Source organism: Pinus tabuliformis, chromosome 5_2 (assembly GCF_031772625.1).
Source record: "Pinus tabuliformis cultivar Carrire ecotype Pingquan chromosome 5_2, CPIR1, whole genome shotgun sequence".
NCBI lineage: Eukaryota > Viridiplantae > Streptophyta > Pinopsida > Pinales > Pinaceae > Pinus > Pinus tabuliformis.
Genome location: NC_142306.1, coordinates 702,245,022 through 702,317,110, shown reverse-complemented (window position 1 = coordinate 702,317,110; position 72,089 = coordinate 702,245,022). Strand labels below are relative to the sequence as shown.

General features: G+C 36.1%; 1 non-coding gene and 2 pseudogenes across 1 annotated transcript; all 3 read right to left on the bottom strand.

Moving 5' to 3' along the window:
- Positions 1-44,056: 44,056 nt before the first annotated feature.
- LOC149161076 (origin of replication complex subunit 1B-like) lies at positions 44,057-45,397 on the bottom strand (annotated as a pseudogene).
- A 176-nt stretch (positions 45,398-45,573) lies between these two features.
- On the bottom strand, positions 45,574-46,484 carry LOC149161074 (origin of replication complex subunit 1-like; annotated as a pseudogene).
- Positions 46,351-46,427, bottom strand: LOC149161075 (small nucleolar RNA snoR28). The gene has a single exon (XR_016262168.1). It is a non-coding gene; the product is annotated as a small nucleolar RNA snoR28 (small nucleolar RNA).
- Positions 46,485-72,089: the final 25,605 nt, after the last annotated feature.

Here is a 72,089-nt window from a genome sequence, read left to right as displayed (position 1 = left end):
TTCCAAGGGAGTTTCCTAAGCTTATGATGGTAAGTTTATTTGAAAAGGAAATTTAAACACTACTTTGATTTTTTATATTTTTGAACTAAGGGTCCCCACTTATTTAGGATTAGGAATAACCCTAAATAAGAAGGGGGGTTGTTGCTGGCCACAACAGGATGTCAAGCTTAGGAATTGGTACATCACAATATTTGTTTATGTGAGCTATGGAATCAAAGATTTTCTCACCTACATTACAAGGATTTTCCAACATTGAGGAAGATGGTTATAGGTATTCTACATCTCTAGGCAGAGTTTGAGGGTGTTTGCAAGGGTTTTCCACTTGGAAAGAATGGCAAGGGATTTTTTGCAAGCAGTGATAGGAGATCAAATGGAAGCTTGGATCTATTACATTTATTTGTATGCAGACTGATGAAAATATCATCTTTGAGTGGTTTCATACACTATGCGACATTCATTAACGATTTCTTGTGGAAGACATGGATCTACATTCTAGGACAACATCAGATTGTGGTTATTTGGGATGTCACTTTTGATGAGAAGGTAGCCTCTAGGAGGTCTAGAGAGTCTCATATGGAGATTGATAGTGAGGAGTAGGAGGCTCCAAAGGATGTGGATCGATCTAGTACCATTATTCATCCTTCAGACTATCACGAGGAGTCTGTAGAGCCAGCAAAGCCAGTTGACCTGCCTAGAAATATTGCAGTGACGTGGAAGACATTGACATGGCTTTGTGACACCCTGTAGGATGTAGAGAGGCATGTAGATCCCAAGGGTACTTTCAGGGAGAGCAAAAAACCATAGAGATTCTCATGTTATATAACATTGATGAGCCACATCATTAATTATGAGCCTTACAGTTATGAGGAGGAAGTAGGCCAATGGGTTTGCAAGGATGCCATTTGTTTGTTTTTTTAGCAACGGACATGTGTTCTAGTTTCGACTTGTGACAAAGAGGCTAAGAACGTGAGATCTTCAAAAATTAGAAAACGTTTCGTGAGATATGCTTGTGAAGTGCCTTAATTAAATTAATTAACCATCATTTAAATTTTTCCTAAGTCTAACTTAGGAAAATTGGTTAATTAATAACAATTAATTAAGGAAAGGTGAGAATGCTCTAGAAACTCACACAGATTGAGTTTGATATGATCTTAGTTGTTGATGGGGATCTAATCATGATCATTGGTTCACCAACGAGATATTATAATAGTAGGACGATGGGGATGGGGAAGACACATTAGGAGAGCAAGTTCCTTGGAAGATCGAGTTATCTAGCTGCAGAGGTCGAGCAAGGAAAAAGACTTTGAGCCAAAAGGGATGCAAAGGCTAGAGGGAGCAGAGACAGTGATTTCGATGGATTTTTCTAGTGCCAGAGACTCAACAGTAAGAAGGATGAGTTTTCCTCTGTGAGGTTGCGCAGGCAGCTCCAGAGGGAATCAATTTAGCTAGAGAGGGTTGATTCAGTTGTTGGTTGCTAGGGGAAATTCCAAAAGGCCAAGTGAGTCATCATCAAAGGATGATTTGGGCATAATGACAACATCAGAGCAGTTCCACAGGAAGTGAGAGTTTGTAATCCGTAGAGGGAGCCCAAAGGTTGATGCAGGGGTTTCACGTTGCCCACTTTTGGAGATGGATCAGTGTTGGGTGAGACAAAAAATTGTCTCACTAGTTTTTGTCCAGATTATTTTGCTGAGGACTACTAGTTTGAGCATCCAAATATTGTATTCAGATTTCACTGCTGCATATAATAATAGAACCCTCATCTACTGTAACAATTTTCCCACATTGGGTTTTTCCAAGGACTTTTGTCCAAAAATAATGTTGTCCATTTTATTGTGTGTGTGTGCTCTATTTTATCAGTTCTAGTTTTGTCTCCATAATGTATTTTATTTTTGGTGAAAACTGCAGTGGTGATTTTATTTGTTGTTTTATGTAATAGCAAACAAACTACACATAATATTATTAAGTTAGAAGAATAGTTTCCAGTAGCTGTAATAGTGAAAATTTCACATGGTATCAGAGAAGAGTTGAAGACAAATCAATGGCTTAGTAACAGGGAGAAATTTTGCAGCTTCAAAGGGAGTCTTTAGGAAAAAAAATTGGATCTACGCAGAGGCTAGCCATGAGTGTAAGTTAGCAGAGGTAGGGGTTCAATTTTCATTTTGCTGATATTAGAAAATGCAAAAAGCCTTAGTTGTAGTGATTTGCAAGAAGTGGTGTTTCTGAGAAGCAGTTCTGGTGAGCATATCAGTTAGATCGTTGAGAAAATCTGGGCACAGTGATTTTGCAACAAGTTTTGTAGGAGTAGATCATTGTTAGATAGAAGAGAAAAAGCACACACATAAAGGAATTTTCTAGAGTTTCCCTGAGGGTTTCCAGATCCAGTTTTCTAGAGGAAATATGAGATTTACATAGAATAAGGCAGTAGCAGGACAAATTTGTGCATTCCAAGAGGGAGTGCGAGTAGTAGAGCAGGACACCGAGCAAGAAAAGGAGGATATTCCATTTTTTTTCCCATATCTGAGTTTCGCAGAAATGGCCTCAGCAGGACTTCAAGATCAAGATAGGCTTGAAGGAGCCTCTAACTATTGTATCTGGAAAGCTAGAATGACTTTCTTTCTAAATGAGCATGGTTTGAAGTCTTATGCAAAAGGAGTTATAGCCATACCTACAAATCCGCAACAACTATAGAATTACAATAAGGAGATGGCCAAAGTGAAGAGAGTGATCCTCGATGGAGTTCGAGATCCTATAGTATCACATTTAGTTGCAAAGAATATGGCCAAAGAAATGTGGGATGTAGTCGCAACACTTTCTAGAATCCTTTCGAGAACTAGAAGATGTTCTCGAAAGAGAAGCAGAGGACCACTAGGATGCATAAGGGTGGAGTCACTCCTTATCTCACTAGAATTCAGAATGTGTAAGATGAGCTTGCAGTAGTTGGAAACACCTCACGAGAGTGAACTACTACGTTCGAATCTCAACAGTTTCACCAAGGAGTGGGAAACTTTCGCCCAAGGTATCACTGGACAATATCAACTACCTGGATGGGATCAATTGGGGAGTGATTTCACTCAGGAAGAGATGAGGCTTTCTCTTGTCGAGAGTACTATTGGTAGCAACAATAGCAAAGGACCAAAGAGTGTGAAAGATGAGGAGAATGTAGCACTTGCGTCGAAAGGGAAGGCTAAGAAAGGTCACAGTTAGGGACAAAGCTCAAAGGGATAAGAAAAGAAGAAGAAAGACCTATCGAAGATTAATTGCTTCAGATGTGGTGAATTTTGTCACTGTAGTACCAAGTGTCCCAAGAAGAAGAAGGACAAGAAGGAGAAGCACGAGCATGCAACAAATTTGGCAGAGATTGATAATTTGTCCAACAAGTTGGAGGACGAATTCACTTTATATTCAGTTATACCTCCAGGAGAGTGGTGGGGAAATATTGAGCTCTAGTTCCTAGAGTTGCAAACATTTGAGCAGGGTCCGAGGAGGACTGCATCAAATAGGTGTTTCCCCTTGAATAATTACCTTATCAATAAAGTCCCACATTTTTTTTTGAGTAGTAGATGGATCATGATGTTCAACATGGCACAACTAGATCTTGAGGGATAGTTGCAGAACTAGTTTCAACTAGTTATTAAGGGGTGTAGAAATAGTCAGGGTGTAGACAAATACTCAATAGACAACGCAAAGGCTAGTTGTAGTTAGAGACTCAAGAGACAAATGCAAAGTCAGTATAGGGACACAATTGATTTAGAGTTTTCAGTTGCAACAACAACAACATGAGACTGTAACTATATAGGGTGGTACAATGCAATGTCAGTAACAACATAGATGCAATATGGTTCAATTACAGGGCTGACAGGTGAATCGAAGTATTCACAGTAGCTTGGTGGGCAGTGAGAGGTGGTCATAGTTGTTAGAAATTAACAACGTGAGGGAAGATGTTATGGGAGAGAACACCTTCCTCGTTAAGAGGGAGTGTTAGTATTTGTAGCATCAGAGAGGTGTTATAGTCTCGATTTATGTCAAAGAGGATAAGAACGTGATATATTCGAAACCCAGAAAATGTTTCTTAAGATAAGCTTGCGAAAAACCTTAATTAAATTAATTAACCATCATTTAAATTTTTTCTAACTTAGGAAATTTGGTTAATTAATAATAATTAATTAAGGAAATGTGAGAATGCTCTAGAAACTCACACAAATTGAGTTTGAGATGATCCTAGCCATTGATGGCGATCTAATCATGACCGTTGGTTCACCAATGAGTGATTATAACAGTAGACGCTAGGCATGGAGAAGACACATAAGGAGAGCGAGTTCCTTGGTAGATCGAGCTATCCAGCTGCCGAGGTTGAGCAGGGAAGAAGAGTTCAACCCAGAAGGGATACAAAGGCTAGAGGGAGTAGAGAAAATGATTCCGGTGGACTTTTCCAGTGTCAGAGAGTCAGCACCAAGAGGCCCAAGTTTTCCTCAGTGAGGTTAAGTAAAGACTGCAAAGGAAACTTCAGAGGGAGTTTGATTTAGTTGGTGAGAGGGTTGATTCAGTTGCTAGTGGCTGAAAAAATTCCAGAAGGCCAAGGGAGTCATCTTCAGAGGATGAGTTGGGAAGAACGAAAACATCATAATAGTTTCATAGGTAGTGCGAGTTTGACGTGCGTAGAGGTAGCGCAAAGGCTAATGCAGGGGTTTCGAGCAGCCTAGTTTGTGTTAGCTTTGGAGCTAGATCAATGTCAGGTGAGATAAAAAATTTGTTTCACTAATTTTTGTCCATATTATTTTGCTGAGGATTTCCAGTTTGAGCATTCGAATAATGTACTCTGATTTCACTACTACATATAATAATAAAACCCTCATCTGTTGCACCATTTTTCCCACATTGGGTTTTTCCAGGGACTTTTGTCCAAAAATAACGTTGTCAATTTTATTGTGTGTGCGCTCTATTTTCTCAATTCCAATTTTGTTTTCGTAGTGCATTTTTTTTTGGTGAAAATTGCAATAGTAATTTTTTGTTTTTGTTTTCCATAATAGCAAATAAACTGCACATAATATTATTTGATTAGAAGAATAATTTCTAGTAGCTGCAATAGTGAAAATTCCACACCGTGATGGAGGAATATCAGTCCATCATGAAGAATGATGTGTGGGAGATAATTTAGAGACCAGAGAGGAAGTCAACAGTGACTTCCAAGTGGATCTATAAGACCAAGCTTGCAACAGATGGTTGCATAGAGAAGTACAAAGCAAGGTTTGTGGGGAGAGGGTTATCCCAAAAAGAGGGAGAGAACTATGAGGAAATTTTTTCTCTAGTCGTTAGGTACACTTCTATGAGAACTATTGTTTATGTTGTTTCAGTTATGGGTTAGATTTTATATCAGATGGATGTAAAGACCGCATTCCTCAATGGTATGACTAAGGAGGAAGTGTACATAGAGAAACCTCAGGGCTTTTTGGTACATGGGAAGGGGTCCCATGTTTGCAGATTGAATAAGGCTTTATACAGACTCAAGAAGGCACCCAGGGTATGGTATTCTAGGATTAATGGATACTTGATGAGTTTGGGCTTCACCAAGAGTGATGTAGATCCTAACCTATACTTCATGGTTGTTGATGGTGATCCTGTGATCTTGGTTTTGTATGTTGATGATCTATTCCTTACTAGGGCAGAGAGGCTCATTATTGGGTGCAAGAGGGGTTTTTCATCAGAGTTCGAGAAGTAGAAAGTCCTTGAAATATTGTAACTGTTAATGAGAGCAAATTGATCTACAAAAGACATAAGATTTCTCTACCAAATTTTTTCGGAAAGAAAAAAATGAATAAAAACACAACCACACAGAGAACAATCACACATAGATCGGTCACACATAGAAATTTATCTAGGGAATCCAACTGGGAAAAACTCCTCTTTTTTGTATTATCAACTAAGCAATCTGATCTATTCAAGCCTGAAGCCCCTACAATACTGATAAACTCCTCTCAAGGATTGACCAACACTTAGCCAAATAAACCTACAAGGAAGCTCCTATTTCCTTGCGCAATTTAGCCCCTAAAAAATCGGAATTTATCCTATTTCTTTGTGCAATTCCCAAGAAAATTGCTCTGCTCACTTCTCAAGCTCTACACACAAAATATGTGTACCATAATAAATGCAATGTTTTCCTTCAATCAACCTCAATAGACAATTCAAATTGCATGACCCACTAGGGATACTTTTAGTAGCTGCAACTATTTAACTGAGAGTAAATTGAGTTAATTGAAAGTCAACTACTCAACTAAACTCAAAACTATCTCTATTTTAGAACTAGAAATCAATTAACTGGAAGACACAAGAGTTAACTCCACTAGATAGCTAAATTTAGCCATCAACTAGTCCACAACTCACTGAAAGCCATCTAACTCGAATTAACTAACAATAATTCAGTGATAGGCCACATCACACATGTTAACTGAAATCTAACTCAAGCAACTATGAGACTAAATTTGAATTAGCATCTTTGACTAAGGCACAATTCAAAGAAGCCATTCCTTACTACATTTTCAACACCCCCTCTTAGCGAGGAAGGGATTCTTGGAAGAACCTCATCCACCTGAATCTGTCTTCAGTTGTACCAAGTTCTTGGTTGCTGCAGCTGCTCCCTCTGAACTAGAAAGAGCCATGTACCCTATGTATCTAGGTGTCTGCTTCTTGGTGATGGGAGAATCGACTCTCTTTTGACCTCGCTTAACCAAATAATTTTGCCACTTGACTTGAAATCTCCCTATACTGGAAGTTTCTGACTGAGTGGTTGTCTCCACTCGCCATGGGCTACGGTCCTCGTCATCATCGTGCTAGTCATCCTGACTACCAACTAGCTTAGACTCAAACTGAGATACTGGCTGAGGCTCAATCTCAAGAGCTCTATCTTGCTCTTGCTTAACCACAACATCTCTACTTTGGGAACTCTTTGCCTTGCTGCTCAAGGTTGCACATGCATCGACCTCCAATTTGTAGAGGCTCACGATCCTAACACCAATCTGCTTGACCTGTCCTGAAGCAGAATGCTTGAGGTAGGCCTTCCCTGTGCTGAATACAACATCATACCCTTTGTCTTCAATGGTTGCTACTAAGATAATGTTTTTATTCAATACTGGGACATACATCACATTCTTGAGATGGAGAAGGGAACTAAACTCCCTCTTAAAGGTCATTGTACCAACTCCTTTGGTCAAATATCTACCATCATCTCCATGCTCGATATGGAATTGCATGTCTTTCTCCTCCAAAATATTGAAGAGATCTCTATTCCCTATCATGTGGAATGAACCCCCTGATTCAATGTACCACACTCTGCCTCAAACTGAGCTTGCCATGCAAGCTATCAAAGAGAAATCCAATTCGAACTTAGAAAATAGTGCTTCTCCTCCTCCTCCTGTTGCATATGAAAATAATTGATCTTGCTAAGATCCTTCTTTTCCTTGCCTCCATTCTGATTAGACCTGTTTTTACCTTGGTCCTTCTCACCCTTAGATTTCTTCCCTTTTCCAGCTAAAGCAAGGTTCTCCTCATCTTTCATACCAGATGAGACTTCATCCCTTGTGTTCCTCCTTATCTCTTCCCACAAAAGATCTGACCATAATCTCTCTCAATTAGGGAGCTTATCTCTGCCATTCACTACATATTGGAAACCATGCCAGGATTTAGGAAGTCCATGAAGAGCAAGGCTCATAATATCGACTAGTGGAACTATCTCTCCAACACCTCCAAGTTCATCCCTCACTTGAGCAAACCTGGGTAGATATGCAACAATGGACTCTATTTTTCCCATTCAAATGTTCCTCATTTTTTTCTTAAAAGTGAGCTTTCTAGCATCACTAATACTCTCAAACAGATCAGTAAGGGCCTTCTACCTTCCCATGAAAATATGGAATAATATGGTCTCTAACTTCTTATAGGATCATGCTCCTAGCTTTGACATTGTCCTTCCTCCATTGAGTTAGTTGTTGTGCATGTGATGCATGAGGTTGAGGAATATCAGTCTTGATGTATTTCAAAACCCCATTATCACCTAACACAACCTCCATTCTGTCATTCAGAGCAGATAAATTTGATGTCCCTTCTAAGGCACGCTCTATCCTCAAACCATAGACTAACATGATTCCTACACTTGTAGAATTACTGCACCAATGATTCTCTCTTCAATGCGCTTTGAATATGATCAAGGAACTTAGTTTCTATCTTGTTTTTAGCTCTGATACCGTGTATAAAATTCTTGAAATATTGCAATTTTTAATGGGAGCAAACTGATCTACAAAAGACATGGGATATCTCTACCAAAATTATGTGAAAAGAAAACAATGAATAGAAACACAATCACACATAGAAATTTATCTGGGGAACCCAACTGGGAAAAATCGTTCTTGCTTGTATTATCAACTGAGAAACCTGATCAATTACAAAGAATATGATTTAATTAGAAGCCCCTGCAATACTGATGAACTCCTCTCAAGAATTTCCCAACACTTCACCAAATAAACCTGCAAGACAACTCCTATTTTCTTGTGGAATTTAGCCCCTAAAAAAAAGGAATTTCTCCTATTTCCTTGCGCAATTCGCAAGATAATTGTTAGGTCCTTATAATACTAGTGTAGCCCCCTTATTGTTATTGTTGTTCCTTTACATTATTATTGTTATGGAGGCTCAGATTATATTGTGACCCCTCAGACTCCTATATATATCAAGTAGGTATTGTCATTTGAATCATCCAAGAATTGTTCATTTATGTGATGTAAATGACATTTCCCCCTCAAAGAGACTAAGTCGTTGATCTATTTTTTCTTCTGTTTATGATATGGTTGCATAACATTTAGTATCAAAGCTTTGGATTATAGGGTTTTGCTTCTTCAAACAAGGCATATTGGAATCTTCACTATAATTTATTTTCTACGAAGCTTCAGAAGCTGAAATTTCGACCACAACAAACTAAAATCCTAGTGAGATTCATTTAGAAATTTTAGATCTTGGTTCGTTATATTTTCAGAGATATGGTCCAAGTAAGTTAGGGTTTTTGCAAGCTCTAGAATTCAGTCTCAAACAAATAACCTAGGGAAAATCGTCATAACTTTCTCATCGAATATTGGATTTAAATTTCATAAGTGACCAAAAGCGAACAAATTCTAGTTTCTTTTGTATCAATTTCAGGGCCGAATGCTGAAACAATGACATTTGGAATCTCATACAAGTTTGTTTTACTGAACTTGTCCATAATCAGGTCATCATGAGAGATTTGACATAATTTTATCTCAAAGAATCCAATCTTGGTCAGACTTGTGGAATTAGAAATACTACGTAGAGGACTATCAAAGGACAAAATTTTAGACCTTTGGAGGCTGAAATTACAAAGATACAACAGTTTCAAGATCAAGCTCCTAAAAGCAAGAAAAATGTGTGTATTTTTTTTTTTTTTAAATTTTGCATAATATAAGTTTGAAGTGATTCAAAGGGAATAGTGAAGCATAAATATCATTGTTTGATTCCATAATGTCTAAAAAAATGGATATACCTAGGAAGAAACCACAAAGCTCTACTATGACACATGAAGAAGAGGAAGAAATGCAACATGATATGTCAAAATTACGAGACCAAGTGCAACAAATTTCGCTCTTACAAAAAGTAACAAAAAATGAATTGGAATCTATAATGAATGTTAAGACAGATGGTATAAAAAGGGAAATGGGAGTTTTGAATGATGGTTTAAAAGCATACATGGAAGCAATATGAGTGTCAAGATAGAAGGGTTGTAGGAAGGTTTGGCAAAGTTTCTAGAAGAAAGACTTCCCAGTGGTGACAAGGTAATCCATGAAAATCACGATGAGGAAAAAAGGAATATGAATTATGATTTTAGAGACTCCAATGTTGGGTTTAAGACCCACCACATTCCAAAGATGTACATGAGGAAGTTTGATGGTCACTTACTAATAATGTTAATTTAGATTTTTTAATATTAGATCATATTATTGGTGGGCTCCAGTATTGTAGCAATAATGCTACAACTCCTGGAGCTTCCTTCTCTAATTTTATCAACCCGGTAGTTCGTAACAAACTTGGAAGCGACGGTGCTGTATGCATAAGTACTAGCTCTTGTCGCAGCTGTCACTTGGTCAGCTGGCACAAGTCCGCTAGGGCTCAAGCCAACTTCTATATGTTCACAAAAGAAGCTTTCTAAATGATGAACGAAGGCTATCTCAAAGGAAATTAACCTACTTTTCAAGAATGAACTGAAAGCCAACCAAACATGGAAACCCTAGTAAACCCTAATCTGACCAGCTTAATCCTTACAGTGCAACGATGGGAATGCAACTCCTAACAATGATGCCATTACTTCTAGTGATATGAGATGCATTAATTTAAACTACTTCCATTGAAGAGAACATGTTTTTATATTTTTGCTCAAGTGGTTGGAGTTATTATGATTGTGCTTCTTACTGGGTCTTGACTGTGCAGGGGTAGTTCAAAAGGAAGGAAGGCTTGGGAAAGGTCAGGAGGACTCGGAGAGGTTCCAGGGGATCCCTAACATCATTCCACAGAAGTCCACACCGTTCAGGTGCTTAGCAACCGTGTTTGCAGGCTTCTACAGGATGTCTGCAGGGGATCCTACAGGAAGCTCGGGATTTCTACAGGAAGTCTGCTAACTTCTACAGGATGTTCTGCAGTCGGAGTTTTGGGTGATGGAGGAGTGAAGGAGTTGTATGGGTGGATAGGTAGGTTGAAAGGGGAGCTTGTGATGGCTCAGGGACAGAGAGATGAGATGAAGAGAGGGTGTATGACGCTGGTTGGTCGATAGAAGGGTAGAGGCAATGGAAGGCCGCAATGATGAGGCAACGTGGATAATAGAAGAGTTGGTGGGCAAAGGATCTAGCTGCGAGGTAAGGAGATGGCTTAGGGACGACTGGGGAGGATAAGGAAGTGTTGAAGTGGTGCTGCGCAGTGTAAATGGAACAAATCACCTCTGTCTTGCACAAAACCGAGAATTCATCAACCTATTCTAACTGTGTTATTAAACCAATGAACATCAATGTAAATTTTAGAGAGAAATCATGCATGGTGCTGGAACAAAGAAGTATTGCTCAAGATCGGAATGCATGGATACTTCTACAACTGAAATGATTGCGTTAAAGCTTGCATGAACATATAAGGCTGCGTTTTTTTTGGTGGTTGGCATGGTCTACACCCCCAATCTCTAAACAGAGGTGGCAATGAGTGCACTATCAACCTTTTCTTGGAGCTCTGATGAATTCTAATCCTCCTACTCTAATCTAAGCTGCTGAAAGCACTTTATCCATGAACTAATCCTACTTAATCACATCAAGAAAATTGAATCAACAGACTGTGTTTTCCAAATGCATGTCAAGGCAAAGAAATGAAGTGCTGAAAGGAAAGACAAGTAACAATACAAAGAAAAAGGAGGTCTATTGCTCTCAGGTTGGGCCCTAACCTGAGAGCTATAGCTCCTCTAAGAACTCAGAATTGAATCCAAATCTGCTTGCCTTTTTATTAAAAGATCATAATCATGAGTCTAACAACATGCCAAAATTGGCTTACAAAGAGCAAAAACAGGGCTATATCTCGTGATTCAAAATCTACAACAAAGGTTCAAGAGTCTTTTTCGAAGGCTACAGCCTCAATATTTATACTTGATGAGGGCCAAGCTAGCCTCCTCAATTAGTGGAGCTTGGCTGTCCAACTAAAAGTAAACTGTTGTTCCTGTAGAATCCGTTGGCTGCCTTCTAGCTCGGTGGTCATAGCTGTTGGAGCTCGGAGTTGGGGTGGAGATCACGAGGAAGGTCATTCAAGGCTGTGGACAACCTCCCTATAAACCCGCAATGCCACCTTGGCTGTCTCCTTGTCTCCATCTGCGTGGTCTTTGCTCCATTTAATGTCAAAAAACCTGAAATCATCATGTATTAGTCACATAGGCATAATGCCTGCCGTTCTTCCTACAAATAACACGAATATACTAAGAAATGATGCATAAGTGATAAAAAATGAAGGGTTGAGCAAGGTAAGTAGGCCAAATGAGCCCAAAATGTTACCAAAATTTGGGGCTCATCATCACCCCCCAGCTAAAATATTTGCTCATCCTTGAGCAACTAGTCCAACTCTTCATCCTTCATTTCCTTTACTGCTACCCTTACATCCCAAGCCTCTGTAGTAGTGTCCTCCTTGCTGATATGAAACCCAGCTTTCCTGTTCACCTCTTCCCACTGTTCACTGTCATCCTTCTGTGTGCTGCCTTCCATCAATCCTAGCAGCAGTGGTGGGCTGATTTTAAGACCAATCCAGCTGGCCTGGAGGTTTTGCATGGATTTCTTATAAAGGGTTACCCGTACCAGAGCTTCCCTCATCTGAGTTGGGGTATGGTACTCTCGGATTTTCAGACTGTGTGCCAATGTATTCCATCTGCGTGTGCATGCTTGGACAGCGTTTTCCCCCAACAATCTCTCCATATCTTCAAAATGTGCTATGGCTTGGGCTTGTTGATCCATATATCTTAATGAAGCTGTAGGATCAGTGGACAAGTGTTGGTGTGCTGAGATGAGTGCAACTGGATCCTCTGGTTCTGCTCGAATGAGCAATGGCTCGTTCAGTTCTCGGTTCATGACCGATTTTGCTTCTGCTGCTCTTTGATCCTCATGGTTCAACCATGAGGCAAACGCCATTAATTGCATATCTCCCAAGGCAGTATTGGGATCCCATGAAACTACATTAGGCAAGGCCAAATTATGGAGGTAGAACTCCGCTAATTTGGCCTTATCCTCTGACGAACTAGTACTGCACAATTCAGAAAATTGCTGTGGGTCTTGGAGCTGAGAAATACCTCTTTGTGCCAAGGTATTTATTTGGAACTGCAGCCATTGGTCTTTCAGGTACAGGCCATAGGATTTGGCCGGTTGTCTGCACTGTATTGCCTCCATGGCCCAACTGGCCATGCAGGCCAATTGTGCCTCTTTCTGCTGCAGCTGTTGTTTTAGAGCTTGCACTTCAATTTGTGCTTGCTGTTCTGCTTCCTGTAGATGTGTCATTGGCTCCCCAAGACCGGTGTACAGTTCCTTTTCTCCTTGCTGTTCTGCTGTGGTGTCATTGGAGGGTGTACCTGTTCCCGTCCTCAGCTCCTGTAGCTGCAATCTAAGCTTTGCGTTTTCTTCCTGTAGGTACACTCTTTGGCAATTGGCCACGTGTTTAGCCATGGCTAATTCACTCCTGGCCTCCTTGAGTTGCTCTTATAGAGGACCTATGTCCGCCACACCCTTTGACTTAGCTATCTTCATCCACGTGTGTGTACAGACTCTTTCTTCCTCCAATGCAAAAAACAGTGGCACAGTAAATTTCTGAGGTATTAATTTTGCCAGCCTCTAAAAAGGTGTAATATGAACTTAGACTTGGCTGAGGGCTGGGCTCTGGTATATGTTCCTTCTCCCCTTCCTTTGGTGGCTCTACTTCACCCTCCCTTGGTGGTGATAAGGATGCTTCTCCTTCCATTCTCTCAGTTTCTTTAAGTCTGGCTAAGGTTTCTTGTAGAGCATCTTCAACTTCCTGTAGCCGAGCTTTTTCAGTCAATTGGTCTAACTTTTCTTGCCACGTAGTTTTCTTCGGGCTCCCCCTCTCATAGGTGACTGATATCCTCGAGGGGGACCTTTCCTTGGGCGAAGTAGGGGCATCTTCAATAATGATCGGGCTGCTGGACGGAGGCTGTGGCTTGCCCGTCTTTATTCTGACACTTCTTCGAGCTTTAAAATATAGAGAGGTCTCCCTCTTCCTCTTCTCCTTTGTCTTAGGAGGTGTGCTAAGGGCGGCCAACACAGCTGCTGCCTCCCTTGCTAGAATGTCAGCTTTCTTCTGCTTGGGTTTCACTTTTTCAGGGCTTCCTGTAGAAGACCCTGTTTTAGTCAATTTCGGGCTTCCTGTAGAAGACCCTTTTTCAGTTAATTTCGGGCTTCCTGTAGAAGCCGGTTTCAGTTTTCCTGTAGAAACAGGTGTCACCGCCTTGGTTTGCTTTGCTTCATGAGTTTTGCTTTTTGACTTGGTTGCGGTCACTATCGAGGCACTTTTGCTGATGTGGACCTTCTCAGCCTTGTCCACTCTGCCTTGCAACCTTTTCTCTCTTGCTGTCAAGATGGGTGTGTCATCTCTCTCTTTGGCATCATTTTTCTTGTGCTTCTTCTTTTGCTCTTTCTTCTGCACTTTGGTCGTGGGTTTCTGACCTTTTTCCTTCTTCCCTGCGGGCACTGAATCCTTCTCCTCACTGCTAGATGAACCGAGCTCTTCGGTCAGCATCTTTATGTCTCCATACTTTGTCAAATTTCTGAAGGCTTCCCATGAGAGAGGAACCTTGTATGTGTTAAGCGCATCCTCCACAAGGAGTTTGATCAGTCCATGGTGGGCTACCTGGTCTGGTGTGCCTTCTTTCAACTTTGTGGCACACTCAATTAGAGACTGTAGCAGGGAATAGGGGAGACTGAGCTTGTTTTCTACAGGTAGATCCATCTGGTACCTTAATTCAGTGAGTAACCGAAAGTGGTACCCGTATACAATGCTAAAACGGCCTTCGCAGGTGATGTACTTCATAATATGCAGGCTAACTTCATTCCACGGTGGCAGTAAACTGGTTCTATGAACCCCATTTTTGTCTTCTGAGAATTCCTCCTCTGGTGGAAAGAATTCTTTCTTAGCCTGTTGGCTCAATTTCCTTTCTTCCTTATCCCATGGCAATCCCATTGGGAGCTCCGTAACTCAGCTGATGAATTGTGGGGTGAGTTTGAGGCTTAAACCCCTGAAGTTAACGGTGGCCAATGTTTTGGATTTCGGCCTCAGAGCTTGCAAAAACTCTTCTGCTACTTCGTCGTCATAGCCCTGCAATTTGTCACAGAAGGATATCCATTGCGCTCGTGTGAAGAGCTCCACCACCTCAGGATTTTCTCTTAACTTTGTTGAATCAGTGGGTTCCCTTCTGATGAACCCACCCGGCATGGTGAAAAATTGCTGCTTTAGCTAAAGGTGGCGAATGCGGAAGAAATTTGGCCTACTGGGACAGAGCGTAGAATTACGCTTCTGTCATGCATATAATCCACGAAGCTTATCTCCTGAGGACCTTAACACAGTTTAATTACACTGACATCCTGTAGGACGACAGTTTATCACAGTAGACAACATTTGCAACAATTTTCTACGACCAGACTTTAGACGACGATTCTGCCACCCTCAAAAACCAATTGCATGGAGAGTTCAGGTTTACCTTTTTAATCCACCACCTTTTGACGTGAGGAACCCGACTTCCTGTAGAAACAGCTTTCCTGTAGGAGTAGCGCGCGATTTCTGGGGGATACTGTAGTGGGTCTGCGCTCTTGGTGTTGCTTCACAGGCGTACTGATGGCCAAAGACTCAGAGTATCGAGCTGCAGAGAGATCCGGATGATCACTCGAGTCTCAAATGGTGAATGATAAATGCATGGGGTGGCAATCTAGCCGATTAGATTTGAATCGGCGGAATCCATGGCGTGGGGGTGAGCTATCCCTGCCGGACCGTTGGACGACGTCATCCCATCATTTGCCTGCGAGTTCCCTTACTGCCGCATCATTCCCCGCAGATCCGCCGCCATCTCTTCTGTTAAACTCGTTTTTCCCGACGGGATTGCTCTCACGTGTGTACTGCCCGTCTCTTTTGCCACAACCGCCACCCAAATATCCGACTAGACCATTAACTGGTCGACGTGGCTAGTCGAATGGCCATACAACCGCTCAACCCATTCACTTCACACTTTGCAAACATTTTCAAAGTAAAATTCATGCAATTCGACGGAAGAAAGGGTCAAGGCACTTACCTGTGCGGCCGCAACACGATTTTTCGGTTCTTGGACGACGATGGGTAGATTTATTTGCTGCTGGTGAATTTGCACAAGCCCGGAGGTTCATATTCACAGGCCGCCGACGATGGATTTGATGCTTCGGCTGCATGCGCCCGCATTTTCGTTGCATATGGCAAGCGCTGTGAATGGTGTGCACTCTAGCGTGCTTAACTGTTACGGGACTCCTGCAGGATGTCCTGTAACAGTTTCTTCCTCCTCGGGTGCATGCTGCACGACGAAGGCAATGGCCTCACGATCCTGCTCACAGAGCTCATGGATGGCTGGGATGGATACGGTATGACATCTCAGTGTTTTTTCATCTTAAAAATTGCTTTCTCTTGATAACTCACTGATCTGCTTTGATGGTGCAGGTAGCTTCATTGCATGTCGACAAGGATGGTAGAGAGAGGTGACAACAGTGTATAAGGGTGCCAACAGTAGCTTGCATGCGTCCAAACCAATCCTTGGTCGTTAGATCTCCTCATAAAATGAATTCTGGGCCGTCCCGAACTTCTACAGGAAGTTTCCTGTAGAAATACAGAACTTCCTGTAGAAAGTTTGCGTTTCCTGTAGAAAATCTGCACCTTCCTGTAGAAAGTCTGCATCTTCCTGTAGAAGACTCAAGCCGTGATGAAATTGTGCACATACCTTGGAGAAAATGAGTATTCTTGGAGGAGGTGTTGGTGAGGTCTCCTGGCAGCATGATAAGGATCCTTGGCTTTGAGTTGAGAGGTCTCCTCTCCTCCATAGAACACCTGCAACCTGCATGCATTTTCACATTATGAACTTGCTGTCCTTGCCTTTTTTTGCTTATTGTTTTTTTTTTTTTTTTTTTGAAAGATAGCAGGGGCGCCTCAATGAGGTTTTCACCCTTGCCATCTGCCTTAAGCGCCTCAGAGAGGTTTTCACTCAAGGATCTTGTTTCAAATCTCTTTTTTTTTTTTTTTGAAAGACAATAGGGGCGCCTCAATGAGGTTTTCACCCCTACCACCTGCCTTGGGCGCCTCAGAAAGGTTTTCACCCAAGGATCTTTATTATTTATTATTATTATTATTATTATTAGTTCTTTTTAGGTCTTTCAGGGTATGCCCAAAGCAGAGGCAGAACCCTTCTCTATGACCAACACTGATTTCTCCATAGTCTTGATGAACTCTTGTCTTGAGAGAGGTTTCCTGTAGATCTTCAATCGATGCCCATTGACAAGCATGGGGATGGCTTCCTCATCAATGGTCCGAATAAGAACAGATCCATTGTCATGACACTTTTCCACTGCATATGGTCCCAACCATCTGGTTCTCAGCTTCCCCTTGAAATCTTTGTACCTGGAATCATACAACAGTGCCCAATCTCCTGGCTGGAATTGCTTGTCATTGAGGTGTTGGTCATGCCACACCTTTCTCTGAAGTTGAACCACTTCCGAGTGAAGGAGGGCCTTCATTCGGTGCTCATCCAGTCCATTCAGCTGCAATAACCTTTCTTGTTGTGCATGGCTGAGATCTAGGTCCAGCTGAGCTGCCATCCTCAAAGTGTTGTATTCAAATTCGATGGACAGCAAAGCTTTCTTCCCATAGACCAGCTCATAAGGGGTGAAGCTGGTTGTGGTCTTCCAGGTGGTGTTGTAAGCCCATGTGGCCTCAACCAGGCAATCTGCCCAGTCCTTTCTGCTGCTGCTCACCACCTTAGTCAAGATCCCTTCCAATGCTCTATTGGTGACTTCCACCTGCCCATTTTCTTGAGGGTGATAGGGGGTGGAAGTCCTATGCTTGATCTTGTGATGAGCTAGTAGGTCCTCAATTAAATTGGATGTGAACTGGCTTCCTTGATCGGTGACTAGCTCTCTGGGGTAGCCAAACTTGTAGAAGATGTTTTCCCTCAAGAACTCAGCCACTTTTTCTTCTGTTGCTGCTTTGATTGCCTTAGTTTCTGCCCACTTTGTCAGGTAGTCAGTGCATACAATGATGTAAGACCTTTGCCTTGAAGGAGGGTTGATTGGACCCACAAAGTCCATACCCCACTTCTCAAATGGCTCAAGAGTCACTTGAGGTTGGAGAGGCATCTCATCCCTTTGAGTCGGTTTCCCCATTCTTTGGCATTGGTCACATTGGTTGATATATCTTCTGACATCTTGATGAAGTGTGGGCCAATAGTAGCCTGCCTGCAGGATTTTGAAGGCAGTTCTCTTCGCTGCAAAATGTCCTCCATAAGGCCCATCATGACAGGTGAGGAGGATATCAAAGACTTCCTCCTCCCTTACACAACGCCTTAAGATCTGATCAGGGCCAAGCTTGAACAGATTGCCCCCGATCCAAGTAAATGAGGCACTTTTTCTGATGATTCTGCTCTTCTCTCTTGAGGATAGATGCGGAGGGAACTGTGCTGAAACAAGGTAGTTTTCTATATCAGCAAACCATGGAGAGAGTACTGAGATAGCAAACAGATGTTCATCGGGCATCTGGTCATCCACTGTTCCATCCTCATCTGCAGACAAATCCAATCTAGATAAAAAGTCAGCAACAACATTTTCTTTACCTGGTTTGTCAACAATGGTCAAATCAAACTGCTGCAACAAAAGTAACCATCTAATAATACGAGCATTCACATCTGGTTTATTCATTAAATATCTAATTGCAGCATGGTCAGTATGTACAAATGTTTGATAGCCAGTGATATAATGTCGGAACTTGTTCAGTGCATGGACCACAGCCAAGAATTCTTTCTCGGTTACAGTGTAATTGAGTTCAACTTTGGACAAGTTTTTTCTAACAAAGTAAATGGCATATGGAATTTTTGTTCAAATTGTCCTAAAGCTGCTCCTATGGCTTTGTTCGAGGCATCAGTGTGGATGTGGAAAGGTAGGGCCCAGTTTGGACCTCTCAAGATTGGGGCTGACACCAACTTGTCCTTTAATTCATTCAAAGCCCTCTGACAATCGTTAGTCCATTTAAACTCCACATCTTTTGCCAACAAGCCAAACAATGGCGAGGCTAGCTTGCTGAAGTCTTTAATGAATCTCCTGTAATACCCTGCTAATCCTAAGAAACTCCGAACATCCCTTACCTTTTGGGGAGGTGGAACCTTCTTGATGAGAGCAATTTTGTTAGGATCCACTTGTAACCCTTGGCAAGAAATGGTATGGCCTAGCACGGTCCCTTCAGTCATCAGGAATTCACATTTTTCAGGACTAAGGGACAGGTTCATCTCAATGCATTTGGTTAGGACCTTTCCCAGATTGGACAATGCTTCCTGGAAGTTGGACCCATAAGGAGTGAAGTCATCCATATAGATTCCCACCGCATCATGGACCAGCTCCGAGAAGATGCTCAAGACGACTCTTTGGAAGGTAGCAGGAGCATTGCATAGCCTAAAGGGGAGAACTCGGTAGGCAAAGGTACCCCAAGGACAAGTGAAGGTGGTCTTATCTTGGTCTTCCGGGCTGATTTGGATTTGGTTGTACCCACTAAACCCGTCCAGGAACGAGAAGAACTTCTTTCCTGCCAGTCCATCCAACACTTGATCTATGAAAGGTAGAGGGAAATGGTCTTTCTTGGTAGCTTTGTTCAGTTCTCGGTAGTCCACACAGATTCTCCATTTCCCATTTTTCTTGGGAACCAACACCAGAGGGGACACCCATTCACTATCTGAGATGGGGTAAATGAATCCGGCGTCCAGCAATTTTTGCAATTCTTCCTTGACAATGTCCTTAAGGGCTGGATTCATTCTCCTCTGAGGTTGCCGGACCGGCTTACAATCCTCTTTGATGTATATGTGATGGGTACAGACCGAAGGATGGACTCCTTTCATCTCCTTATAGCTCCAAGCAAAAGCATCTAGATGGCTGGCCAACAGGCTACACAGCTCCTTTTCCTGGGAAGGAGATAGGGAGGAGCTGATCTTTAACATTCTCTCAGGGCCGAACTCCACATTCTTGACTCTGGGAGTGACAGGGTTGGTGGCACAAAGGTCCACTAAGGTGCTGGCTTGGGCATCCTCCACCAATTTCTCTAAGGGTAGTGCACTGGAAGGTGGATTCTGGATCAAGGTCTCGATCAAGTCATCCTCGGTTGGGGGGTCTCTTCTAGTGGTATCTAGGGTGCACAAAGGTGTTGAGTACACCTCATCCTCTTCTCCTTCCTCCAACCATAGTGGTAAGTCATGCTCTAAGGAGGGTTGGGCAGGAGGGTATAGGACTAGCTGCTTGGACATAGGACCATTTTTGATGGTCATGTTTCCTGCACGGCAACTTATGTAAGCATCTGCAGTGGCTAACCAAGGCCTTCCCAAAATAAGAGGATATCCAGTAAGTTTTGCCTTGGGTTGCAGAACCAAGAAATCTGCAGGGTATTCCCAAGAGTCGACAGAGACCAAGACATCCTCCACAATCCCTTCGGGAGTCACAGTGGAGCAATCTGCTAGTTGCAGGACTATCGAGGTCTTTCTCAAGGAACCCTGAAGATTGAGTTTGAGCATGGTATCCCTGGTCATCACATTAATGGCATCCCCCAAATCAATCAAGGTGTGAGGTATGATGGTGCCATTGATGTGGACATCTACTACAGGACTCCCAGGATCTAGATACTTTGGGCAGATGACTTGTCCTAACATAAGGTCAGACAGTTGTCCTAAGACATTGATGGTTGAAGCATCTCTCTTTCGCCTGCCTGGGTGTTTGAAACACTTTTCCTTAACCAGTTTGTTGTATATTGGCACATCCTTGATGGCTTGGAGAAGTGGTATTTTCACACACAACTGCTTGAGCTCTCCCAGAAGCTCATCCTCCTCTGGGTTGGGTTGTGTGGTGGCTGTTAGTCTCTCAGGAAAGGGTGGAATAGCCTTTGGTCCACTTTCCTGTTTGTCCTCCTCGTCCTCTGGGGGAGGAGGTTGGCGATCCGGAAGAGTCTTTCCAGATCGAAGATTGATCTCCTGGATCTCCACAGCATAGGTAGGGCATGATGTTTCCCCAGTGTATACCTGCTGGGCCTGTCTATTATTGGGGTTCGGGTTCGGTTGAGCAGGCATTTGAGGTTGCCTTGGAGGAGCAAGAGGTAATGGTTGAGGTTGAACTGGCGGTGGAGGCAAAATGGCGGGAGGAGTGTTGTACTGGGGCCTCCACCCCGACTGAGGTGCATTCCACTGAGGCTGTGGCTGGGCATGTGAGTGATATGAATGAGTAGTGGGTTGAGTAGGGTACTGAGGTGGGTAAGACCAGGAAGGATGAGCAGGGGGACCCCAGGAAGGCATAGGAGTCGATTGGTTGGGGCTGTAATAAGCTTGGGGTGCCCCTTGCATCCCCTGCTGGTAAGGTCTAGGTCCTTGTGGCCTCCTTTGGTTGAGGAAATAGAGAGGTTCAGTGGGAGCTTCTGTCCCTTGGTACATGGCTTTAAGCCCAGGTAAGGTTGGACATTGATTTGTGGGATGGTCCTCCTCACAAACGAAACACACTTCAACCGAATGCAATGGGCATTCGTTCTTACGGTGTCTCCTTGTACATCTAGGGCAGAAGATAGCCAAGGCTCTCTCAGCTTCTTCCTTCTTCTGCTGGATCCTGAATGTGTCCAGTTGCATGGCAATGGTCTGTCTCACCTCACTCTTAAGATCTTCTAATTGATTTGCAAACTCATGCTTGGAGAAAGGGACACCAGCTGAGAGGAGGTTTCCTCTACCTCGTTTCCGGGCTGCCCTGGAGTGGTTTCTAAACACAGTCTTGATGTCCTCATAAGGCAGTTGGTAAATATCTCCCCCAGCTAACATGTGAAGGGTATCTAAGAGGTCTTCAGGGACTCCTCGGGGCAGGACCAACTTGAGGGATTCAGGGTCAAGTGTGCACCTGGCCCGCTTATAGCTAAGTTGGAACCTCTCCTCATAATCCTCTAAGGACTCATCACTTCCCATGGTCATCCGAAAGATCTCTCCCTTGGTTTCCTTGGACCTACAGTAGTCCCGGTACTTGGTATTGAAAGCTTGCTGCATCTGAGCCCAAGTGGTGATACTATTCCCAGGTAAGCCCATGAACCAGCGTAATGCTGCATCCTTAAGAGTTGAAGGGAAGAGTTTCAGCTTCTGCTCATCTTCAGTATAGTCATAGGTTCTACAAAGGACAGCAAACTCAAACAGGAAGGTATCAGGATCTTCAGTAGTCAGTCCATGGAAGTGAGGTAAAGCGGAGGGGATAATGTTCTTCATTTTCATATCTCCATTGGTTTCTCGGATGGGGAAGGCACCTTCTATTCTCTCATCTTCTCCCCTATTGTCAGCCATAGCTTCAGATGGGAAGGTCTCTAATTCTTCTTCTGCTATAGGATCTTTGTATATCTTAGGAGGTTCACCTATAGGTTCTTCTGGATCACTGTCACCGAAGAAGAGAGAAGGGTGACTCAGTGATGTGGTGGGGGTGTTGGGTAAGAATTTGCCTGTTTTATCTCGATTCCTACGAGGCATGAAATGGAAAGACTTTTTTGATTGCTTTTGTTTTTTTCTTTGGTACCTGCAAAACTGAAACAGATTGATCTACAACTAACTATCTTACTGAAATAAAGATGCAGAATTGAATTGAAAGCAGGAAAGAACTAATCTACTTTTCTCAAATGAAATTGCAGGAATGGAAATGCTAGTCTACGCTTGCAGAATTGAAATACTATTCTATGCTTGCAAAATTGAAATTGCGGAATTGAAATGCTAATCTATGAAAGCAGGAAATGTCTATGTTACTTTTGCAGAATGGAAATGAAATAAACTACTTGGCAGAAGGCAAGAGTAGGAAAATAGAAGAAAAGCAACAATTACTAATACTCTGACGCTTCCCCGGCAACGGCGCCAAAAAGATGGTGGGCTCCAGTATTGTAGCAATAATGCTACAACTCCTGGAGCTTCCTTCTCTAATTTTATCAACCCGGTAGTTCGTAACAAACTTGGAAGCGACGGTGCTGTATGCACAAGTACTAGCTCTTGTCGCAGTTGTCACTTGGTCAGCTGGCACAAGTCCGCTAGGGCTCAAGCCAACTTCTATATGTTCTCAGAAGAAGCTTTCTAAATGATGAACGAAGGCTATCTCAAAGGAAATTAACCTACTTTGCAAGAATGAACTGAAAGCCAACCAAACATGGAAACCCTAGTAAACCCTAATCTGACCAGCTTAATCCTTACAGTGCAACAATGGGAATGCAACTCCTAACAATGATGCCATTACTTCTAGTGATATGAGATGCATGAATTTAAACTACTTCCATTGAAGAGAACATGTTTTTATATTTTTTCTTAAGTGGTTGGAGTTATTATGATTGTGCTTCTTACTGGGTCTTGACTGTGCAGGGGTAGTTCAAAGGGAAGGAAGGCTTGGGAAAGGTCAGGAGGACTCGGAGAGGTTCCAGGGGATCCCTAACATCATTCCACAGAAGTCCACAACGTTCAGGTGCTTGGCAACCGTGTTTGCAGGCTTCTACAGGATGTCTGCAGGGGATCCTACAGGAAGCTCGGGATTTCTACAGGAAGTCTGCTAACTTCTACAGGATGTTCTGCAGTCGGAGTTTTGGGTGATGGAGGAGTGAAGGAGCTGTATGGGTGGATAGGTAGGATGAAAGGGGAGCTTGTGATGGCTCAGGGACAGAGAGATGAGATGGAGAGAGGGTGTATGACGCTGGTTGGTCGATAGAAGGGTAGAGGCAATGGAAGGCCGCAATGATGAGGCAACGTGGATAATAGAAGAGTTGGTGGGCAAAGGATCTAGGTGCGAGGTAAGGAGATGGCTTAGGGATGACTGGGGAGGATAAGGAAGTGTTGAAGTGGTGCTGCGCAGTGTAAATGGAACAAATCACCTCTGTCTTGCACAAAACCGAGAATTCATCAACCTATTCTAACTGTGTTATTAAACCAATGAACAACAATGTAAATTTTAGAGAGAAATCGTGCATGGTGCTGGAACAAAGAAGTATTGCTCAAGATCAGAATGCATGGATACTTCTACAACTGAAATGATTGCGTTAAAGCTTGCATGAACATATAAGACTGCGTTTTTTGGTGGTTGGCACGGTCTACACCCCCAATCTCTAAACAGAGGTGGCAGTGAGTGCACTATCAACCTTTTCTTGGAGCTCTGATGAATTCTAATCCTCCTACTCTAATCTAAGCTGCTGAAAGCACTTTATCCATGAACTAATCCTACTTAATCACATCGAGAAAATTGAATCAGCAGACTGTGTTTTCCAAATGCATGTCAAGGCAAAGAAATGAAGTGCTGAAAGGAAAGACAAGTAACAATACAAAGAAAAAGGAGGTCTATTTCTCTCAGGTTGGGCCCTAACCTGAGAGCTATAGCTCCTCTAAGAACTCAGAATTGAATCCAAATCTGCCTACCTTTTTATTAAAAGATCATAATCATGAGTCTAACAACATGCCAAAATTGGCTTACAAAGAGCAAAAACAGGGCTATATCTCGCGATTCAAAATCTACAACAAAGGTTCAAGAGTCTTTTTCGAAGGCTACAGCCTCAATATTTATACATGATGAGGGCCAAGCTGGCCTCCTCAATTAGTGGAGCTTGGCTGTCCAACTAAAAGTAAACTGCTGTTCTTGTAGAATCCGTTGGCTGCCTTCTAGCTCGGTGGTCATAGCTGTTGGAGCTCGGAGTTGGGGTGGAGATCACGAGGAAGGTCATTCAAGGCTGTGGACAACCTCCCTATAAACCCGCAATGCCACCTTGGCTGTCTCCTTGTCTCCATCTGTGTGGTCTTTGCTCCATTTAATGTCAAAAAACCTGAAATCATCATGTATTAGTCACATAGGCATAATGCCTGCCCTTCTTCCTACAAATAACACGAATATACTAAGAAATGATGCATAAGTGATAAAAAATGAAGGGTTGAGCAAGGTAAGTAGGCCAAATGAGCCCAAAATGTTACCAAAATTTGGGGCTCATCAATTATAATAATATTATTAACATTAACCTAAATATCATCATAATCGAAACATTCCCTTAAGCAAAATATGTATATATCTATATTACTAAAATAATTATTAATTTAACCTCTCTAAATTTTAGGTTTTGCATGTTGGCCATTTCCTATTCTACTCCATCCATTACCTATTTATTAGACATTACCTTGAGATCAGTCTTTCACATCCTTGTACTTCTTGATGATGAACCTTAGTAGCTGGTTCGAAATGTCAGATAATAAAAAAAATTGCGATGGATCCGGAAACCATATTACAACATGGATACTACGGATGGAGAAATTCTTTGATCTACATGACGTGTTGCATGCACAAAAGGTACGCATTACATATTTATATTTAGAACAAAATCAGTTTATGTGGCATCGATGACTTTGTTATCACAAATCAATTTTCACTTGGATAATTTTTGTAGAAGAGTTGGTAGCACATTATGAGGATAGAAATAACAATACCTTATTTAGCCAAATGATAAATCTCAAACAAAAGGGTTCAATGGCGGAGCACATTGAGGACTTCAAAAAATTGAATATCAAGGTATATGTTATTCTAGAGGAGCATAAGATTGATGTCTTCATAGGGACATTAAAGGATACCATCCAACACGAGGTTCACCTTTGGGAACCTGATTCATTAGAAAAGACATTCAAGGTGGCAAGAAAAGTTGAAAGAAAAATTATGACAACAAGGAAGTCTACCACTCACAACTATAAATATGGAAGTGTTGATGCTCCTAGCTTCCCACAACCTACAAGGTTGACACAAAAAAAGTAGAGGAAAAGAGAGCAAAAGGGCTTTGTTACAGTTGCAATAGAAAATACACTAAAGGTCATAAGTGTGTTGAAAACAAATTATTTTACATAGATTGTGAAGATGAGGAAGAAAAGGAACAAGAAACATAAAAATAAGAGGATATATACCAGTAACCAAACCCAGAGAAGAAGAAATGAATCCGACCATATCTTATAATCCATTGGCGGGAATTACGACTCCTAAAATTCTTCAGATATAAGGATATATCAAGAAAAAAAAATATAATAGTGTTGATTGATTCATGTAGTATCCATAATTTTATTCATTGTAAGATAGCCAAAGAATCGAATTGTTTTCTATATCCAACACCAGAGTGTCAAGTGATGGTTGCAAATGGAGGAACTATAAATTGATCTATAAAGTGCCATAATATCAGGCTAACCATGGAGAATATGTATTGAATAGTCCAATGTTTTCCATTCCAATGAGTGGTGTTGATGTTGTACTAGAAGTCCAATGATTACAATCTTTGGGGACGCTAACTTTTAATTTTCAAGAAATTTTCTTGAAATTTTTATGGGAAGGAAAGGAAATGTAATTAAGAGGTATCACAGGGAAACTGGGGAAGATAATCAACTCTCATGGCATGACAAATCTTTTGAAGAGAGAACAACAGGGCGTAATTGCACAATTATGCTCACTAGAGTTTCAAACATTGAAATAATCCATTTCTCTAGATCTCCAAAAAGAAATGGACAATCACTCCAAGGTATTTGAGACTCCCAAAGGCCTCCCACCTATTCGTGATCATGATCATGCTATTCACTTAATTCCAAGAAGTGTTCATCTAAACAACAAGACTTACAAATATCCCAATGCCCAAAAGAGTGAAATTGAACATATGGTTGAAGAAATGCTAGAGTTTGGTATAATTCAACCTAGCCAAAGTTATTTTTCTATTGCAATAGTATTGATGCATAAGAAGGATGGATCATGATATATGTTTCCAGATTATAGGGAGCTTAAAAAGCTCACTATTAAAGATAAATTTCCCATTCCTATCATTGATGAATTGTTGGAAGAATTACACGGAGAAATTTACTTCACCAACTTGGATCTTCACTCATGATCTTATCAGATTAGAATGAAGACTAAAGACATTTCAAAAACAACATTCATAACTCATGAACGTCATTATGAATTTTTTGTTCATCCCTTTTGGCCTTACTAATGCACCTTCTAGATTTCAAGTTTTGATGAATTCCATTTTCAAACCCTTAGAAAATAAAAGTTAGTATTTTTTGATGATCTACTAATCTACAAAAAGTCTTGGAAGGATCATGTTCAACAAGTTGACAAAGTGCTCAAACTATTGGAGGAGAAATAATTATATGCAAAAACCTCCAAATGTTTCTTTGGAGTACAAGAGGTGGAATATTTGGGTCATATTGTATCTCATGAGGGTGTTAAAGTAGACCTTAACAAAATTAAATCTATTAAGGAATGGAAAATCCCCACAACCCTAAAGTATCTTCGAGGATTTCTCGAGTTGACAGGGTATTATCGTAAGTTTATTAAGAATTATGGGAGAATAACAACGACTATAGCAAAATTACCGAAGAAAGATGCATTTTCTTGGACTCCCTAAGAAACTAAGGCCTTTGAACATCTTAAAGAGGCAATGTGCCAAGCACTGGTCTTAGCTACACCAGACTTCACAAAAACCTTTATTGTGGAATGTGATGACTCAAGAAATGGAATTGGTGTTGTTTTAATGCAAGAAGGAAGACCCATCAATTTTGAAAGTCATCTAATAAAGGGAAAGTATTTACACAAACCTATTTATGAGAAGGAAATGTTGGAAATACCACATGCACTAAAGAAATGGTGACCTTACCTAATGGGAAGGAACTTCAAGGTAAAAATCGATCATGATAGTCTTAAATAATTTTTGGAACAAATATTTCTTCAAAAGAGCAGCAAAAATGGGTCATAAGATGTTGGGTTATGACTTTGAAATCATCTACAAAAAAGGGAAACAAAATGTTGTTGCAGATGCACTCTCAAGAAAAGATGAGGATGTGAAAGCATTGCTTTGTTCCATTTCTATTATCCAACTTGATTGGATAATTGAAGCAAGGGAGGAATGGAAGAATGAAAAAGATGTGTGGGCACTCATTCAAAGCTTGCAACATGATCTCAGTACATTTGATACATTTATTTGGAAAAATAATTCATTATGGTACAAAGATTGCTTATAACTATGTAAAAATTCCCAACTCAAACAAAAGATTCTTTTGGAATTGCACACCTCCCCCTTAGGAGGGTACTCAGGATTTTTAAAAACTTACCACAAGGTCAAGAAGGAATTTTTTTGGGATGGCCTTAAATCTAACATTAAGAAGTTTGTGGCAAAATGTTTGGTTTTCCAACAAAATAAAGTTGATACGTTTAAGACCCCAGATGTGTTACAACCTTTAGCCATTCCAAGTTAGCGTTGGGAGGAGGTCTCAATGGATTTTATCACAAGTTTACCTAAGTCCGAAGGAAAGATGTCATCATAGTGGTAGTTGATAGACTTACCAAGTATGCACACATTTTCTCATTATCTTATCCTTTTAAAGCTCGTATAGTTGCTATTGCATTTATGGAAACAATTCAAACTCTACATGGAAACCCAAAGATTATAGTAAGTGACATAGATCCCATTTTCATTGGAAATTTTTGGATGGAATTATTTTCTTATCTTAATACTCAATTAGCTCTTAGATCATCTTATCATTCTCAATTTGACGGAAAAATTGAGATAGTGAACAAATGTTTGGAAGGATATCTTTGTTGCTTTGTATTTGATAAACAAACAAAATGGGTCAAGTGCTTACCTATGGCTGAATGGTAGCAAAAATGACCATGTTTATGGCACTTTATGGTTATAATCCACCGTCCATCTCATCATATTTAAGAGAAAAATCTAAGGTTCAAGCAGTCGAAGATCACATTGAGCATCAACAACAAGTTCTCCAACTCCTAAAAGATAACCTCGCACTATCACAAAATCGAATGAAACAACATGCATATCAACATCATAGTGAAAGAAGTTTTGACGTAAGTGATTGGGTATTTTTATAGCTATAACCATCTAAACAAATGTCCCTCAAGCAAGCTAATAAGGATAATAAATTATCACCAAAGTATAAGATGAGGATGTGGAAGCATTTCTTTGTTCCATTTCTATTATCCAACTTGATTGGATAATTGAAGCAAGGGAGGAATGGAAGAATGATGAAGATGTGTGGGCACTCATTCAAAGCTTGCAACACAATCTCAATACATCTGATACATTTATCTGGAAAAATTATTCATTATGGTACAAAAATTTCTTATAACTATGTAAAAATTCCCAACTCAAACAAAAGATTCTTTTGGAATTGCACACCTCCCCCTTAGCAGGGTACCCAAAATTTTTAAAAACTTACCATAGGGTCAAGAATGATTTTTTTTGGGATGGCCTTAAATCTAATATTAAGAAGTTTGTGGCAGAATGTTTGGTTTGCCAACAAAATAAAGTTGAGATGTTTAAAACCCCAGGTGTGTTACAACCTTTAGCCATTCCATGTCAGTGTTGGGAGGAGGTCTCAATGGATTTTATCACAAGTTTATTAAGTCCGAAGGAAAGATGTCATAATAGTGGTAGTTGATAGACTTACCAGGTATGCACACTTTTTCTCATTATCTTATCCTTTTAAACCTAGTATAGTTGCTACTGCATTTATGGAAACAATTCAAACTCTACATGGAAATCCAAAGATTATTGCAAGTGACATAGATCCCATTTTCATTGGAAATTTTTGGACGAAATTATTTTCTTATCTTAATACTCAATTAGCTCATAGATCATCTTATCATCCTCAATTTGATGGGCAAACTGAGATAGTGAACAAATGTTTGCAAGGATATCTTTGTTGTTTTGTATTTGATAAACAAACAAAATGGGTTAAGTGCTTACCTATGGCTGAATGGTGGAAAAGATGACCCTGTTTATGGCACTTTATGGATATAATCCATTGTCCATCTCATCATCTTTAAGAGAAAAATATAAGGTTCAAGCAGTGGAGGATCACATTGAGTATCAACAACAAGTTCTCCAACTCCTAAAAGATAACCTCGCACTATCACAAAATCGAATGAAACAACATGCATATCAACATCATAGTGAAAGAAGTTTTGACGTAAGTGACTGGGTATTTTTATAGCTATAACCAGCCAAACAAATGTCCCTCAAGCAAGCTAAGAAGGATAATAAATTATCACCAAGTTACTATGGTCCTTACAAAGTGTTGCAAAATATTGGTACTATGGCATACAAATTGGAGTTGCCTGCATCTTCCTGATGCACCCAATTTTCCACATTTCATTCTTAAAGAAGGTTATCGGTGATAAGCTCTCAGTTCAAATAATGTTCCCAAAACTTGATGAAGAAGGAAAAATCATATTGGAGCCTGAAGCAGTCATGGAAACAAGAACCCAAGATCTATGAAATAGATCAATTTCAAAGTATCTCATTAAGAGGAAGAACTTCCCACTGAAGATTCCACATTAGAGGATGATAATTTTATACAGAAGCATCCATAACTACTCAAGCATCGAGGAAAACACTTTTTTTGAAGGTGAGGGGCATTTTAGGTCCCTATAATACTAGTGTAGTCCCATTATTGTTATTATTGTGCCCCATAGAAACCCACTATTGTTATTGTTGTGCCCTTATATTATTATTGTTATGTAGGCTCAGATTATATTATGACTCCTTAGACTCATCTATATATCAAGGAGGTCTTGTCATTTGTATCATCCAAGAATTGTTTGTTTATGTGATGTAAAGGAGGTTACCCCCTCGAAGAGACCAATTTTTAAGTCGTCGATCTATTTTTTATTTTGTTTGTGATCTGGTGGCATAACAAGAATTGCTCTACTTGCTTGTCAAGCTCTACACACAAAAACCTATGTACCATAATAAATACAATTTGTGCCTTCATTCAATCTCAATAGGAAATTCAAATTGCATGACCTACTAGGGCTAATTTTAGTAGTTGCAACTAGTTAACTGAGAATAAGATGAGTTAACTGAAAATAAACTACTCAACTAAACTCAAAAATATCTCTATTCTAGAAATAGAGATCAGTTAACTGACAGACACTAGAGTTAACTCCACTAAATAACTAATTTTAGCCATCAACTAGTCCACAACTCACTGAAAGCCATCTAACTCGAATTTACTGACAATAAATTAGTGATAGGCCACATCACACATGTTAAATGAAAGCTAACTCAAGCAACTATGGGATTGAATTTGAATTAGCATCTTTGACTAAGGCACAAGTCAAAAAAACCATTCCTTGCTACATTTTCAACATGAGATGAAGGATCTTGTTTATTGCATTATTTCTTGGGATTGGAAGTGTGGTAGAGACTTGGTGAGATCTTCATAGGACAAGAAAAGTACACAATTTAGATTTTGAGGAGATTTTATATGATGGACTGAAAGTCCATGGATACACCCATAGAGACAAATCTGAAGAAGTTGAGTGATTCCACTTTAGATTCAGATTTAGTGGATCCCACAATGTACATGAAGTTGATTGCATCCTTGATGTACTTGGTTAACACCAGGTCAAATATTTGTTTTGCAGTGAACACCCTAAGCTAGTTTATGGTTGAGTTGAGGCATGTACATTGGGTTGTATCGAAGCATGTGTTGAGGTACCTACATGGTATAATTGGATATGGTATAAGATATGTCTCTGGTGGTGAAGTGAGGCTACAGGGATATACTAATTCTGATTGGGTTGAGAGTGCAGTGGATAGAAAGAGAACCTTCGGGTGATACCTTAACTTGGGATCAATCATGATATCCTGGTTTAGTAGGAAGAAAAATTATGTCACACTCAGTACAACAGAACCAGAGTATATCATAGTCATTTCCACAAGTCAAGAAGTAGTGCAACTTCAAAAGTTGGTTGCAGGGCTCTTTGATCAGGTGCTGGAGATGACCTTGATATATTGTGATAATCAAAGTTGTGTCAAGCTTTTGGAGAATCTATTTTTTCTTGATAGGTCAAATCACATTGAGATCGTATATCACTTCATTCAAGACATTGCACAAAAGGGAGCAATGAATCTCTAGTATATATCCACAAACGAGTAGATTGTAGACATTCCCACCAAGCCTTTTCCTAGGGGGAAGTTTGTATACTTTAGAGACAAGCTTGGCAGGATGCATAATGTCTCCCTTGCTGAGAGGGAGTGTTGATGTTTTTGTAGCATTGGGCAAACATTCTCCCACAGGGTCATGCTGATTTGAGTAGGGGAGAATGATACATTCACCCATGGGGCCATGCTTGTTTGGCTAGGGGTGAATGGTCCAAAGACATTCTTTCTCCCATGAGGCCATGTTAATTTGGCTAAGGGAGATTGGTGCACGATGCTCGCATTGTGCTTCGAGATGGAGTGGAGTGATCTATTTTTTATAGAGTGGGTTTGAATTGCTTATTGATTTGGGGTTTTCACCCAACTGTGAGGTAAACTATTCTAGTCTAATGTTGATTTGTGATGTAGGCTCCATTAGGGAAGGGGTTTCTTGTGATGAGGAGCTACCTTAATGGGTCTACACTAAACATTAGAGCTCTATATAAATAGACAAGCATGTGAGAGGAAAATAATCAACATAGCAAGCTCAATTGATCTTTTATTGCGGAGGATAAATTTTCAGCTAAGGAGAAACCTATTTTGGAGAATCTTCTTCATCATTGTTTTTGTTCTTCTTGAGGTTGCATGTTTGAATGAGTTGACTGAATTTGACTAAGAGTTGACTAAGCTATCTTGACCAAATATGACTGAGAGTTGATTGAGCTATTTGAGTGAGTTTTGGAGGTCACATGTGTGGGTTTGACCACAACCGCATGTGCAGATTTAACTATAGGTCTGGGTTGACTAGGACCAAATCTAACTAGGCCAAGTGGATTGCAGAGTTTGGCAGTTTAACCATCATTTACTTTCGAGTGTTTGACCGGTTTGACCAACATTGACCAACAAATGTTTGGCTAGGTATGACTAGTATTTTCCCTTGTATGTTGGCACTAGTTTCTAGACAATTTTTTGATTTTTAAAGCCTTGCTAAAAGACAATTTCTCCTCAAGGAAAGATTTCTGGGTTTTTCTCCCAATGTTGGGTTTCCTAGGGTAAAAATATTGTCTCTATTGTGCATGGTTGTCTTTCTCTGATCTTTATTGTTTCTGCTGCATTTATTGTTGAGATTTTATGTGTGTAATTATTCAATAATATGAATGACATTAGAAATGTTGGTTGAAAATCATTAGGAAGTAACTATTAGAACAAGAAATTGTATTTTGCTGCACTTGCCATAGAATTTCAACAAAAAATATATTAATGGAGTGAAGGAGTTTTTAAAATTAAAGTAGGGACATATATATAGTGGTGGGTGGCGGAGGAGAGTAGGAAATTCCCTTTAATAGTTTTCTTTTTTAAGGAAATGAAACATCTCAAAAAAATAAGGTAATATGTATCTCTACTCTTTGTACCTTATATAAATTTTCAATAAACCACTAAAGTCTCTCAATAAATAATATGAAAAATAAATCACTAAAATCTCTCCATAAATAATGAAATTGACAAAAAAAATTTCATAATAAAAAAATTTAAAAATAAAATAAATTTTAATTCCAAGTTATATTTAAAATTAAAAAAAATAAAAATATTTAACACTATACCATATAATTACTAAATAAACCTTATCATCACTTAAATTAACCAACGCATTTACAGTTGTTGAAAGTCTTTAATCTTTTAAAGTGGTTGTTTTTGGTAGTCATTTTTCCTTTCATTCTGTATATTAAATGTGCTTTAATTAATTAAGTTTTTACTATATTTTAGTATATTGAATAAGTTTTTAATATTTTTAGTATATGGAATAGATAAATGTAACACGAGCACAAAATTACTATAAAACGCATTGGTTGTGTGAAGATTAAATTCACATTCTATTATAATATGATGAGTGTATATAAATTTATTTAAACATTTAGAATACTATATAAGTGATTATTGTTTTTCATAAAGTCTGAAGTTGGTATGGTGGAAGCACTAAAATTGAATGAATGGCTTTTGGAGTTTTATACGATGGGTTTTGAATTAAAAAACTCAAATATATTGTGGAAGTTGCAAACTTTATTATTTAAGTTCAGTTGCAAATTTTATTATTTAAGTTGAGAACTTAAATAAAGAGTCTATAAGTTTTATGGTGAAAAGTTCAGATCCAAATTCTACTTTATTGTACAATTTGTAGCATTTTTTTGTTCATATTTTTTATTAATGATAATTATGTTAAAACATAAAAACTTATCTTTTTCTCAATAGGTTTTGCATATTATACATAAAAAGTTATCTTTTTCTCAATAGGTTTTGCATATTATAACAATTGTGTTGATTTATAACAATCGTATTGAAAACCAATATAACTAAACACTTAAAAGAGATTAAATTCTTAATGTTTTGCATATTATAACAATTGTGTTGGTTTATAAAAATCGTGTTGAAAACCAATATAAGTGAACACTTAAAAGAGATTAGATTCTCATTGAATTAAGAGAATGATTATATAGACACCAATAAAAATTGAATAATAAAAAATACCTACCATACATTTTATTATTTATTTATTTATGATTATTATCAATATTACATATGTTGTTTAACTTTTCTCTTCATTTAGAGCAACAATCCACGGGAACTATTGAAAATTGTAAGATGAGACTTTTCTCTATTACTTTATTTATTTAAAAAAAAAAATCTAATTTAATTTTTAAATTTAATTTTTAAATTTTTTATATTTATAAAATTAGCATATTTTAATTTTAAATTAAATTTAATATTTGTAAGTGTTTAAAGTTTTGTTTTTATTTTATTTTTGATTATTTTTTCATTGTTTATGGGGTTTAAGATTGAGGATGAATAGGTGCATTGTTAAGGCACTCTATGTTAAAGGGTAGAAAAATGCTCTTTAATTATTAAATTTAATAATGCTTATTGGGCTTAATAATAAACATGATAAGGTGTTCTATTAATACACTCTATGGTGTAAAACTTATTGGTTGAGAAAATACAATCATGCTAAGGGCTAGTGTAGTCCATGAAGGGTGTCATCCATGGGTGATTGTGAGGACTTAGATGCCCTCTCGATGATTTTAATGGCTATGGATTAGATGTCTGTGAGTGGCTTCTATAGGTTAAACATGTCAATCATCCCTTGACACACATAACTTAATATGAACACAACTACTTTAATAAATGTGATTGTACTAATATAAACCCATATTATGAACTCAAATACTATAAACCCTAACTATAAACTATAATAAAAACCTTAATATTATAAACTCAAATATAACTAGCAATTGCACCAAATGTTGCAAAGGAAACGTCGTAAGGCATAATTTCAAGAAGAATCCTACCATATACAACATCATTGAAAATAAAAATTAGTAAACAAAATGTCATTCAGAACTAGAAGATAAAATCACATACATATGGTGTTTCAAGTTCCAATAGAAAATATTGATAGATTTTGAAAAAATACAAGTAGTAGATGGCATTCGATAAGCTAAATAAAATATCATTAAATCATGAAAAATATGATGGCTAACAATATAAAATCTACAATTTTGATGGGAAACTCTAGTGCAGTGCAGTTGATGATGTTCAATATCTTTAATGTTTCCTCTTAGAACATCATCTCTGAAATTGCCCCCTCAACTCTTCATTGTATACATCTCATGGTGGCCAAAATTCTATACGACATGTATCTTTGATCTTAGACAAATATCAGCCCAAAGTATTTATTATTCATCAAATTTTGTACAACATGTATCTTTGATCTTAGACAAATATCAGCCCAAAGTATTTATTATTCATCATATAGACTGAATACTAAATCTGAATTTTTACAAAAGTAACGAATCATCTTCTTCCTCATACAAAGCATTATTTCAACAAGTAGATTTGAATCTTAAATCTTTAAGTACAGACATTAAAGTCAATCCTTCCATAATTTGTCACCAAATCAATCAATTGCTTTTGGACTTCCTTTTAGCACCCTTTGATCCCTAGTTTAAGTTTGAGGCTGTGACCTTGCAACGAAACCACTAAGAGTTTATCTAGGATTTATTTTTTATTTATTTTATTTATTTATTTAATTTTTTTTGTTTTTGATTTTATGGCTTGTTATTAACCATTATTTCGAACAAGGATTTTAATTTATGCTCAGAATTGATGATGTGAAACTTACACTTCTTTTGTTCTCTGTTGAAGTTTTACCATTAGGGTCTTGATTCTTTCGCTTTTACCTAAGCCCTAAGTTTGAGGCTGTGACCTTGGAACGAAACCACTAAGAGTTTATCTAGGATTCATTTTTTTCTGATTTTGTGGCTTGTTGTTGACCATTATTTCGGACAAGGATTTTAATTTATGCTCAGAATTGATGATTTGAAACTTAAACTTCTTTTGTTCTCTGTTGAAGTTTTACCATCAAGGTCTTGATTCTTTCGCTTTTAACTAAGCCCTCTGATATATCCAGTTTCCAGAAACTTAAACACGTCTTTCTTAGATCAAAATCTATGGTCTGATACAAGATCAAAAAAATACTGCACAACCCACAAAAGCAAGATTGTCAATAAGGGAACCATAGACAATTTGAACTCACTTAGATTATTGAAATTAAGTTTCCCTATTGTCCCTTCACAACAAGAGAATGCACTCATTGGGACTTCGAATTGTGACAAAACTCCACCAGTTATAGGAAATACAACATATGTTCTAAACCATTAGGCACACTTAAACTTTGTATAAAATTTGATTTTACATATGAAGTAATGAAGATCTCCCCCTCATTCTAGATTTGAACCTGTAACCTCTTAGGAGGTAACATATGTTCTAAACCATTAGGCACACTTAAACTCCGTATAAAACTTGATTTTACATATGAAGTAATGAAGATCTCCCTCAGTCTAGATTTGAACCTATAACCTCTTAGTAGGTAACATATGTTCTAAACCATTAGGCACACTTAAACTCTGTATAAAATTTGATTTTGATTTTGAAGTCACAATCGAATAAACCATCCAATTGGTATATCCCCTTCTTTATAAAATAAATTGAAGCCCAGGGAAAAATATTTATGAGAATATTCATTTATATATTATCATTTAGACAATAACTTTCTATTTTAAAAATATTGGAACAATTGTAATCTGAGCTTTTTAAAAGTTTAAAATAAATTGGAAGTGATAGATTGAATGCATAATTTGATTGCATGAATTTATTAAAGTCCCAATATTTCCATTATTATTTTTTTAATTTGGATATCTCCTTTAATTATTTAGCATAATCCATGCGAGCTTCTCTAAAACTTAAGATAATTTGGTAATTTGGAAATGATAGATTTCATGCCTAAATTGTAGTAATCTCCAAAGACCTTACCACCTCCACTAAATCTTTAAAATAATTTGGTAATTTAGAAGTAATAAATTCAATGCCCAACTTAATTGTAATAATCTCTAAGGGCCTTACCACCTCCACTAAATTTTGAGAATTTGGAAACCATTGTTTTATTCTTTTCCATAATCAATGGTTTGATTTAAGATGGATCCTAATTTTCATTGACACAATTGATTTAAGATCTTAATTTTCATTGACTTGATTTATCTATTAATTATTTTTTTCCATATATTTTTATATTAATTTATTAATTTACCTTTTATATATTTTTTAATTATAATTTTTTTTTATTCATTTCGAATTATCTTGAATATTATTTTTTCCCTTTTCAATATTTCATAATTTCAAATTTTAATTTTCTATCCTGCAAAATTTTAATTTCAAAATAAATTTTCTACCAATAAAAAAGAAAACCAGAGGGGAATGGAAAATATAGAGAAAACAATCCAAAAAGCAAACAAGAGAGGAATGGAATAAAAAAAATAGAAATAAAATCAAATTTAGGAAAACAAAGTCATTATTTGAAATCAAAGTCAAAGAGGGAAAAATTTTTGTTGGTAGTGTGTTTGGAAATTTAAAATAATCTCTCTAAACAGGAGATTATCCCAATACAGAGTGAATCTAAAAGGATAATAAAGTTTCATAGAGATATCTCTATATAGAGATGCATGGGAATTCTCTTCTACACGATGTATATCTATATCCCCATATCCATGTAACACAAAATTTCAACATGACAATATACTTAAAGATAAAAGGAATGAAGCTTTTATTGATGCCTAAAAAATTATAGCAAACTATAATATTAAAGAAACAAATTCTTGTATAAAGAGAAAATAAAGAAAATGAAATCCATATCCAAAAAATTTTCCTGTGTCACCTAAGACCAATGATCAAATTTGAACATGTCAGAGCCCTCTAGCATGTCGTAGAAGTAGGAAGAAAATTTTACTATTCAAAAAAAATTTAAAATTTGAATTTTGCCATTTAAATTTTTTTTATAATAATATTATAAATTTTTTTAAGAAGGGCTGTTAAGTTGTTAACATGTCCATTTTTTTTTTAAATTTCATTTTTTTTCTAAAATCTAGATTTTGAGAATTCCAATTTTCCAGTCTCAATCGCAAATTACAATGATTGAACTTGTGAATTTCCTTTCTCAACTAATGTTAAATCCCATTTCAGAAACAACAGTTTCCAAATTCAGAGTTGCTCCCCTTTCAAAAACAACAATTTTCTTTTGAATTGCTTTTTCTAGTTGTAACTGTGCATATGATGCAAAGTAGCAGTTGTGAGGCTGCTCCTCAGAGATGGAATTTGACGGGCATTTTCCCGTCATAAGACATTTTGACCGTATTTGACTGTTCGAATGTGTTGCAGCCCGTTTTCCCTGACGTGCTTGTAACCTTGTAACACGTATTTTTGACGTTTAATCTTTTTTAGAAAACGTTCTTACACCCAATTTATTCGCCACTGGAATAAAAACAACTACAAAGATACCTTTCTTGGCATTCAAGAAAATCAGTGGGTTGAGCATGTGGCTCTAATTCTAAAACGAAAGAAACTCGTGCTGGTGGAAGGTGTGCATTTTCCAAACGGGCCTACTCTAAGCAAGGACCGCAGCTTTCTTATTTATGCATCCTGTGTGGCAAGGTTGGTATTCATGGCTAGCTCTTTAATTTTTTGGCCAATAAATCCGGTTATGGTTGGTTTTATTGCAAAATTTTTTTAATTAAAAATTTAAATTTTTAATAAATATTATTATGTTTATTTTGGATTTATATAATATTTATATTAAAAAAATACTTTAAATTTAAGTTTTAATATAATTGTTTAAATCAATTTGACCCATAGCTAAATTGATTCACTGTCAAAATCCTGGCTGTACACATCAAGGTCGATATTGAGGTATTCCAGCGTGAAGATCGAAAGTGCCAGTGAGAAGCCAGATTGCCAATTTAAATGGATTTTATGATTCAGATTCCAAGTTATAATTTTTATTATGATTGTAAATATTGTGTATTCAATTGACATGGCACAATGTTAATCTTTGATGTTTAGAATTCAAAATTCTTAAATAAGTTAAAAAAGTTAGGCAATAAAAGCGCAGCTTTGTTCTTATGAAATCGATACTTTTGAATTATTTTTTGGATTTTGTATTAGCAATGTAGTGAAGGATTCAATATGGATCAGAATACATAATTAGTCTTTTTTTTATCCTATGAAGACTGGTTAAAAAATGATGTGGAAGAAATATGGCTGGACAATATAATATTGCTATATGTCTATTCTAAGCATATGGTAATACACTTATGATATACTTCAAAAAAGAGTAACGATATTTAATGTAATGAGGATTTAGCGTATAATATTTGATAAGACAGGAATTATAGTCTTTTCAATATACTCTATCTCTATGTTACAAATGTGATGTCGTATTACTATAATTTGTTTATTTGTAGCGGATGGAAGTTAACTTCTATCTAACTTAACCAATTAAACTAAGATTTTGTAATTCTGAGTAAAATATTCTTGATTTTGCCTTTCTACAATAGAATATTTGAAACATATACCTTGACATCTATGCTCAAAGGTGTCAACAGTTAGAATTGTATTTTCTTATAAAAACTGCTAAGTTTTGTTGAGTAAAGACTGTTTTGACTTTTGATATATTGTTTCTATTGTTGGGTGATTATATTATAACAATTTTATAAACTCTCAAGATTTAACAAGTCTTTTGTGTGTTATGGCCATTTTGGTTTTTTTCTTTATAATATATATATATATATATATATATATATATATATATATATATATATGTTATTAAAGAGTAATTTTTTAATCAAACTTTTAAGAACATCACTTTTAAAGGGCAAAATTTTAAACATAACGTTTCTTGATAGGCAGCATAAGTAACCAAAACGTCAAAAAAAATTGTGTGGCAGGTAAAGAAAAATCCAAATTCCAACCCTGGTTGTGTCCACCTTTGCATCCCATTTTGCGTCTAATGTTACATTCAATTTTGAACCATTTTTTACGTCCACTTTTGCATTTATTTTTGCAAAAAGTTTTGCATCACTTTTTGCATCCAACATTGCATCCCAATTTACATCCAATTTTGTGTTATTTTTATGACCAATTTTGCACCATTTTTTTGTGTCTAATTATGTGTCAAATGTTGCACCATTATTTACATCCACTTTTTCATCCAATTTTATGTCTTTTTTGGTCTCTATACTACTAAAAAATGGCTAATTAGTTACTAAAAAAAACTAAAATGTGCATATAAATGACCATTTTTCAGTTGGTGACCATTAGTGGCTAATGTACAATATCTTATTATGCGACCAACTTTTAGTCATATTTAGATTAATCATTAATTGGTTGTCTCACTTTTATCATCTAGTAGTATATTTAGTCATAAATTTAGTCATTAACTTAGCCATTAATTGTCACAATTAATTACCAAATACACAAAAAATATACTACTACATGATCGCCTCAAAAAACCAATTAATGACCGAAGAAATATGACCAAAATGTTGGTCACATTATAAGATACTATAAATTAGTTACTATTAGTCATATATATGCAAATTTTAGGCATCAATTGAAACCAATTAATAACCAAAGAAACATGACTAAATCTTGGTTGTGTTATAAGATACTTTAAATTAGCTACTAATAGTCATATATATGTAAATTTTAGTCGTCACTTGTAATCTCAAATTTATCATTTACAACAACCATTTATCTTTTTTTGGTAGTTTCATATTCATTATATAAATGATTGATTTGGTAGTTTATATTCATTTCATTTACTTTCATTAATAATCATTATAAATGACTAATTTAGTCATTGTATATTCATTTTATTTGCGTTCATGATTAATCAATATAAACTACTAATTTAATAGTTTTAGATTGATTTTATATGTTCAATATTAATCAACAAAAATTAATTAATATGATTTTGTGATTAAATTAAAAAAATGGCATACAATATGCATGTTCATATAATATGAAAATACAAAGTTACATATTTTAATCACAATACTAAATAATAACTAGTACAACTATAAATAATTTAAACCACATAAATTATATTATATGAAATGTCAAGTATTACAATATGAGTTTTCAACTTAATATTGGTTGGACTACAATTTACATGTGAAATATTGTTTCTTCACTTCAAAACATTATCATTATGTTTCCAAGGCATTGCAGGTGGATTCACCAACTCTAAAAATTTGACCATCATTTTGTATGTGTGTGTCTCATGTAGGATATTAGCTTTAAGGGTATCACTAGACCAGTTTTCATCTCTCTCTCTTTCTGCATTTTTCACTCTAGTGTTATTGTTCTCCTATTTTTTCAATTCTTGCGTCAATGCAAAAGATACATCATCACCTATGGAACTTTGATACCCATGGAAGGTCCTTATCCTCCTCCAAGACAAAAGATACATCGTCACTGTTACCAAAAGACATGAAAAGAAAATCAAAGTTCAATTACCTTCTATCCATCCAATGGAGTCTGATTTCAAATGAATTCAAACCCATAGTTGTATGCTTAAATTTAAATTTTAGAATTCCCTCCCAGTCCTAAATAAGGCACCTTAATTTCATATCATCTTTACAAATTTCCTGAACACCACAATATTCATCCACTTGTATAACGTTCCAACTCAATTGAGCCAATGTAGAAAATTGGAATCAATACACCCACAACAATCTGAAATCAAACACCAAACTAAGCTAGGTAGTTATGTTAATTTGATGGAAAGTATGGCCATATTCATATGATGGTAATTGTTTCTCCCTATTTAGTCTAGGAAATCTCCATGTGTATTAAAAAATATGGAATAACATTGTCCATTAATTAAATGGCCTCTCTTATCTATAGAAACTAATTGGAGACTTAGTTGCATGCAGGGTTATATTTACATTCATAATGATTCTTCACGAGTGCACATACAGATGTCATAAGAAAAACTATGGAATCCTACGCGACTTTTTACTTTTTACTTACAATATTCATCTTCTTTTGCGTTGTTTCCATATAAGTCTTTCTTTGCAAATAATATGACTTTAACATGCATTTACTTCAATCCTAAATTGTTGAAAACTATAATAAATTGGATATTCTTTTGAGATATTTATAGGACAATTATTTCTTGCACTTACTTATACCTATAATATTTCCATTAGTACTTCTAGACACTTAAGGTATGAGGTGTAAATCACAAGATGAGATTCACCATACCCATCCAGTGAAATGCAAATAAATGAAATTTATTGAACACGTGACATTTACAACAATCACTAGTTCTAAATGTTGTGTAAGAGAATGAAAGCATTGATTACCTTGGAAAGTTGAGATGTAAATTTTGCAAATGACATCTCAAGCCTAGTTCACAAAGAAGTATCAAACATGTACCAAGCCTACAACTACTATGTCAAGGTGAAAATTCTTAATCCAGATTTATGCAGGAATGCAATAAAGTACATAAATAACCATAAATACAGAGATGCAACAGAAATAATACTTCATTTCATTAATTTAAAATACTGAAATATGCTTACAGACAAAAATGGAAATAATACTAGCTCGGGTGATGGTAGCTTATCTCTAAGAAGAGATGTGGTGGTTACATGCCTTTGAACTATGTTACAATGAGGATCAAAGGCTTATTTATTATTGAGAAACAATGGAAAACCCTAAAATCCAAAAACCTAACCCTAGGAGATGAAGCGCTAAACTATGGGCCCCGTTTGGGTAAATTGGTACATCAACTTCCCAGGGTCGTAACTTTGGCATATGATCTCCGTTTGACGTGCACAACACCTCGTTAGAAATATCTATCTGAGGACTACAACTTTTGCATGAGAAAAATTAGTGTATGCCCCATGTTGCATCCATTTTTCCCGAAAAACGTCGTTTAGGGCCTCAAAACGGCTCCGGAAGTTCAAGACCTGAAAAACTGCCAAAAATAGTAAATTGTGCTACAATTAAGGAAACTGAAAAACTGAAAGAGATAGTTGTGGGGGTCCAAGTGGGACAAGTGGGTGGCCACCAAAATCCACCTGGATCAATTCTAGATATGAATTATGATGTCCAACATATTGGAAAGATGTGAAAACTACATCTAATGTCATGCAAAATGAGTGTTACTTGTTAACAACCTTCTAGATATTTAGTTATATTTATATAACCAATATGATGTTGAAAAATATGAACAAAATGACAAGATCAACTATCCCAAAATAAAAAATTGTGTCCCAATCAAGGCACTGCTCTCCATTGTTTCTGCAAAGGAAAAAATTGGATATTACAAGCTGAAAAAATACAAAATATCCATGTTGTAGCTAAGTTTTTAGTTCTAAACTAGACAAGGGGAAACAATATTGTGCTAAAATAATATGGTCATTGGTAGATAAAAAAAGCAACATTTTCAAAATTCATTTTTGACATTCTTGTTTTGTATTTTTCATACACCATTGATACTAAAACAAATTTGGCTAGTCTTGAGCATCTCCTCATCATATGGGTAGCGGTATCAACCAAGCATTAACATTGATTTCATGCTTATAAATAAGAAAATGCATTTGGTAAAGTTGACATGTTTACAACAGATTTAATTATTATACAAAATTTATTAACAAAATTTAACTAGTATACTTGAATATGAGGAGCTTGGAACATTTCTCGTATTGCAACTTCAACATCTGTCATACCTAACAAAATTTTAACTATGCCTAAGGCATTATAATGATCCATGTTAATCATAACCTAAGATTGTTTTCCATTAAAAAAAAAATTATGTAGGCATAACACACTTTATTGTGTTTCTTAAGTAAAGTGAGTTGTATTAATGAAATAATGTAAGCAAATAAAGTCTTAATATTTATTGCTAGCTGCTAACTTTAGCATTAGATTCATTCGTGGCATTATCAAGAGAGGTGGATTGTTTTAGTATAAACTTTACAAGTTTTGTAGCATGTCTACATTGATCCAATGCTCGGCCAGTATCCCCAGACACTACTACAACCTAAAATACATTATTTCCTTCATTTTGGTTTATTAAGAAAACAATTATGACATCTTTGCAATGAAGTATTATGCATTCTTCACTTTATGGCCTCTATAGTAGATAAATGAATGTGACATTGCAAAAAATTGGGAAAGCTCTCGATTTTTTTTCATAATCCACATATCTTCCATGATGCAAACCCAATAGTTTGTTTTTCAAATGCATCAATTCCATTAAGATGTCTGGAAATTATTTCTTGTAGCTGCTAATGAGAAAAAGGGCCAAATCACAACCTTTTCATTCCCATGCAACTTTCTATACATGGAAGCAACTTCTCTAGTAGATCCATTGTATTTGATATACCTATTAAATCCAAATGTAAGATGTGTGAGAAATCTAAACATCATATAATCACTTGGCTTTGTTTCCTCTTAGGAATAAAGATCATATATGTATAGTTGTTTACCTATAACTACCAACCATGACCAAACTCTGGTGGGTCAGTCAAATATGTTGTATAGAACCTACAGGCCACTATATAAGACATTAAAAGGTCGTTGTCCTATCCCCAATCTCTAGTGTATAACAAGAAGTTCATAATTTCAGATGAATATGTGAGTGTCCATGGTCTGCATATTCAAAAGGTTTCTTCATATTTTTCAATTTCTTAATCTGGTTTGCATTTATATCTACAAAAACATATGAAGGGAAAATATAGAAGTATTACTGATTCATTCTACTGACAAGGAGGTCAAATTCATCTACAAGAAGAACACGCGATTGATTATTATCTTTTCTTGTGTGTTTTGATTATGAAAAGCACTGATATAACAAATGAAGAGATTTTTTCTAGCCTACCCGATTTCTAGTCAATGCCTTATAAAGGACCTAGAAAAGAAGAGCACTATGAAAATGAGTGAATGTCTCTCTCTCTCTCTCTCTCTCTCTCTCTCTCTCTTTATATATATATATATATATATATATATATATATATATATATATATATATATATATATATATATATATATATATATAACCTTATTCTGGTATTAAATATTTATATAGAAACGAGAACATTACCTTGTAGATATTTTCTGGTTGGGTAAGTTTCAACCCATTGATCTCCACAAATCGATAGGGATGAAAAATTCCAACATCAACTTTATCCTATAGATTCTTCATGACTGTAATAATAATTGCAGTTTGAACATCATGGTCCATATCTATTAGCATGACTAGTGATATGATTTATTGCAAAAAATTATAAAAATATTAATGGATAGATATACAAGAAGGAAAGCATAATTTAAGAATGGATATTTGGAGTCCAAACGCATTCCTCATTTTTAGATTTGAAGACTTTTGAATAAATCAATCTATAATCTGTTCATAGTGGATTAACTTTCCTTGCTAGTCCTTGGCACTGCATGTATATAAAGACATATATCTAGACATTGGTTTTCTGCAGCTAGTGCTCTTGTGACAAATCAAGTTATCTCGTCTATGTCTCTGTTTGTGACAAAAGAAACAAGTTACTAATGAATAATAAAGCAAACAAATTATCTACTAGAAATGCACTTCATATTACAGTTCATCATAGCTGCAATGAAAATTAATTCTTCCAACAAGAATACAAACTTGTTTATGCAAGACAATGATCTAGGATATGAAGATAACATAAGAGTTTCCTTTGCTTTGTCAAGACCAGCGTTCCTATGATGTCTTACATTTGGAATATTTTTTGCGTTCACTTTTTCTAGTCCAATAATATGCCCCCTGTATACATTCTGTGTTTACAAAACCTCAAGAGTATATATAGAATGAAAATAATACCTCTATAATAAAATGATAGAGGATAGGTCGTACCACAACCTTCGCAAAAACAAGAAATTCCTAGCTACATGGAGTATTGGTTGTGGATCTTCTTTTCATATGCTTCTATTCACGCATTTCATCCTCATCATCCTCAGAATGCTCACTAAAATCCCAATCATTCTCACTAACTGATACATACTATTTCTTTACAACAAGAGTTAAGTTCAGATCACCAAAATTTTACTTAATTATAGAAAATCAACATAGCTATGTTATCAGTTCATCAATGCAACAATAAAACAAAATTGACCATTCTATATAGTCCAGTGAAGTTAACCTCTTTTTCATCATTTGCATCTACTCGGTACTTGAAAGTGTGCCAATGAATATCATACTCATATTCATACTCATAAAATAATACATCTTCTCCCTCAGTAGCTTTCTAAAATTCTTTGGGACCCTTCACATATCAATGTCTCAAGATGGACTCCATCTACACATACAAGATTCAAAATTTTTCTAGAAACCTGTTAAAAGAGTAAGAAGAAAAGTAATAATGAATAGAAATCACAGCAAAAATAAATCCTCCAATAAGCAACTTTATAATCAAAATCAATAGCTACACATGAAACAAGAGAGATAATAGGTTGCATTTTTTTTCAATAAGGTTCAATAAATAGGCATACCTCTTTCCTTAAGAGACAATGAAAGCTTTGGATACCAAACCTATATCTTAAAGAATCAATAGGCTAAAAGTGACCCTAGTTCCATAACCACATAATTGATGAATATAGAGTTATAAGGCAAGCTAAAGGCCATACTTAAGAGATTTCAATCTCTTCTATCTATTTGTAAAGACCTAAAATTTTCAAGACTTCCATTAAAAATAGTCCCAAATGACATGTTTGTATGCAATTCAAACTAAATATCTTGTTACCACAAGGTTCAAGGACAATGTGACAGGAAAATATTCTTATGTTGTCAGATGCTACTCTAAATATATTATTACTACAAGGTGTCAGGACAAGGTTCCTATGTAATCAGACACTACCCTAAATATCATGTTACTGAAGGGTTCAAGGACAAGGAGAAATGAGAAGAGTCCTATGTAGCCATATGCTACCTATTGGTGGCTAGGTTTGCATACTTTTACTCACCCTTTTACCCTATTATTTTTACCCATTTCATGCCAGTAATGGTTAATCGATATCTTAAAACACACAGGTATACCTCTTTTCATGTCTTTATGGATTATTGTTCAATGAAGCATAGTCGTAGGGGATTATTACCTAAGCGACTTTCTAATTCATTTATTTCTATAGATTTGAAGGAAGAATGACCAGGACCGTGATTCACTGAATGATATTGTCAAAGCTGGCAATGCTATCCTTGAACATTGGTTGCAACGGTGAATCAATCTCTCGATTGACACACTGCTATATTTTACATTTTGTTTCATTCTGAAAACCACCATGTAATTAAAGGCAGACAACACTGTAATTCTAGGAACTGTATTATTGAAAACATGTATAAATTAGAGTTGTGGGCTGTGAAATTTATCGTTGTTAAGAATCATTAAGGTTACAGGAGAAATACTCTAACTCTGAGTCTGTAACAACATACTTGTAATATTTCTTTAATTAATGATAGCTTGATCTTCTGAGCATATTGTGATTCGTTGATCTCGCCACAACCTTGATCAGGGAGTTGGGCTCACTCTTCTGACCAGGTGCTGCTAGATTAGATGTGTGTTTAGGTTTATTTCCATGAGTTTATTGTTGCTGTGAGTTTTTATCAATGTGTGCTGTGAGTTCTAATTGTTGTTACTCTTATTGTCGTTACAATTATTACTTGTTGTTACTCTTATTTGCTGTTACAATTATTGCTTGTTGTTACACATTGATGAATTTATAATTAATGCTCAATGCTGGGTAGGGAAACTGTGGCCTACACAAATAGTGCACAATATCATTGAAATAACTAGTAGAACCCCAGGTTGACAATTAAACGTGGATTGGGTGAATTGCATGATTCATACTTGAACACTAACATTTTGGCGCTGTTTCTAGGAAGGCTATCAAAGGCGCGAAAGTACGACCAATATTGACCATAGGACTGATCTCTCATCTCGGGGAAGGAAGTTTACACCTTGCTCTAGGTCCTGAGTATTAGATTGTTTGGTTGTTTGGTTTCTTGTTTTTATTGTTTTTTTAGGATTACTCTCTCGTCCTAGGAAAGGAAGTTTTTTATCACCTTTCTCCAGGTCTGGAGCTTTAGATTACTTTGTTATGCTTTCATAAGTAATGTTCTCTCGTCCTGGGAAGGGAAGTTTTATTTTTCGCCCTATTTCAGGTCTTGAGCTTGATTTTTGTGATTTGTTTATTTTCTTTCTTTTGTTTTCTTTAGGGGCCACCCTCTTGTCCTAGAGAGGGAAGTTCTTATCCTGCTCTAGGTCTTGAGATTTTAATTTGCTTGAATGTTTCCCTTTTATTTCCTGATTGCATGAACAGAGATACCAATAAAAGGGGTAGAGGGAGACCCCCGAAAATAAAAGGGGTTGATTTAGGCATAAAATCTTACATCCAAGAGATCATGTCAAGGGATGAGTCTGGAGAATTATCACGAGTAGCTGTTAGGGTAAGATCTCATATGAGATCTGGAGGACAATCATTTTCACAACCAGAACCTTCCCCAATAGTAGAAGTGAAATTCGAGGAAGAAGAAGTTGCAAGTAGAGGATCTGAGGAACTGCATATTGCAAGTTCAGAGGAAGAAGATTTGAGGGAATTCTTTGCACCATTTGATCAAGGGAGTGTTGTTAAACAACTTCAATCACTTGTTATAGAACAGCTAGAGCTAGAACCTGTTGAGATTCCAAGTGGGTATTGGCAGATATTCATGGCTCCTACAACTTCTTCGATCGAATTTCCAATTGGAGATATGAGAGGTGATGTGCCTATGAAGCCTATTCCTTTGACAACACTACCTAATTTGCATGGTATTTCTTCTGAGGATCCAGACACATTCCTTTTTGAAATTGATGTTTTTTGTCGGGGGTATGATTATATTTCTGATGCTCAGAAATTGAAGATATTCCCCACTACTTTGAAGGGCAGAACTTTGATATGGTTTATGGGTTTAGGGGGAAAATATATTTCTACATGGGATGATATGAAAATGGTTTTCCTTCAGAAAAATCACGACTATTGCAAATCCTGAGATGTAAAGGAAGAAATTTTTAAGGTTATGTAGAAAGAGGATGAGAATATGGAAGATTTTGTGGAACATTATAATATAGTTTGCAGAGATCAGACCACAGTGACCTGGATAAGAATATCTTGAAGATCATCTTTCTCAAAGCACTGAGGCAGGAACCTTTGGAGCTATTGAACATAATAGGGAAAGGAGATATATCAAAGGAAGAATTTGATACCATCTGTGAATTATGAATCAAGTGTTTGAGAGGGGCTGCGAGACAGAGGGAGGGAATCCAAACTCTGAAAACATCTAGAAGTGGAGTTACAAAGGATGAAATTGGGAATCTGCTGGACAACCTGAGAACTGATATCCTAAGCACATTATTATCGTAGCTAGACGTGTTCCAAGCGAAACAGAAGTAGATGGAAGTAGAGAAGGTTATGCCTATTTTCTTCCCTCAATGCAGGAATAAGCATCTATAGAAGGAATGTCCATTAAATTCCGTGGAGACTTGTGTGACATGTGTATAGAGTCATTCTACTAGCACTTGTCCGTCTCTTCCTGGAACAAATGAAGAAGCATATCAACTTTATTTTATGGGATCAAGGAAGCCATGGCAACCACGGTTACCGAACATGAATCAAGGTATGCCTCAAGACCTGTCTCATTATTTTAATAATATGAATTTTGGTGACATGAAATGGAAAATGCTACCTGTGTGATTTCTTCTTCCTTACTCTTATGTTTATGAGTGAAATGGAAATTGATAGCTACCTATGTTGTTTTAACTTATGAGTCTCACCTCACATTGAAATTGAAATGGATAACTATATGATTTATTCTTCCTTATTAGTGTCTACTTAATCTCTATTCTTCCTTATTTATGCTTTGTTGTTGCTTAGTCTTTGTTGGATAGTTATGCACTTTACTTTACCCTAATCCATGCTCCTCAATCAAATGTGATTGATAGATGGCAATGTTATTTTCTCTTCCTTAGTCTTTGCTTATTAGTGAAGTGGAAATGGATATATATGTTCTTTGTTCTTCCTTAACCTTTGCTCATCGCTGAATTAAAATGGATAGCTAAGTGTTTTTCTCTTCTTTAGTGTGGAATTAATGGATAGTTATTATTTTATTCTTCCTCAACACTTGAATATCCATGTGTGTTTCTACATGAACAACTTACCGTCCCATGTAGTTTCTTCCATTGGTAGGTTTTTCTATTTGATGAGGTACTTAGTAATTGCTCAATTTCTTAGCTGCTTAGTCTTGTTTCCAAGATTGTTTTTGGTTCTAGTATTATTTTTCCTTATTCGTTAATCTTTGGTAGAATAGCTTGGATTAGGATCTTATCATAAATTTCCTTGAAGAATAATAATTTGGGACTAACTATCTTTCTTCTTTTGTTTATTGAGGGGTATCTGTTTATATAGTTGTAGTCTCATAAATAACCAATCACCCACTTCAAATTCCCTTTTCACTATGAGGTTTTTCTACTTGTTGTTTCATCCTATTTTGTGCGATAACCAAGTCGTCCTTCAATAGTTTGAGAACATCTTCTTATTGTTGTATGTGGCTCTCTACTTTTTGAGTATTTATATTACCTTTCAAGGTTGATGAGATGGATGGAGGATGATATCCATAAAGGTACATAAATGGTGATGCATTTTGTTTTACCATATGCAAAGACATATAGATATCCTTCTAAAAAATTATTCACAATTTCAGTTTTCTCATCATATTGAGGATGGTAACATGAGTTGTGATTCAATTGAGTATCCAAACAAGAAAATAATTCTTTCCAAAAATTTCTAGTGAAAATTGAATCTCTTTCACTTACAATAATCTTCGATATTCCATTTATCATTTGTATTATTTCCATGAATGCTATTGTTCGTCTACATGCTTTAAAGGGATGAGAAAGAGAGAGAAAATGGGCATACATTGTTATTCATTCTACCACTACCATAATGACACTCTTTCCTTAAGATTTGGGTGAATTTATAATAAAATTTATTGAAACTTCTTCCCAACACTTGCTTGGTATGGGTGATGGTTGAAGGAGTTCTAAGGTCTTGATTATTTAATCGTCCTAAGGATAAACCACATTCGCTAGTTCAAAGCGCGTAAATAATTTAAATATTTTATGTGAGGAATTTGGAAGACATATCTCTGAATAAATATACTCATAAAATCCTCTATTCATATATCTCTTCCTTATTTTGTTGGCATACCACAGATTCCACCACAAAATCTTGCAAATCTAATTTAAGACCTTCCCAATTTGTTTTCTTGATCCTATGGTATTTCTTCAAGAACTGCGAATGTCCTCCTACATAAGAAGTGTGTAATTGAAAAAAGACCACCTATTTGAGTTGGTAATTCTTACATAAATATAAGAAATATTAATACCACAAGAAATCAATTTTTCACATAATTTTTTTATAATACATTGTTGTCCTCCTACGGTTATTCAATGATATTGCATATCTTCTCATATTTCTCCTATTCTATCATTGCTTGTTCCACCCAGATAGACCGTGGAATTGATATAATACATAGTAAACCATTTGTGTCTTCCTCTTTCATTGAGAGTGCATCCACCATAATATTTTGTTTTCCAATTAGTAGATAATTTTAAAGTCATAACCAAACATATTTTTGACCAATTTTTATTGCTCTTATGAAGATAGCCTTTCCTCCAAGAAGTACTTTAGACTATGTTGATCTATTTTTACTTTGATGTACCTTTCTATTAGCCTATGGACACCATTTATTAACTCATGCATTATGGCTGACGTTTATTTTTTAAATAGGGTCTAAGTAAGTTATTCCCTTTAATTTTACCACTTTCAAAGGTAAGGTCCCTTACTTCTTGCATCAAAAATGCACTAATGCCATGGCATGAGACACCACACTCTGCAATGAAGATTTTTGTTAAGTTAGGTGTGTCACCAAGATGGGAGTTGTACACAAAGTATCTTTAAGTTCTTCAAAAGATTTGGTTACTTATGTAGTCCAAGAAAATTCTTCCTTCTTCAAGAAATTTGCTAGAGTTGATGCCATTTGACGATGATTCTTAAAACACTTGCAGTAATATCCTATCAATCCTAATAATACTCTGAGTTTCTTTAGGGTATTGGAAATTGGTCATTCCCTTATAACTTTGATTTTGTTAGGATCCATCTTGACACCCTCATGTGATACAATATGATCCAAATATTCCACTTCTTGAACCCCTAAATGCACAAATGGAAGGATATGCATACAATTTTTTCTCTTCCAGTAGCGTTAATATCTTATCAACATGTTGTACATGCACTTCCCAAGATTTGTTGTGGATCAGTATGCCATCAAAAAATACTAACATAGGATTTCTAAGGAAGGATTTGGAAATATAATTCATTAAGCTTTGAAATGTTGTAGATGCATTTGCAAGTCTAAATGGCATAACCAAAAACCCATAATGACTTCCGTTTTTTCTAGCGATTTTTTTGGGAATGTATTCTTTCATAATTATGATTTGATGATATCTAGAATGAAGATCCGACTTAGCAAATAAAAAATTTCCATGCAATTCATCTAATAATTCATCAATGATAGGAATATGAACTATATTTGATTGTCATTTTGTTGGGTTGTTTGTAATCTAGACACATATGCCATGAACCATCCTTTTGTTGAGTTGTTTATAATCTAGACACATGCCAAAGGAATACTTGGAAGGATTTGCATATAGTTTTTTCCTCTTCCAGTAGTGTTAAGATCCTGTCAACATGTTGTACATTCACTTCCCAAGATTTGTTGTAGATTAGTATGTCATCAAAAAAATAATAACATAGGTTTTTTAAGGAAGGGTTTGAAAAAAGAATTCATTAAGCTTTGAAATGTTGAAGGTGCATTTTTAAGTCTAAATGACACAAACAAAAACCCATAATGACCTTCATGTATTCTAAAGGTTGTTTTGGGAATGTTATCTTCCCTCATTATGATTTGATGATATCTAGAATGAAGATAAAACTTAGTAAGGAAAATTTCTCCATGCATACTTTGTAATCTGAAAACATATGCCATGAACCATACTTTTTGTTAACCATCACCACTGGTGAAGAGAAAGTACTCTTGCTAGGTTGAATAATGTCCGTCTCTAACATTTCTCAAACCATACACTTAATCTCACTCTTATGTGCATGTGGATACCTATAAGGCATAATGTTAGGTAGTACACTTCCAAGTTGCAAATGAATAGCATGGTCATGATCTCATGTAGGTGGAAGACAATTAGGCATCTCTCCAAATACATTAGAATGATTGTTGATATTTTTTTAGAGATCCATTGGAACAGAGGATATAGATGTTTGAAAATATAGTGAACATAATTGCACAATTACACCTTGGTGTCACTTTTATAGAAATTTTGTAATTCTATTATAGTTTATCACTTTACTTGGTTTCCCTTTCATACCAGTAAGCTAAATTTACTTTCCTTTGAGAAAAATATTATGAAAAGATATTGAAACCTAGTAAAAGTGGCTCTGACACTAGTTCTTTTCTACATCTCTAACTTCAACTTTGGCTCCAACTCATGGCTCTGATTCCAGCTCTTGGCTATAGTTCTAGTTTTGGCTCTAGCTCTCACTTGTGGCTATGGTTATTGGCTCTCATCCTAGATATGGCTTTAGCTCTAGTTATTTTCTCTTATTATTACTTAATCTTTGTTGGATAGCTATGTTATTTTCATTAACCTAATCCATGCTCCTCAATTAAATGTGATTTATAGATGGCAATGTGCTTTTAATGAAATGGATATATATGTTCTTTGTTCTTTCTTAATATTTGTTCATTGGTGAAATGGAAATGGATAGCCTGTGTTTTTTACTTATTTAGTGTGAAATTAATGGATAGTTTTTGCATTATTCTTCCTTAGTCTCTCCTCATCTATGACATGAAATGGAACATTCTACCTATGTGTTTTGTTCTTCCTTTCTCTTATGCTTATGGGTGAAATGGAAGTTGATAGCTACCTACTTTGTTCTAACTTATTAGTCTCAACTCAAACTAAAATGAAAATGGATAAGTATGTGATTTGTTCCTCCTCATTAGTCTCAACGTAATCTTTGTTCTTCCTTATTTGTTCTCTTAATATTACTTAATCTCTATTGGATATATATGTTCTTTTCTTTACCCTAATCGGTGCTCCTCAATTAAATGCGATTTGTAAATGGCAATGCACTTTTCTCTTCCTTAGTATTTGCTTATTAGTGAAATGGAAATGGATAGCTATGTGCTTTTATCTTCTTTAATTTGGAATTAATGGAGAGTTACTATTTTTTTCTTCCTTAGTATCTCCTCATTTGTGACATAAAATGGAAAATTCTACCTATGTGCTTTTTTCTTATGTTTATAAGTGAAATGGAAATTAATAGCTTATACATGCTTTGTTCTAACTTATTAGTCTCAGCTCACATTGAAATCAAAATGGATAGCTATGTGATTTGTTCTTCCTTATTAGTCTCTACATAATCTCTATTATTCCCTATTTGTGTGCTATTATTACTTAATCTCTATTGGATAACTATGTGCCTTGTTGTACCCTAATCCATGCTCCTCAATTAAATGCGATTTATAGATGGAAATGCACTTTTCTCTTCCTTAGTATTTTCCTATTAGTGAAATGGAAATGGATATCAATGTGCTTTGTTCATTCTTAATATTTTATCATTGGTAGAAATGGATAGCTATGTGCTTTTCTCTTATTTAGTGTGGAATTATTGATAGTTATTGCATTATTCTTCCTTTGCCTCTCCTCATTTGTGACCTGAAATGGAAAATTTTACCTAAGTGCCTTTCTTCTGCCTTTGTCTCTCCTCATTTATGACATGAAATGGAAAATGATACTTATGTGCTTTCTTCTTCCTTACTCTTACATTTATGAGTGAAATGGAAATTGATAGATACTTGCTTTGTTCTAACTTATTAATCTCAGTGGAAATTGAAATCCAAATGGATATCTATGTGATTTTTTCTTCCTTATCAATCTCTACATGATCTTCGTTCTTCCTTATTAATTTGTGCTCTGTTATTACTTAATATTTGTTTGATAGCCCTAATACATGATCCTCAATTAAATGTGATTCATAGATGGCAATGTGTTTTTGTCTTCCTTAGTATTTTCTTATTAGTGAAATGGAAATGGATATCAATGTGCTTTGTTCTTTCTTTATATTTAATTACTACAACAAAATAGGCAATTTGCATCGGATTTAGCGTTATATTTTAGTGCATTTTTTTTTTACAATTGGGATCAACAACCTGACGCTAAATATGGCTATATTGTACATTTTTTAAAGCGTCCTTTTTTCCACCTGATTTTGCGTACTTTTTAACACTAGATTTTGTATCCTTTTTTACACTAGATTATGCATCATTTTTTGTGTCATATTTTACACAAAGATTTGCATCTGATTTTATTATAGGTTTTGCTTCTAGTTTTGTGCCATTTTTTGCATCTATTTTTTATCGTTTTTTGCTTCCTATTTTGTGCCATTCTTTGCTTCTATTTTTGTGCCATCATTTGCATCAAGTTTACACCATATTTTACATCCAATTTATTGCCTTTCTTTTGCATGCATTTTGTGCTAGTTTTTGCATCTAATATTATGTCAAGTTTTGCATCTAGTCTTACACAACTTTTGCTTCCAATTTTGTACCTATTTTTTCATCTAGTTTTGCATTATCTTTGGTGCCTATCTTTGGACCATATGTTGAATTTGATTTAGCACCAATATTTGCATCCATTTTGTGCCCATTTTTGCATCTTTTTTGGACCATTTTTTACCTCAACTTTTACATTTGATTTGTCTCCACTTTTTGCATCCCATTTTAAACCATATTTTGCATTATTTGTTGTATCCAATTTTGCATTGTTTTTAACACCATTTATTGCATCCAATTTTACATCCTTTTAGCATCGAAATTTGCATCTATATTTTCATTCTATGTTAAGCCATGTGTTGTGTCCACCTTTGCATCCCATTTTGTGTCTAATGTTACATTTAATTTTGAACCATTTTTTACATCCACTTTTGCATCTGTTTTTGCAAAATGTTTTGCATCACTTTTTTCATTCAACATTGCATCTCAATTTACATCCCATTTTTGCACCATTTTTTTGTCTCTACTTATGTGTCAAAGGTTGCACCATTATTTACGTCCATTTTTTCGTCCAATTTTGCATTATTTTTGGTCTCTATAATACTAAAACATGGCTAAATAGTTATTAAAGAAACAACTAAAATTTGCATATAAATGACCATTAGTGGCTAATTTATAGTATCTTATTACGTGGCCAACTTTTAGTCATATTTAGCTTAATCATTAATTAGTTGTCTCAATTTTATCATCTGGTAGTATATTTAGTCATTAACTTAGTCATTGATTTAGTCATTAATTGCCACAATTAATGACCAAATACATTGTTATCACTCAGATTTTCCTTTAGAAGTTATTGGAAAGAAGGAACTCTCCAAGGTAACCACAAACCAACTTTTAGGCTCAGATGCTAGCCCACCTAAGTCTAGAGAGGGCTCTCTCTTTATGATTTAGCTATGTTCAAAATGATTTTAGGCTAGTATTAGTGCTCAGTGGGGTTGTTTTGTATAAAAACACTTTAATTTTCCTAAGTAAAATAGTGATTTTACTTAGGAAAATCAATTGAAGGGGATGAGTGAATTATGAAGGGGGTGAATTTTTAAGGGGCTTAAGCACTTAGGCATTACAAGCTATTGGGCCGAGGGTCCGGTCCCTCCAGAAGTTAGAGAAATGCTCTGAGCCCCTTTAACTTGGGTAGGTGCTTTTAGTACTTAGGGGAAATTAGTAAATTTTAGGGAAAAATGAGTGAGGAAGTTAATTAGTTTGACTTTGATTCCTGATATAACTGTCTTCATTGTCATCCAGGCTTTGTCAAAGTGATGAAAGCAAAAGATTTAAGCTTTTAACTTAACCATTCATCATACATTATACTGCAACCAAACATCTACTTGCCCTACCTACTTATCCTACCAATTTTACTTTTTTATAGGGTGCACTTAAACTGACAAACCCTTATCAAACTTTCTTTTCTTTTACATATAACAATCTATCCAAGTCTAACCTTATTACATCCAAGGGCTCAGATTAAACTGTTGAGATCCTTTTATTCACTCTACCTATCTACTTATCTGCCAGGATTAAACTGTTTGGTCAGATTTTTATTCTCTTTCTCTAAAACATGAAATTGAAAACATGGAATAACCAAATTTACACTGTTTGGTTACCATGGATTGTGGCATAGGTGATAAATTACACACAATCTTTATTCTTACGAAAAGTAAAATAGCAGTGGCATTTAGACTTGCATGCTTTCATGGTCTTTTTTTTTTGTTGGGGTTCATTATATTTCATTTTTTGACCTTTTCTTTATTATTTTTGTCCTTTTATTCATTTTCTAGGACATAACCTCTTTACATTTTTTAATTTTTTAATTTTTTACAAATATGGAAAACATTTGCAACAAGCAAAGGTATGAACATATTTCAGAGCTAAACCAAGTCAATCATGATATATGACACCTATTGGTATAGGAACATAACAGTGGCTCCACTTGGGGATGGCTTTCCCTGGTGGAAAGTCAAGGACTGTAGATCAATGGCCTTTGAAAGACTTTGTTTGTGCTCTGCAAATCTCCTTTTTCCTGTTGCTTTAATTGTATGTATGACAGTAATGCTTCTGAATCTTAGGGCCTTCTCTTCGGGCTTCAACTCCAAAATCCTTACTATCCAATCAACACTGAACATTATAAAGGATATAGTATGTACAGTTAGAAACTTGGTAAGATTAAAAACTAGGATCAATGTAATGCTTTAACATTCCACCATTGACTGGTCCTCCTTCAATCTCTGCACCATCTAATTCTTTAAGAAAATATGAATTATTTCCTCTGAAGTCATATATTATGTATGGATCTTTCCACAGGAAGTCAAACTTCCCATGTTTCCCTTTGTCCTCTCTTCTTGAATCCCACTTTAACACTTTGTCTCCCAGATAGAAGTCTTCAGCTTTGGTCCTTTTGTCAAAAATTTTCTTGAGTTTTTCTTGTAGTACTTGGGATCTGTGGTATACTTCTCCCTGGTTTGCTGTAAATGGATGGTCTTGTTAATTCTCCTCTATACATCATTTGGTTCGACTTGAGCTTCTTGAAGTAATTTCATGACTGGAACTCCTAAAGATGAGGGGAAAACTGCCTCCATGCCATACACTATTTCATAGGGACTGGTTCCAATGGATTTATTAGTTGTAAGCTTGTCTGCCCACAAAGCATTGGTCAATTTCTTGTTCCAAGTTTTCATATTTTCCTCCAATAGTTTTTTAATAATATTGATTAGACTTTTATTGGAAGATTCTGCAAGTCCATTCCCTTAAGGATAGTAAGCTGTGGAATGACCGAGTGTTATATGATACTTGTGATAGAAATCAATCATTTTCTTTGACTTGAAGGCTGCAGCATTGTATGTGATAATTTTATTCGGGCAACCAAATTTGGACAGAACATTGGCCTCTAGAAAACCTATGATAACAGTATCTGTGGCTTGCCTGGAGGGATTGGCTTCTATCCATTTAGTAAAGTAATCAGTTGCAGTGAGTATCCATTTATGTTGACCAAAAGAGGGTGGATGGATTTCTCCAATGAAGTCAAGACCCCATTGTTGAAAAGGTTTCTCTGTGGAAATAGGTTTCAAGGGGAAGGGTAACAGTTTTCTTTTGCGTTCAAAGATCTGGCATTTATGGCAGGAAGTTACAAATTTCTTCACATTTGCAAACAAGGTTGGCCAGTTAGAATTTTGTCAGCAGTTGACTTCCAATAGAGATGTCCGTCACAGTCTCCTGCATGAAATTCTTGGAGTTCCTTATCAGCTTCTTCTTTTGATAAACAATTTAACAAAATGCCTTCATGATTTTTCCAAAACAAAGAATTATCTATGATGCAAAATTTTGAATCTTTCATTTTAAAAAACCTTTTCTTAGTTCTGGATAACCCTGGGGGAGACTGCAGGTTTTGTAGAACGTATATAATATCAGCATACCAAGGTGAATCTAAAAAGGCCTGGCTGATCTGTGGAGTCGCTATCTCCTGTTTGTTATCTAGCTCTGCAATAAGATTTATGTCTAGGACTTGGCAATTTGTTTCTGCCATGAGTTTGGCCAATCCCTGACCTTTAATTAACTTGGTAGGTTTTATCTCTATATCATATTTTAAAATAGTAGCTATCCATTTTCCTCTCTTGCCATCAACTCCATCCTATGTCAGGATGTCTTTGACCACAACATTAGGAACATAAGCTATTATATGAGAATGCAAAATATAGACCCTGAAATCCTTAATAGCTTTTACCAAAGCAAAAGCTTGTTTCTCCATTATTTTGTACTTTAATGATGCATCTCTAAGAGATTTACTAAAAAAGGCTATTGGTTTTTCACATCCTTGATCATCATTTTGTAGTAAAACTGTAGCTATGGTGTGTTCTGATGCAAAGGAAAAAATAATGAAGACTCTGTCAAATTTTGGGCTTGTGAGGACCAGTGTTCTAGTTAAGGCTAATTTAATTTCTTCAAATGACTATTTAGCTTCTATTGTCCAATTAATGGTCGAATCCTTTTTCAGCATGTTATTCAATGATCTAATGAGCTCAACTAGATTAGAGATAAATCTTCTTAAAAAGTTAATTTCTCCTAAAAATGCCTGCAACTCTTTGATGTTTCTGGGGTGGGGTATTTGTAAAATAGCTTCAATCTTAGTCGGGTCAATTCAGATTCCATCTTTAGAAATGATGTGACCTAACATTTTTCCTTCCTCCAAACTGAATAAAGATTTCTTTGGATTCAGAGAGATGCCATACTTTCTGCATTTTAGAAAAACTTTCCTGAGATGATCTAGGTGTTGTTGATCTGACTTAGAAAAAACTGTGATATCATCAAGATATATAACCAGAAAATCATGAATTTATTTTGCAAAGGCAATATCCATTACCCTTTGAAAAGTAGCTCCTGCATTTTTCAATCCAAAGGGCATTTTGATGTACATGAAGGTGCCCCATGGTGTTGTGAATGTAGTTTTTTCTTGGTCGTCAGGATGGACTAAAATTTGATTATACCTTGAGAACCCATCTAAAAGTGAAATTCTTGTGGAACCTACTACCCTTTGCAGTATGTGATCAATTTTAGGTAAAGGATAGTTATCTTTAAGCAAGACCTTGTTCACATTTCTAAGGTCAACACATAGTCTTATTTCTCCCGTTTTCTTTCTGGTAGGTACAAGGTTAGATACCCAATTTGAAAACCTAATAGGGGCAATGATTCCTACTTCATACATATGTTTGATTTCTTTTTCAATGGAAGGTAATAAAACATGATTTATTCTTCTTAATTTTTTCCTAAATGGTTTTTGATTCTCTTTCAAAGGGATAGTGTGTTGTATGATAGTGGTATCATAGGATTTTAAATCTTCGTAACTCTAGGGAAAAACATCCTAGAATTCTCTCGTAAGTTCAACATATTTCAGCTTTTGATCAGGAGGTAATGTTTTAGACAATTTTATCAACTTGGGATTATCCTGCGTTCCTATGTTATACTCTTCAATGTCTTCTTTTAAGGGCTCCATTTGAGGTTTTTTCGGAATGTCATTAGAGTCAAACAAATCCTCCAAAGGGGTTAATCCTTTGGGTAAATGATTATCCTTCAGATTTATAACCTCTGTTTCCTCCTCAATTATTTCATCTAAGTCCATTTGTTTCAAGTCCTGAATTTATTTTTTCATGAATTTAGTAGGGTGAATCATGTTTATTGAATTCTCCTCCAATTGGTTAATATCTAACTCATTTACCTGATTAAAATCTGCAACTATGTCTACATCTATATTAATGTTAGCAAATTCCTCATCTAATGTCAGAAAATTATTAATTTGCTTATCGTTTTCAAAGACTTGCCAGTTCTTAAGATTATCAGGTAGAGCTGGCCTATGCCTAACCTCAACAGTGTACTGATGATTGGGCTGAAAAGGAAATTTGCAGGTGCTGACAGACATGGCCAGGCTATGGGCTTGCATGTTATGTTTTCTGGGAATAGTGGCATGAATGATGGCACCCAATTCTAAACCATGGGTTACGTAATTCACTTCATGCTCATTTAACTTTCTAGACTCATAACGTACCACTTGACCTTCCTACATTAGGATTCAATTGAGCCCTTCCTTGCAGGTATTTGTGCACACCACAAAATCCTTATCAGGTTCTGGGATTCTTAGCATTGGGGAATTAGTGAGAAACTTCTTTAACAACTCAAATATTTCTATGCATTATGTATTCCACTCAAATATTTTCCCTTTTCTCTGCAAGGATGTAATGGGATGACCTGTTAAGTATCTCTACAAATATACCTCCGTACAATCCTAATCTAGGATCTCTGGTTAAGTAAGCACCATTGATCTATTTAATTATCAGTTCTGAATCTCCCATTATTGACACTCTTATTGCTCCTAAGTTTTTAACCAGTTTGAGACCTAGTAGGAGGGCTTCGTACTCCGCCATTTTATTTTCTGATGATGAGATTAAAAAGTTCCGTCAGTATGCCAAAGAGGGAAAATATTTCTATCTTCATTTTGGAGGTATAAGGATAGGTCTAGCACCATTGTTTCGTCATGGTATAAATACCCCTTGCATAGCTGAACTGTTCGACACTCGTCATCAATCCTATGATAATGCTAGGATTGGAACCATAATGGGAAATCTGTCAACAGGATGTCAATATGGGACGATATATCCTGATTACTCTATTAGCCTAAATGATGCTCATTTAAAATATTGTTGGAAATTGTTGACTGGGGTTCAAGGTCTAACCATGGCAGAAGAAAGCGAATATCTCTCTGTAATAGGACAAGCTTCATTTCAGCTGACAAACACTGCCCATCCAAAGCTGAAGTATTTGTGCATCTAAAATTTAATCTGTAGGCATGGCCTTCATCATGATTGTTTTCTAAATTATACACCCAAACTCCTGCCCTTGCCCCTAGTTTATTAACTGACCCATCAAACTCTAAATGGCATAAGATTTCATGTTCATAGTTTTCATCCGGGGTGGTGGAAACTTTCTTAACTAAGGCATTTGGGCTTTCTTTGTCATCTGTTATCTCCTGAAGGTGGATATATTATTTTTCTTTTTTAATTTCTTTTGGTTCTGCTGCTATTTCATTTAGAATATTTGATGGACTGGTTTCTGCAATGCCAGAGAATGAAAGAATCCATATCTGAATGTACTGAGTAAATAGAAAAGTTTTGAGGCTTTTCCTGGCTACTCACCACATATTTCATTAAGGTTTCTCTATATAAATTCCTTGGGTTGTCCAAAAACCAATATAGTGGCATATGACATATCTAGTTGTAGAGACCCCTAAAGTTTAGCACCCCATGATCTGGACAACAACATGCCATATTTAGGTGGTATATCTGCTACCACTATGTCCATTAATATTGTTTTGGCGGGATATTGAACCAATGAAACACACAAATCTTTTATTAATCCTAAACACCTCACTTGGCTGGAATCAAAGGAAAACAAATCCCTATATGGTATAGTGATGTCTAGGTTCAGTTTTTCCATAATAGATTTGGGCATGAGATTATGTGATGCACAAGAATCAAACATGACATTATGCAGAATTTTATCATGTATATTTAGGCTAACATAGAAAGGTGGAATTCCTCCTTCCAATGGTTTCCCATTTACTTTAGGGCCAAAGATTAACTCGGGCTGGTCATTAAAAAGATTAATCGAATCTTCAGTTCCAATAATTTTTAATGATTTATTTATTTGAGTTTGGTAAACATCGTGTTTAGCCAATTCGGTCAATGGAACAAAAATTTTGAGCTTTGCTACTTCTGCTTCAAGACTAAAGGGCTTATCTGTTTGAACTTTTGGATTTCTCGCAGCAGTGTTTTCTATGTTTTCTATGTTCTTCTCTTCTTCAGGGTTTGAGGCTTTATCTGCTGATTTTTCTAATCCAATCTTTGGAGATTCTTTCACTGTTTCCTTGGAGAAGGGAAGTGGAAGGTTGTTCATTGTTTGGTTGATTGTCAAAGATGTCTTCAATGGTGGGATTGGGAGGATTTTGGTTTGGCTTAAAAAGAATTCACAGTGGTTTTGTTACTGGGACTGTTTTACCTCTTTTGGGTTGATTAGGGACTGTTTTCTTGCTTGGTTCTGGGGTATCAGTAATTTTTCTACCTCTTAGATTTTATTGCTTGTGTACCTCGAAGATGGCAGAGTCATATCCCTGTCTAAAATCAAATGATTCCCCTGATTGGGTCTGGAATTGTTGGAGGATATCTGACTCCTGATCATCCTGAGTTAAGAAAACATCTCCCTCATCATCAAGACCCATTAAATTGATCTGAGTATCTTCTTTAGGGTCTTTCGAGTGTGAGGCTTCTGCATAGTTTTCCTAGAAAGGGGGTCTAATATTTTGGTCAGGACAGTTCTTTCCAGTATTTTGGTTTTGATTTTTCTAAAAATTAGGATTTCTCCTTGTATTAGCTTGTTGACTATCCCAAGGAGATTTTCTTTCAATATCATCTAACCTGTTTCCCAATCCTTTCATCCCTTTGATTATGTCATCAAGTTTTTGATCAGAGGGGGTAATTTCCTTTTTTAAAGGTATTCTCCTTTCACTCCTAGCTTTGGATCTTTTGGAGAGCTCCTTTCACTCCTAGCTTTGGATCTTTTGGAGAGCAGGTTGGCTTCGACACTTACTACTATGCTTTGCATGTCTTCCAGAGTAGGGGGTTTTCATTCTCTCAACTGGAAAGCCATATTAAGGCTAAGCCAGGTGTGGGTCTAAGGTCGAGTGGAATGGAACTATACACACTATTAAACCTAGTGCAATAGTCCTGAACAATTTCTTGAGATCGCCTTTTAAGGTTCTCGTATTCAGATAAAATCTGAAGGGGGTCTTTCCTTTTCTCCCACCTGTTCAGGAACTGCTGGTAAAGGACTCTTAGACTATCTATGCTTTGAGGGGTTAATGCTCTAAACCAAATTCTAACATCTCTAGAAAAGCTTTGAATGAAAATTCTCATTTGGAAATCGACAGTATCTATTTCATATATTTCGAAATAGTCAGTCATTTTCCTAGTGTGTTGCTGAGCTATGTAAGTTCCAGTGCCATCAAAGGTGGTGATCTTACTCTGATAGTCTTGAGGCATTGCACCTAGATTAGCAGGCAGCACAAGGGGAGCATATCTGTTGGCCATTGCTGTAGGTTAGGTAGAAACAAAAATTGGGGTTGGAGTAATAGTAGGTGTTTGGGTTGTGGATGGAGAACTAGAGGTGATAGTCAAGTGTGGAGTGGTTTGGGTTTCAAAGAGATAAGGGAAGGATGATAAGCTAACAGAAAAAGAAGCGGTTTCAGAAGGATTAGGGGTTCTTTCAGTGGTAAGATCAAATTGAGGGGAGTTCTGTAAATATTGATCAATTGACAAATTAGCTCTTTGGGTTTCAAGTTCTCTGAGGAAATCTGGGCCTTGGACTAGGTCTAATAATTCAAAGTCAGATGAAGTCCGAAACAAAGAGGTTTCAAAGTACTCGTCTAAGGGGAGGTCTTCCAAGAAAAGCCACTCAACAGGGCAGGACTGTGATATGAATAATGGTCGAGGGCTAGTAGAACTTTCTTGTCTCCGAATGATTCTGGGGATCAGATTGGGATTCTCAAACACAGGGGGTGGATTTGGGTCAGGATTAGCCCTAGTGTAATGAGTTCTTTCTGAAGCCAGATTTCAAGTTTTTTATCACTTTCTTATATAGATATTTAAAATTACTTTTAAACTTTATTTAAGATGCTTTGAATTAAACTTTTGAGTTTCTTAAAGATTTTCTTTAACTGAGGAATTTGTTCGTCCCCAGTATGGTCACCACTATGTTATCACTCAGATTTTCCCGTAGAAGTTATTGGAAAGAAGGAATAATTCGAGGTAACCACAAACCAACTTTTAGGCTTAGGTGCTAGCCCACCTAAGTGAAAAGAGGGCTATCTCTTTATGATTTAGCTATGTTCAAAATGATTTTAGGCTAGTATTAGTGCTCAGTGGGGTTGTTTTGTATAAAGAACACTTTAATTTTCCTAAGTAAAATAGTGATTTTAGTTAGGAAAAGCATTTTAAGGGGATGAGTGAATTATGAAGGGGGTGAATTTTGATGAAGAGGCTTAAGCACTTAGGCATTACAAGTTATTGGGCCGAGGGTCCGGTCCCTCCAAAAGTCAAAGAAATGCTTTGAGCCCCTTTAACTTGGGTAGGTGCTTTTAGTACTTAGGGGAAATTAGTAAATTTTGGGGAAAAATGAGTGAGGAAGTTAATTAGTTTGACTTTGATTCTTGATGTAACTGCCTCAATTGTCATCCAGGCTTTGTCAAAGTGATGAAAGCAAAAGATTTAAGCTTTTAACTTAACCATTCATCACACATTATTTTGCAACCAATCATCTACTTACCCTACCTACTTATCCTACCATTTTTACTTCTTTATTAGGGTGCACTTAAACTGGCAAACCCTTATCAAACATTCTTTTCTTTTACATATAGCAATCTATCTAAGTCTAACCTTATTACATCCAAGGGCTCAGATTAAACTGTTGAGCTCCTTTTATTCACTCTACCTATCTACTTATCTGTCAGGATTAAACCGTTTGGTTAGATTTTTATTCTTTATCTTTAAAACATGAAATTGAAAACATGGAATAACCAAGTTTAAACTATTTGGTTACCATGGATTATGGCATAGGTGACAAATTGCACACAATCTTTATTCTTACGAAAAGTAAAATAGCAGTGGCATTTAGACTTGCACACTTTCATGGCCTTTTCTTTTTGTTGGGGTTCATTATCTTTCATTTTTTGATCTTTTCTTTATTTTTTTTGTCCTTTTATTCTTTTTCTAGGACATACCCTCTTTACATTTTTTAACTTTTGACAAATATGGAAAACATTTGCAACAAGCAAAGGTATGAACATATTTCAGAGCTAAACCAAGTCAAACATGATATATGACACATATTGGTATAGGAACATAACATACACAAAAAAATATACTACTACATGATCGCCCTAGAAAACCAATTAATGACCAAATAAATATGACCAAAATATTGGTCACATTATAAGATACTATAAATTAGCTACTATTAATCATATATATGCAAATTTTAGTCATCATTTGAAATTAATTAATAACCAAAGAAACATGACTAAATTTTGGTTGTGTTATAAGATACTGTAAATTAGCTACTAAAAGTCATATATATGTAAAATTTAGTCTTCATTTGTAATCACAAATTTATCATTTACAAAAACCATTTATCTTTTTTTGGTAGTTTCATATTCATTATATAAATGATTGATTTGGTAGTTTATATTCATTTAGTTTACTTTCATTAATAATCATTATAAATGACTAATTGAATCGTTGTATATTCATTTTATTTGTGTTCATGATTAATCAATATAAATTACTAATTTAATAGTTTTAGATTGATTTTATGTGCTCATTATTAATCAACATAAATTAATTAATATGATTTTTCAACTAAATTAAAAACAATTCCATACCATGTGCATGTTCATCTAATATGAAAATACAAAGTTACATATGTTAATCACAATACTAAATAATAACTAGTACAACTATAAATAATTTAAACCACATAAATTATATTATATGGAATGTCAAGTATTACAATATGAGTTTTCAACTTAATATTGGTTGGACTACAATTTACATGTGAAATATTGTTTCATCACTTCAAAACATTAACATTATGTTTCCAAGGCATTGCAGGTGAATTTACCAACTCTAAAAACTTGACCATCATTTTGTATGTGTGTGTCTCATACAGGATATTGGCTTTAAGGGTATCACTAGAATGGTTCTCATCTCTCTCTCTTTTTGCATTTTTCACTCTAGTGTTATCGTTCTCCTCTTTCTTCAATTCCTTCTTCAAGGAAACATATACATCATCGCCCATGGAACATTGATACCCATGGAAGGTCCTTATCCTCCTTCAAGAAAAATGATACATTGTCACTGTTACCAAAAGACATGACAAAAAAGAAAATTTCTATATTCAGGCTTCTGTGATGCATAATGAATTAAGTAAAGTCTTCCAGTAGAAATCACATAAGAGAATTTTTTGGCCGACACGTTTCGAACCAACAAGTGTGGTTCATCATCAAGACCAGATGAAGAGGCAGACCATGACAAAGGCTTAAATAGAGAGAAATGTAGAGAAATTTTGTATTCAAGCTTCTGTGATGCATAATGAATTAAGCAAAGTCTTCCAGTAGAAATCACATAAGAGAATTTTTTGGCCGACACGTTTCGAACCAACAAGTGTGGTCTCTACATTGCTATCTATTTAAGCCTTTTGCATGGTCTACCTCTTCATCTGGTCCTGATGATGAACCACACTTATTGGTTCGAAACACATCAGGCAAAAAATGATCTTATGTGATTTCTATTGGAAGACTTTGCTTAATTAAAAAATAAAATTTCAATTACTTTCCATCCATCCAATAGAGCCTAATTTCAAATGAATTCAAACCCATAGTTGTATGCTTAAATTTAAATTTTAGAATTACCTCCCAGTCTTAAATAAGGAACCTTAATTTCATATCATCTTTACAAATTTCCTGAACACCACAATATTCATCCACTTGTATAACATTCCAACTCAATTGAGCCAATGTAGCAACATGGAATCAATACACCCACAACAATCAGAAATCAAACACCAAAGTAAGTTAGGCAGTTATGTTAATTTTATGGAAAGTATGGCCATATTCATATGATGGTAATTATTTCTCCCTATTTATTTTAGGAAATCTCCATGTTATTAAAAAAATATGAAATAACATTGTCCATTAATTAAATGGTCTCTCTTATCTATAGAAACTAATTGGAGACTTAGTTGCATGCATGCTTATATTTGCATTCATAATGATTATTCATGAGTGGACATTTAGTTGTTGCAAGAAAAACTATAGAATCCTATGCTACTGATTACTGATTACTTACAATATTCATCTTCTTTTGCGTTGTTTACATATATAAGTCTTTCTTTGCAAACAATATGTCTTTAACATGCATTTACTTCAATCCTAAATTGTTAAAAACTATAATAATTTGGATATTCTTTTGAGATTTTTATAGAAAAATTGTTGCTTGCGCTTACTTATAGACACTTAAGGTATGAGGTGTGAATTTCAAGATGAGATTCACCATACCCATCCAGTGAAATGAAAATAAATGAAATTTAATGAACACATGACATATACAACAATCACTAGTTATAAACATTGTGTAAGAGGAGGATTAAAGCATTGATTAAAGGATCAGAGCTAAATGGAGTTGTGTTGCTAGTGCAATCGTTTGATTGGTGGAGTTGTCTGGTGTGTACTTGGACTGAGTCTAGATTTAACGTGGCCCATTGGATTAGTGAATGCTAAGAATGGAGTTTTCAAGGCCCATGTAAACTATGTAGTGGATCTGCACATAATCCTATAACTACGTACTGGCCGTTATGGTAGCTTTGACTTTCAAAATTTTTCCCACGCCTACCTGTATCAATCTCTGTCATAGGGTATGTTTTTAGTTCTTTAGAAAACATAGATTTTTTGCATACACATCAATTTCTGGGCATGAAATTATCCTCCAAGTTTCTCCCTGCCTAAACTTCTCAGAATGATTTGTGGATCTATTTCATGTTGCACAGAAATGGTGGCTGATCTACTCTTTACTTCATGTTTTGGATTTTTATGAGCTTAGTGTTTCATTTTTCCCCTGTGAAATTTTGGCGATCTACTCTGCTAAACCCACTATGGTCATCTGCAAGTAATTCATCTTTGAGTTGACTGGTTCTTCAACTTTGATTTTTCTGCAATTGCGCTGAGATTTATGCGACTGGTCAACTATCTATCATAGTTTGACGATTCAACATTGGGATCTTTCAACAATTTCTAAAACTCTGTATTTCCTTTTAGACGTTTGTCAAAGCCTCCTACAATGACTAATGAAATAGCCAATTCTAGATTAGCAACCTTTTCCCAACTGCCTTTAGAAACTTGTTTTGGGAGTACCATCGCAAATGCAGAAATTGCTAACTCAATGTTTTTCTTCCTTTCAAAGCGATTGATTGACAGAAATTTGGGCAAGTAAGCACGAGATTGATCAAACTGATCCACATTAACAGATGGGTAAAAAACATTTGGTTCAACACCTTTTGCATGTAGAGATTTGAATGTCTTAGCAAAAATAGATGCAATGAACTTACTATTTACCAAAACGAGATCAACCATGCCAATTGATGCTTCTTCAAGCATGTCAATAGGCTTGCGATACAGTCTCCTTAATTTAGTTGTGTGTTGTGCAAGCAATAAATTTGGAAAATGACAATAGAATATAACCTTTGAAGATTTTTTAAGTTTCAGAACAGGAACAACAACAGACACTTGGTCTACCAATATTACATCAAATGAAGGCCACATCAATGCCATACAAATTGCAACAAAGACACATCGAACATAGGTACATTCAACCAATTACATGCATAAGCATATGCTGGTGTGTGCTTTATAGTTTTTACATGCACATTTGAAATGTCAAGTCACTTTTTTATAAAGTGATTTTAGAAAACCCATAAAATTATTTTTTAATGGAAAGTATGTAAAAGCATGATCATCAAGGCTTTTTAAAGAGTGATCATAATATTTTTAATTTAATTTAATTAATTAATTTATTTTTTTTATGGAGGGATAAGAGTGGTATGTAATAGTGAGGGCATATTTTGTATTTGGAGTGATAAGTGAATTTTTTTAGAGAATGTCATTGTAGTGATCCAAAGTAATATTTTACTTTGAGAGAGATTGAGTAAGTGAACATCCAGATTTTGAAGATAATTTGCCTCAAAGATGAAAGGTTGATGTACTCAAATACTTAATAAAGACATATTTTTTGTGGTGTTGAAGTGTCCTAGATCTGCCCGAAATTGAATAAGGGGATCTTAGGTACACCTTGTGTAGTGATTGATTGTGCATGTTTTGTGTCTAGTTTTGACACTAACCTTCATGTGGTATCCTTCTAACATGGTACACATGTAGCACACAACAAATTAGCGAATTGCATGCACATAATCATTTTCATTCAAGCTTATGTAATCAAGCGAGCTAAAAGCAATCACTTGCATTTGCGCAACTACAACACATAATCAAAGTTGACAACATCAGCATTCTACATCAACAAGAAAATTCCCTCAAGGCAAATCAAGTTAATAAAGCTGAAAACTCAAGCATTCCAAGGAAAAGTATACATCAACATTCAACAACAATTAGTCATCGTATAACTTGAAAATAAATTTATTTTTGTAAGTCAGCTTGTAATCAAATTCAAATTTAGTTGAATTGTAAGGGTGCATTCTCGGTTGGACCTCACACCCAAGCTTTGAATTGATAGGGAATCAATTAAACTAAGTGAATCCATTTTTTTTAACCGAGTCATTAAAATCATTGTAAGCATTTCTCTTGGGTGCATTTTCGATAGTATTCAACACCCTTCTTGTGATCAATCAAGAGTGTGAGTTCAAGAAAGTGAAAAGTTCACAACATCAAGCGAGCCAATACAAGCGAGCGTGTCAAAAGTCATAATGGGTAAAGGAGGAAAACATCTTCAAAGTGTAGAACAGGAGATTAAATATTTGAAATAATGAAATCATGAGTTACAGAACACAGTTGAAATACTGGAATGGAAGTTGAAGAATAATCAAACCTTAATCAATCAAATGACCAGTACATTAGAAGCAGCAAAATATTTTCAAATTGAGCTCGAAGTGAAAAAAAAATCATCCATGCACTTCAAATTAAGTTAAGTGAAATGCAAGATTTACTAGATGCACAATGTGTAGAGAAGACAGATGCAAGTTGTGACACAGAAGACCTCATCACAACAACAAATGAAAGTTGTGATACAAGTGATCTTATTCAGCATATTAATGAAAGTTGCGACACAGATGAACTAATCAAACAGGTTGATGTCAGTTGCGACACAAGTGATCTTATCCAACCAGTTGTACTACTTAATGATGCAACAAGTAGTACCAAAGATCAAATTGAGCAGTTTGATGCAGCATGTCAAACAGATGAACTGTTAATGCTTGATGCCCAGTGTGACACAAAAAGTTTAATAAATCAAGGACAAGATGTTAGCAACAACAGCAGGTATGAAGAAAAACAACAGATAGTCTTTCCAAGAAGGTGATCAGACCTTGGGAAGAAATCTCCTTCAACAAAGATCGACATGGCCTAGGATACAATAAAGGAAACACTTTGTTTGTTACATATTTCTCAAAGCCAGTTCATTTTGTAAGTGCTGGTTTTCGAGATAGCGATCAGAATATGGTTAAGTGTAACCATTGTAAGCGTAATGGCTATATGGAGAGTAACTTATTTGACCTCCATCCTTGTCACCATTGTGGCAAGAAAAATCATTCATCTGAAAGGTGTTGCAAGCGGAATCAACCACCCAAAGTGAAGATCATTTACTCATGGATTGATCCTTGGAAGTGGTCATATACAGTCAAACAATTGTCTATGTGTTACCGAAGGATTCAATCTCACACGAAGACCAATTCTACAGTCAAATGAAGATGGTGAAACACTCCTACACCTGAAGGGGGGAGTTCAGAAATCAAGTGAAAATAACTGTCTATCCTTTCAGCTGACAAAGGGGGGAAATGATAATGGGATTAAGGGTGGTTGTCAGACTGAAAGTCT